We start from the raw sequence: 70594 nt of genomic DNA on the forward strand, positions 1-70594 counted from the left end.
GCAAGTAAGCATCACAGAGAGCATAATCAGGCAAGTATTTGACTGCACAGTTGACTGCACCTGAATGGAAACTGTGATCTGGTATATCACAAATACCACAGAGGAGCCCACTGGTCTCTACAGAAACTCCAGTTCTTCAGGACAGAGAGCACTCTTCCCTTTTCTGTCCCACACTTCTGAATGAAGGATGGTCATCTACACAGAGAAATCAGTTCTAGCCATCTCAGAAATATTATTCCCAGCCTACCATTCTATGATTCTATGATTCTTCATGGTTTCCTTTGGTTTTGGTATCTATGCATAGGAAGACAAGGATGAAAACACGGATTTGGAGAAGTTCACAGACTGGGTCCAGCACTATGTCCAGCCAGGCTGAGCTGATGCAGACACAAATTTCACCCGTTCTGCTCTGCAGATGGAGGCTACCAAGCTGTCTTCAGCCTTTTCTTCCTCAGTTTCTTCTGGCCCCTGAGAATGAAGTGCTCTTCACAGAAACACCCTTCCCCTCTCCAACAGAACTGAACCTAAGTAACGTTTTCACCTCAGAATGAAAGTAGAAGCCAAATATTTATTTTATTTTCCAGAAGAAATTTTTCACTTTCAATACAGCTATCTAAAGTGAATTCAGTTATTTGTTTCCTTTAGGTTGTAACCCAGTTCCTCCCTGTCCTACCTTAGCCCCCAGCAGTCTGTAAGCACTGACAGACCCTCATGGGGTGCTGCAGGCACCTCACCACAGCTGGATTGGTGGACATTGATCGGGAAGTTGCTTGAAAACTTAATAAATCTGGTCGTAACTGACTTTATCAGGGTCACACACAGCATCTGCAATGACACATCAAACAAGTCTCACAATCAAGGTCTAGCCTGGCAACATAACACTGGGCTTTTCTTCCTCCACTTAAAGCCTGAGACTGGGCCCTTGGCAAAGCTCATACACTCCTTTGCATCCATGTTCTTTGCCATTAAAAAAACTCATGCAAATCTACTGTTCTTCTCAAAGCTGCTCAAACCACTCTCTCATCTTCTTCAGCATTCTTAATCTTCTGCAGCACCATTGGCACCTGAATGATGTTTCCCTTATGGTGACACCCCCTTCTATTGGGCTCTCATCTCCTCATCCACTTAAATACCTAACCATTTCATACATATGCAAGTGAGTATATGTATAGCAGCCAGGGTGGGTATTACCTGCACTGTACAAAGAACAAGCCAGTAGGGTTTGGGGCAGTTTGCTGGTCTCTTGTCCCTCCGTGGCACGTCAGCACAATCATTAGGTGCACACCCAGACCACAAGTCCAAGAGATTAAACTTCTGGTCACAAATGGATTCTAGCTGTTACAAGAGCTGAACCTACATCTTCCCACCCATGTACAAGTGACAGGATCTGAAAGCAATCACTTCCCTTGTTAAGGGTTTCTTTTCTTTTAGCTGCTCTTCTGACTGCACTGGTCAGCCTCTGCTTCCTCCATCAGCTCATTGTGCCACAGCTACCCAGGCCCAGCAAAGAGTCCAAGCACACACACGTCTCACAGCCTGGCCAGCACAGCAAGGATAGCTTAATTGGAGGCTGGTGTCAAACAGGAACAGCCCAAACTCCTCCAGACGGGGCTGTGCTGTCTGGTTTGGCACAGGGGGGCAAGAAGCACAGCTTTTCTCACAGGACCCCTCCTAAAATGACATCGTGGTAGCTGAGTCACTGACTTGTGAAAGGTAGCAGCCATGCCTGGCGGATCTCAAGGCCACTGTGCAAGAGCAGTGCCGTGCGTGGGCACTGTTTCCTATCCGAAAACAACACAGGGGGCAGCAATGAGAAGGGACTGCTTCAGAGGACTGTTTGAAACCTTTGACTTTGCAGCAATGTTGTAGAAACTCTTTATATCCTGCATGCTCTGCTCAGTAGAAATGTTATAGCCCTCAGTCCCTGGGCTGCACTTCCACACAGACCCACCAGCACAATGGTCTTTATTCCTTCTGTCTTCCTTCTAATTCCATGTTTTCCCGTCCTGACCATTTGTTTTTTCCCCTTTCTGAGTATCTTCTGATTACAGTAGCTAGTAAGTAGTTCCTTCTGCTTCTTCTCACTCTTTCAGTGCATTTTCAGGAGTGGATCTTCCCCACAGATATTCCTTGCTAGAGATGTCTTTTTTTACAATTACTTTCTCAAGTGATGACAGAACTAAGATTTTAAAGGCTGGGATATTCCAGGCACTCTTGCACTGAACTAGTGTGGACCTAACTAGAAGTGACACATTTGGGAGCCTGATGAAGTCATGAGCAGTCTACTTTCTTTTAGCTCACGCCACTTATCACTGTATGCAGTATCGTTAGCAACTTCCTGAAGTCTTGCCAGAGCAGCCTCTGAGTACAGCGCGAGCTGGAGCTCTTCATCCTCTCCTTTGCAAAAGCCAGAGGAAAAAGAAGTAAGTGATTTCTGTCCCTGAGGCAAGGCATTACTTCTACTCAACAGTATTTTGCTTCGTCCTGCTTTGATTACTCCTTCTCCATGCTGTGCGTTTGTGCTTCAGAAATGCAGACTCTGGTGATGTTTCACCGTAGTCTAAATCTCCTTGCGATTGATACAGCAGGCATAAAGTGTTGTTGGGTCTGTATTAATTAGAGTTTATTGCAATTGATGGAGTCTTTGCTACCTATCTTCCTTATGAATTCCCTTTCCTAAGAAAAACATATTTCTCTCTTACAAAACAATTTTTGTTCCAGTGAGGGATAGGTGATAATTAGGACTGATGGATTTTGGCAGGATACACGTTGCTGTGAGGTTAGATTTAATTATCACTGCTGATCATGAGACATGAATACATAATTATATTAGAAAGACAAATGCAGGCCTTCCTTTGGCAGATGATAAGGAGAAGTCACATCCAGCCTTTCCTCTCATCCTTACTCTGCTGGAAAAGCAAGACAAGCATTTTATTGTGATGCTTACCTGCTGGTCTATAGTGCCTGACTGGATACACTACATTCCTTCTTTTTCTCCATCTTTCATTCGCACAGTACTGTTCATCTCTGGCACTCAGAAATGTGGAGAATGACTTAAGATTATTTTTTTTTTGTCAAATATTTTGAGGCTTGACTTTTTTCTCTGAGACTTCAAAATTACTGGGACCATGCTTAATGCTCTCCTTCAGCAAACTAAAGACCTTGCTTTTAAATGAAAGCTGATACTCCTTGGCATTTAGCGTAGCCTTTATTTTGTGTAGCAGCTGCAGCTTTAAGGAGACCACAAGTCTTACAATAAAGTCAGAGGCTGATAACAGCAATCACACTACACTCGCAGATGGCCAGAATGAATCAGTTTGGGTTTCTTCCTTTGAGACTTTAAAGGATCCTACTTTTGTTTTGAGACATTCTGAGGTCAGAGAAGATCTTTCCTACGCCAAATAAGATTTAGCAAAGGGTAAACATCCTACCAGAGCCAGTCTGACCTGTTGACTTGATCAAACTGAATTGTTTCCTGCATTTAGATTCTCAAGAGGTCTTCTTGGTTGGTTTTCTTCTCCCTGTTACCTCTCCCATGTGTTTGAGTTCATGTTGCAATAGAAAGCACCACAGATAATACCCACTGGCCTCTCTTGAAATTTTAACATAAAGTTTGCTACTTTGCCAAAGACCAAGGAGCCTTTGGGCTTAGTTTTAACCTGCACTTCCCATAATCCCATTTAGATCACCTGTTGCCAGTAGTTCTTTAGCTTCCAGTAACCTCATTTTCAGGGGAGAAGAAGGGAAAAAAAAAAAAACCAAAAAACATTTATTCAGCTCTTTAGCACTCAGTGGGCAAGGCTGAATTTCTTCTGAGAACTTTTCCATAGATCTGTTCACAGGATGCTACATTTAAACAAATACTCACAGTGTGAATTGAACACCCTCTCTGTACAGATTTCTGCCTGATACTGTAGACGGCTCTTTCAGGTTCAGCATTTCCCATGCATTTTGGTGAGACATTGATCTTATGGCCTCATCATGATCACACAAATAGCATTGCTGTCAAAGCAGAAGTCCCCGAGGGCAGCGTTTCAACTATCAGAGCTGCCCTGACAAAGCTCAGTCCCACTTTGGAGCTGAAATGGAAATTTCACAGTTTTGTGCAGAATGATTTTGCCCTCCCAGCCATGTTCCTTTATTTTTATATATAAGAAGCAACAAAAGTGCATGTAAGTCAGTGGCTCCCACATCAGAAGGAGCTGGAAGTGGGGAAGCAGAGAGTATTCTGCAGTGTTGCTGCAGATACAGAGGTCATGCCGCTGTTCACGTTAGCAGTTGTGGTCCCAATGCAACAGGAAGGTGACTGGAGTGGTGGCTGCAGTAACTGCTGCGCCAGATAACATGAGGACAACTTTTTGTGGCTGCTCTCCATGACTTAGTGCCTGTACATCTGGCCTGAGCTCAGCACAAGCTCGGGATTTGCTTGCCTTTTCTTGACACTCAGCGCAAACCTATTGTATTTTCCATGTGCCATGGGGTGTAATTGGCAATGAGCAGTTGAGTGCATTTCCATCTGAGGTTGTTTTTATCTCCTTTTACCCATTTTCCCTCCCTGCACAGATTGAGCTGCCTGTCCAAAAGCTTCTGGATAGCTCCTTAACTGCTCGTGGCTCCAGGGTTGCTGTGCATGTCTCATGCATGGAGCCAGGACAGGTCTGGCAGGGTTTAGCAGACAGGACACCTTCTCGCATCCCTCAGCCATGCGTTATTACCCCCTGAATGGGCTATGCCTCACTGTGTGAAAATCACTGCTTTAAATTGAACCCTTTGGGCGCCAGTGTCTATGGGGAAATGCTATTTTTGCTTGGCCCGGCCTCCTGTGCTGGGGCTGTAATGGAGCAGTGGAGGAGGAGGGAGTCAACGATCCCACCATACTGGCAAAAATCCCATCATCTTTGCATCTGCTTTCAGTAGAGCACAGCAAGCTTAACAATCTATCTCTTAGACTACCGCTACTTTGATCTTATCTGCCTTCATGAATCAAGGTTATTTTTAAAGCAGGGTATTTAGTGCAGATAGATACTACCAAACACATTTAAGGTTCAGACCTGGCTGCTGCTGTTTGTGGAGCAGAGCATGTGACAAAAACGTTCTCCAAGAACCAAATATCCCGCTGCGGATCTGAAGTCCGTAAACACCAAAGGCTCAGTATTGAAACTGGAATGGAAGGTGAAGGGGATTGTATCAGTGCATAGGCAAGCAGGGCCTGACTGGAGTGGAAAGGTTTGAGAGAAGTGAGAAATTTAGAACAAGGTCTATCAGAAACAACATATGAATCTGCTATCTCTAAAGAAGGACACTTTGGGGAATATCTGGTAGCTGGGATTTTTACATTAATATCTTCCAGGGTAGACTCTGAGTTGGAAGTCCCAACAGAGAATGAGATGCTCATTGTGGTAGATGTACAAACAGCGGGAAGAGATCGCAGCCGGGGATTTGGACAAGACACTACAAGAGATGTCTAGCAGATGTGAGTGAGCTTACAGAGACATCATTACAGAGACACGTGTAGGGGCAAAGAGGAATCTTTGAGCATCACAGTTTTTGCTGGTGTAACTAAGGTCTTAAGGGGAGAACTCTGCTGCTGGCATGTGAGCTAGTTAACTATAGGAAGTGGCAAGAAAGGAAAATGGTAGTTCTCCAATTAGTTGCGAGTGAATCATAGGACAAGAAGGAACAAAAAAAAAATTGAGTTACATGATAAATGGAAAAGGAGGAAACATTGGTGTCTGAGTTTCATGCACTTGTAAATATCATTTTTAACTGCTCTGTTAAAAATAGGATTGTTTCAAGTATAGAAGACACTGTGGTTTTCACAAGGCTTTGCAGATCCCACCTGCAGAGACACTACTCACTTTAGCCAAAAGTAAAACAATTTTGAGTGGAAACTAGCTAGACTTCTCAGTGACAAGCAATATGTCAGTGAGCCCAAGTCTGTCAGGTCATGAAGGTATTTTTGACGTCTTTTTGCCATTTTTCCCTGGCAACTTCTTTAGTACTGATGATGCTACCAGCAGCAGTGTAGCTCCCACGTCACAGTAACTCCCACACAGACCCACAAAGGCAGTGCTAAGACCAGTAAGTGCCCCATGGAAGAGAGTTAATCTACTGTCACAAGGTCAAAGCTCAACATCATCTTTGCATTTTCCTGCTACTGGCAGAGAGCAGCCATCTTGTCTACGCTCACTCTTTTCAGTACAGCTAAGCTGTACTGGGGGATTTCAGAGGGATGAAAGGGACAATCATATTTTGGGCATGTAGGAAAAGCCTGTGATCCCTGTAACTGTCACTATTGTAATGGAGGTCTCAGTGCAGAAAGGGGGAGGGAGGTTGTGAATTTGGGAGTTTGATCAGGAGATGTGTTTGGTTATGAATAAATATACTCTCCAAGTGTCACTGCCTGGTGGCAGTCCTGCTTGGACACTTGTCCTCTGAGCCAGCATCCTCTGGCTTCCGTGGGAACTTGAACAGCAAAAGAGGTATGAGTTACCATTTGTGGAGCCCCTGGGACAGCAGTGGTTTGAAAACCACTGACTGACTTGGGACAGAGGTAGGGAAAGCAGCAGGGGGGTGGTGAAAGGCAAGGATGAGCCATGGCAGTGAAGAGACCACACACAGGGAACGACAGACCCAGGTGATGACAGGCTGGCAGGATGTGACCAGGTCAGCAATGGAGGACAGAGGACGGGCAGCATTCAGCAGTGACAGGCCAACAGGACACAGGACCAAGCTGTGGTCGAACATAACCTTTGGCCATTAACAAAACCAAACCAATAAAGGGAAACAAACAGAGCCATTGGCCAGCCACAGTCTACAGCCAACTTACAAAAAAGCAAAGAAGCTCGGGATGTGAAGGAGTGTGAAGAAGAGGGCATAAATCTGTAAGAAGCTGCTGGAAGTTGTTCCCCTTTGTCCGGTAGTCTCGGACGGGCCTAGGGCGGACCCGCTTCTGGCTAAGGCCAAGCTAAGTGGTAGCAGAATGTTCCATGATAACGCCTCTGCGATAACGTATTTAAGAAGGGGAAAAATAAAAAAAAAAAATAAAAAAAAGAAGAAGATGATGTGAAGAAGCTGGAGCGGGGGCAGAGAGGGGGAGGCGCGAGCCTTTTGGGCCTTTCGGCCCTCACCCTCTGGCCTCCCGCTGGGCGGCCGTCTGGGCCTGACTCGGCCCGGCCTGGCTGCAAGAAGTGGAGAGGAGATGAGATGTGAAGAGAACCTGAGAGGCGTCTGCCTGCCTGTTGTGAAGAATTTCTTGTGAGAGGAGGAAGCAGCGGTGTAAAACCGACTGCAACCCCCATTCCCTATTCCTCCTGTGTTGCTTGGGCGGCGGAAGGTGGTAGAGATAATGGTAAGCCCGGGAAGAGGGGGGGGTGGGGGGAAGCTATTTTGTTCTCTTTCTCATTATCCTGCTTTAGTTTTAATAATAAATGAATAGTTTTCCCCAGGTTGAGTCTGTTTTGCCCATAACGGTAACTTTAAGAATCTCTCCCTGTCCTTATCTCAAACATCAAGCCTTTTTTTTCCCTATGTTATCTCTCTCTGTTCCCTTCGAGGGTGGGGGGAGCAAGTGAGAGACTGCGTAGTCTGGTCCTGAGTGGGGCTAAACTGTGACAAGATCAGCAGTACAAAACTTGCCAGTCTCAGGGCTGCTCTCAGCTGTTCACTTTCACTGTTGCTGTTTCAAAACCTATGCTTCCCTCAATCTTTTGACTTCATGTCAAGTTTATAGTTTAGCCTCAAACTTACAGTGTAATTTCTGGGGTTCCTGATGGCTCTGCTGGCCATGAAGCCACTCCTCTGACTGCAGGACCTTTTCTAGACAAGCTGGTGGGTACCAGGGTGTAAATCTGCCCTACAATAGTCAGTCTTTGATGCTTCCAGGGAGGACTGAGAAACTTTGACAAGCCCAAAAGTCCCAAAATCATGAGTCACAGCCTCTGAATCATGAGACTGGGGAAAAAAGTCCACTGGTACGGGGGGATTTTAGGGTCTGTTTTTCACCTATGAATTTCCCCTATCTACTCCATATAACACTTCTGTAGTTTTACCTACTTTTAGATGTGTTGAATAAGATGGTTTTAAACCCTGTAGCAGGAGCTTTCATTTACACATTTCTCCCTGCATGGCATTCTTCTCTCCTCTACAATCCCTCACTAGGTAGTGTAAGATGGCACTAAAACACCTAGTTTATGGAAGGATCACAGTTTTAAGTTGGATCCTTTCTCAACCCTGAATTATGTGACAGTTCACTCACAGCTGCTTATTTTAGCAAAATAGTACATTTAGTTGTAGACTGTAGGAAGGGGGAAGTGGATGTGTGGATCTATGCAAATACTCACTGACAGGTATTTAAAGTTTGCTGAGAGTTCACATCTACGAACAGTGTATCATGAGATAAATCACCTTCCTCACATCAAAAATGATTACTGAGTTCCCCTCCTGAACAGCACTTGATGAGTATCTTCTCTCTTCTGACAAAAATCTTCTTTTTTTTTTAATAAGACTGCTTATAGCTTATATCTGCAGTATAAAGATAAATATTAAGACTGTATAACTAATCCCGAGGTCCTGCTGCTTCCTTAGAGCAGCTATTTTCAGCCTACAAATGCTCCATAGCTTGTTTTAACCAGCAGTAGCCAAGAGAGGGATTATCCGCCTCACCACAGTGCTCTCTGGCCCATGTCTCGCAGTTGTAGATCAGTGTAACCTCTGGCGTACTGCTTACTTCTAGCAAAACCTAACTGAACTTCAGATGACTACACCTGGTGACCAAACCAAAGCATATGTCATGCCTTGGTTCAGTGTAGAGGTCTTTCTTGTTTCTTAAGAGTCTTCTCCATGGCCACAGGAGCCAGGGAATGTTCAAAAGAGGGTAAAACTCAAACAGAAATCTAGCAAATACAAGAACCATGCCACTTTCATCTTTCGGGAATCATGTGGAGATTTTTTTCCTGACTAGGCATTAAAGCTGCTTCATATGGTGTTTATTTGTCTCTGTATTCAAATCCCATTGGTGGTTTCCTTCTGATCAAGCTAGGATGGAGGCAGATGTTTTAAGATGGAGTTGTGCTCAAGCCAGATTCACAGTATATTCCTGTAGTTTTAAAACACTCTTATTTTCCCACAGAGCTCTGAAACTGTATAGTATATATATTATATTCAAATTTGAAACTATATTATTTCAAATCCCACTGTCTTGTGTGTTTCAGTAAAAACAATCATTCTGCTGGGTAACCAAGAAGAGGAGCCATTTCTGCTTTTCCTTTGTATGCTGACTTGCTTATAGGAGTGACTTCATCTATTAATTTGTTTATTACAAACAGGAAAAAAAAAAAACTAAAAATAAACTAGTTCACTGACTTGCTGGGCGAATGGGTCATAGTCTATTTTTATCCACAAAGATATCACAAATATTTTTCCTAGTTGCCAGAACAGCAGAGCAAATAATCCACGGCAATTTCTTACTTTCTATTAAAGTCAACAGACAAAAGCTAGTGGCTGGAAAGTTTAATAGTTCATAAAATTTACAGGCAGGTAATGTAGATTCTAGGCAAGAAAGAGAAGCCCAGGTTCAGAAGAGAAGTGATATTGCTGGTAACAAGTACTGTAGGTGGCATATCTGTCATTTCTGGGAACTGATGTCTTACGCTAGCAGATTGGAGTGGTCAGACTGACATCATGTTAGTACTCTTGTGCCAAATAGTTACAGTACCACATGCCACTAAGGAAAGCACACAAGAAGAAACTCAGGTCCTACTTCATTGAAGGTTGATTTCTGCTTTAAAACATGTAGGTTGGCAATCATTCCAAACACTGCGGGGAGGAAGGAAGGTGTGAAGGGATAGTTTGTGTTTATCTTAACCATTATAAGTGTGGTGCTTTTTGAAATTGTTATTAATATCCCATAAACTCCTCAAAATTGTCAACTCCAACAATAATCCTTAGCTTAGAAGGATGATCAGAAAATTATTAGACAATGAAAAATAAATGAAATAATGTGCTCTGCTGATGTAATTGTACTCATGTTACAGATTTCACTGTCTTTTTTTTCTTCTGTCCCTCTGTAGCTCAGGTGAATTAATCCAAAGACCTTCAACCGGTGCTTTGTTCAACTATTGTGCTTTATTTGACTTCTCCCTCTCTTCCTTGTAACTGTACCTGCAATGTTCTTTTTTACTTTTCCTAACAGGTTTTATTTTTATCACTCCAACTTCTCTGTTAGAAAAATGAAACAGTTTTACATGAGTAGCTCAGGGATAAATAAAGAAAAGGAAAAAAAAAAGCAAAAGAAAGCCTTTTGCTTTCCCCCTTGTTTTCACTTCCCTCTTTACACCTCAGTGTTAGCAAAAACACTTCAGTCTCTTGAGGGAAGATCAGGTATTAATGCAACTGGCCTGAATGAGCAGCAGGAGCCCCCAGTCAAGTCTCTGCACCCCCCAGGACCCTTTTCTGCTTCATTCAGGGACCAGACTCCAGTGAAGATCTTCATATTCACTCTGAAGCGATAAGCTCTAAGCCAACATGCTCACAAAAGTCTACATGGTTTTCAGGACTTAGCAGTGGTATTTTCAAGGCAAAAGAACTGAAGAGAGCGATGCCATTAGAGCTGTTGTCCACCTCTGCGTGACTCTAACAGCCGATACGCTGCTTATCCAAAGTGCCCTGCTTAGCACTTGCGGCATCCACAAAGAAGGTGCCTGGTTGGGTAACTCGGTTACAAAGATCCCTATGCAGTCAACAGAGATCAGCATTGCCTCTGAAGACTGATGGAGGGTGGACCTCACTCTATGGCCGAGCTGCTCTCAGTACAACCCCTTCCTCCACCTGTCTCTGGTGCTCTGCTCCTGGCTGTAGGCTACTTACCCAATTCCCTTGCACCAGCCCTGGTGCTGCTTTGACCCTGGTGAGCCACTTCAGAAAGGTCAACTGGTGGACAGCTGACCAGACAGAAGAAGTGGACAAGTCTTCTGCTATCTTACCACTCTGTGTAATTGCACTGCAGGGTCAGGCCAGGGACAAGGCAGAGAGAAAAAAAGGTGACAGCCAGGCTGTTATTCTGGCATGGCTGTAATGTGAAACCACATCCTCACAGCATCCTAGGTTCATGGTCTTATCTCCCATGAGCTGTGTAGGGCACCTCTGTACAATAGTTCAATGCTTCCTGGTGCTGGGTAGAGGGGAGGACAGACGACCACCACACAGGCTCTGCTGCACAACAAAGCAGTGCTTTGGCCCCTGTCCACAAGATGGAAGATCTGATTTCTAGACTAGACACTAGCTTGGTATTTAAAATTTGCCTCTTTCTAGGAAAGCCTGAGAAAGAGCACCTTTCCATTCCTCCTGGTAAATCCAGGCCACCTGCCGTGAGGAATGCAACATGCACTGGATCAAAGAGAAGGAGAGAAAGGGCAGTCAATCTTGATCTAGTTTCACAATCCTGCTTGGTGGGTCTGCAGCAAGACACTTCTGCTGCTTTCTCACCACATTCCAAGAAAACCATCATGACTTTTCCATCCACAACCCTTTTTCACTTGGGTATGTCCAGATGCCCTGCCCTTTTTTAGGGTGTCCTCTCCATAAGTTCTCAATACATTCGAGCATGTAGACACTCCATTTTAGGAGTAATAAATTTAATTATCTATTTGTCCAACAGTGTGAACATAATACAACAACATTAGAAATGCTAGGCCTCCCCACTCCAATATGATGGCTATAAGCTAGGCCAAGAGTGGATGTCCAGGGAAGAGTGTAAATACAGAGCGGGCACACAGCAAACCTTCCTTAGTGGATTACTCCATCTTCCAGTGATTTGTGCTCAGGTGCCTCCTGAGCCAGAGGTGATGTCTCTGTCCTGGAAGATGAGATGTTTTGCATATCTTGATGGTGAGAAATGTGCACGTGCTGACTGCGGTTTGTCGTGTGCAGTGAGTCTCTCGGAGCAAGAAGCCTCAGAGTGCTGCTAAATATACATTGAGCTGTTGCTGCAAAATATAGTCGGGATCTGATGTAGCACCTAGGGATGGTCGGTGAGCCCTCGCAAAACAGGATAGGTCACAGGAAGGTGAGAACAGCTACCTTGGACAGGCTTTGCTCAACTGAAAGCTAAAGGACAGCTAAGAAACCTAATACATTGAAACAGCTTGTCTCTCACAAACATGTTCTTGGATATCGCTCCTCCTTGGCATCACAGCTACGTTTGACCCTTTATAAATGCTTGAAAATAGCTGGATGTGGTAAATCTCTTAAGTTCTGCTGTTCTAATCAATGTTTCTATCATTAAAATTGCTCATCGCAAATACGAGCAGAAAATGAATCCTGAAATGGTGTATGTTTTTTTCGGCTTGTAATTTTTATTATTTTTTATTTGAATGACTATCTGACATGCAGGTTAACCTGCTCCAGTTCTGCACCAATGTGGGACAAAAACAAAGTGCTCACAGGTAACCAGCTGCCTCTTTAGATAAAACAGTACAGTTATGACTGCTACATTCAAGAGATGTGGTGATACATCCATTGTAGCCCAGTGGTGACATCCATCGTAGCTCAGCCGCCACAGAAGAAGACAGAACCAGGAATCTTCTGGGCTGAGCCAAGTATCAAACCAGCAAACTCTAAAGGCCTGACAACAGGATGAAAAGTGCATTCAGTTGCAGAGGGGCAATGTCACACAGAGGAATTTCATAAATTGCCTGCTGAGTGCTCCTTTCTGATCTTCAGTTTAAGAAGGAATCACCTCTCCAGGCCTGGAGAGCTGAGCAGAGACAAGTGAAGCCCAGAACTGGGGCTGGATGCAGTGGCCAGGGCCAGAAGACTCTTCCCTGGGCAGGGCAGGGAGCCAGGAGAAGGTGAGGAAGGGGAGCAAATGGATGTCCTCCTCTCCCCCTTCCTGATATGGGGCTGAGACATAGAGCATTACGGCTGGGGAGCATCCAGGCTCCTAAGATGACAGGCCAGACCTTCAGGAGAGGCATTCAGCACACGTTTTTTTCTCTACAAGTGTAAATTTACGTCTATGGCTGCACTTTGCCAGTTGAGGCTTTGCGCTTGGCAGCTGACAGTCATTTCAAGGGTGAAGGTCTCTTCTGCTCAGTCCCAACCCTGTGGCTTAAGTCATACGCCAAAAGCCAAGAAAAAGAAAAAGCATGTTCCGTGCAGGCAGCTTAAAAAGTCTCAGGCATGTCCTTCCCGAGGTTCATTCGCAGGTGCTAAGCATGGGAAGGAGGCTTGGAGCAAAGCAGGAAGGTGGAGGCAAAGGAGGCAAGAGAAAGAAACATTGGGAACCATGTGTCTACAGAATAGCTCACCTACCACTTCCTTCCTGCCCTGCACCATCACCGGCTGCTCGCTGCCGAGACAGGTACCTCCGGAGGAAGCATGCTTTCGCTACGCGGCAAACAGCGGGCGTAGGCAGTGCAGACAGGAGAATGTTCTGACAAACACAAGGTCAACAGAAGGAGGCAAAGCCCAGGAGGAAGGGAGGAGAGTGCACCTTCAACCACTCTTGAGGTGTGAGGAGTAGGCAGCCACTGAACAACCGAGATGGCGTGCTGAACAACCGCTTCGGCTGCTGCCATCTCCCTCACGTATGAGTTGTATTCACCTGCTGTGCTTCACCTTAGAAGGGGAAGTCTCCAAGACCGCTCTGTGGTGTGCTGGTGTACAGCAGCTCTCTCATCACTCAGACGTGTCTGAGTCAAGGACGAGCTCTCATATGCCACCTCTCAGGTGAGGTCTGGGCTGAGAACTGCTGCTGACCCTGAAACCAAGCACCTTTTTTATCCCCTTTACACAGTGGCTTGGTAGGTGGTCCAGAGAAGGCCCCACCTCATTCACCAAAGGTGGCAGATACCCAAAGGAAGCAAAAACTCAGGTCACCACCAGTCCTTATGTTGTGGTTTGGTTAGTGAGGGGGGGCCTAACAAGCACAGCAACTGCTGCCTGCTAAACCTCGTCAACCTGTCAGCACGCGAGTGGAGCACGGTTTGCCACAGGGGGAAGCAGAAGGTAGTTGCAGAGTATGGTTGCACCCTCCGGTGTACTTCTGGAACACACAGCACTTTCTCAGTTCCTCTTTCTGTGGAGGCCCCTTCCAAATGTCCTCACTCCAGGGAATAGCTTACGCTGCCAACGTGGATGGCAGGTACCACCACTGCCTCTGCCCCATCTGCTCGCTTGCCAGGATGTCTTCACTCAGAAGCTGCTGTCATTGAGCGGGCTCTGACTGTGTTGGGTACTTTCTGGAAATGAATCCCTCTTGGCATGCTGTTTATGGCTGTGGCTAGCACCCTGCTGCTGTGAGGGTCTTGCAGGCTAAGGCAACCAGTATCCATTTTCTCATATCGTTGTCATCATCTGGTAACTCAACTAAGTTAGGGGACCTGATTGCCCTTCGAGCTCTAGGGACCTCGCATGGCAAGCATTCAGGATGGAGCTGTTTGTGCCACCCCAGGGACTGCTCTTGCCCACATGGAGGGGAAGGAATGGCCCCACCAACTTGTCCATGTGCCCAAAGATGCAGGAGACAATCCCACTGCACTGGGAGCAGACTGCTTCCCCTTAGTCTGCTTGAGACGGGCCCAAACAAGCAACAGATAAATGTTCTGAGGCTGCTAAAAGCTACCTTCTCCCCTGCATGAACTCAGGGTTAAAGAAACTGCTCATGCACGGTGTGGACCAAGAAAGCTCATGCCCCTCCTCTGTCTGAAGGGACTCAATCTCTGTCAACGCATCTGCTCCTTCTGGAGTTAGCTGACTGTTCCCTGGAGCAGGTGTCCACCTCATAAGAGAATGACCAAAAGATTAGGCCAGACAAGACTTTTTTTTTTTATCAAGGATGCTATACAGTGGACACCTTCAACTCATAAATACAGCAAAGTACAATTTTTAAGGGCCCACAACACCATTATGGTGCACTCACTTCCATATTCCTCTCTTTGCTTGGAGAAGATTTCTGCACGGAAATCATTATGTGACTTTGCAAGAAATGCTTCTCCTAGCACTATTTACCACTAACCAAATACCAGGTCTGCTCTTGTATATGGTTATCTTGGAAACGTGGAGTTTTTTGTAAATACTCCAGTTCAAAGAGCATTAATTTTCTTCACCTCAATTTCTTAAATGTGTGTATATTCTTCTCTTTGGTCTGGTTTAGTTCCTCTAACTGCCCTTGTTTCCTGTTGTTTCCCAGAGGTATCAAACAGATATGGTAGGCAGTTTCACTGTCTTACTGTGGCGGGTGTTATGCAGCACTACAAGTTTATGTTCTTCATCTGCAGTTACTCATTAAGAGGAGGAAGGAGAGAAGTACGAATTAGCTAGATCTAAACCACTGTGTTGTAATACAGTGTGGAGGTACACACCAGTGGCCAGATTCTGGTTCCTGTCTGTGGAGTAGTCTCTGACACAACTACCACTACCCACTTCAGTCGGTTCCCCCATCTGACTCCACAAATGATAGTTTCTTTTGGATGTCTGCCTCTGAAATCTCTACTGTTTGCAGGTTTTGTTACTCAGTTTGAAAAAAAAAAAAAAGAATTGAAGACTAATACCCTTAATTTCTTCTGGGAAGTCACTTTAGTAACTGATCAGCAGCTCTGCCTTATTTATGAGGCAGCCTGGTGTAGGGACAGTTCCCTATACTCTGTTTTAGTGACTAGGCATGCTGTAGGCAAGAAATTCCTTGTGAAGAAAGGCATTTTTTTCCTGGTAGTAACTTAGACCTGACTGCCAGGGGACACTACAGGAATCCAACAGGTCTTGGAAAAGGCCTATCTTAGATGCTTCCTCAAGACAAGCATCCCACTTGTTCCCCTGACATGTCCCGTTGGCGCCTACAGGACTATAACCTTTACTGACATTTTTTAACTGATGCAAATGCTAACTTTCCACCTTGTCTTCTGATTCTCAGGAAACACCAGCTGGAAAAAAGAATAATGGAAAATTGTACAGACACAAATAATAGCTCCTCTTGCACAGGAATTCCCTACAAAGACAGCAAGACGCTTCTGGTCGCTGTTTACAGCATCGTTTTTGCTATAGGCCTTCCAACAAATTGCTTAACTTCCCTGCTTACATTTGTACAAATCCAAAGGAATAAAGTAATTGCCATCTACATTTTCAGTTTATCATTGTGTGAGCTGATGTATTTAGGTACTTTGCCCCTCTGGATTATCTATGTGCAAGATGAGCACCAATGGAGTATGGGTGTGATGGCTTGCAGAGTAACAGGATTCATCTTTTTCTGCAACATATACATAAGCATTCTGCTTTTGTGCTGCATCTCTGTGGATCGTTACGTGGCACTGGTGTATGCCCTGGAATCAAGGGGGAGAAGAGGACAGAAAAAGGCAATCATAATAGTGTGTTTTCTCTTTGCTGTGGTTGCAGTAATCCACACTCCAGTATTTCACATGGAAGGTAATGGAAAAGTTACGAAGATGACCTGCTTTGAGACTTTGCCCCTTGACGTAAAATTGGCTTCTTTTGGCTTTGCCAGATTCCTACTTGGATTTGCTGTACCTTTTGCAATCCTCATTTTCACAAACTACAAAATTTTCCAAAGTACAAAAACAAGCAGCAGTTTGACTTGTCGCCAAAAAGCCAAAGTGAAGTATCTGGCTATCGCCATTATTGTAATTTTCCTGATCTGCTTTGCTCCCTACCATGTGGTACTCCTAATAAGATCCATATACTTTATGTTTCATCAAAATTGCTCATGTCCATTTGAAAAAGATATATATTCAATTTTTACAGTGTTTCTGTGTTTAGCCACTGCAAACAGCATTGCTGATCCAATCATCTACGTGCTGGTTAGTGAAAATGTCAGAAAAGATTTTTACAGGAGTCTGAGAAGATGGAGATTGAACTCATCCAGGCTGAATTCATCCATTAATCACAAGACTGACAGCATAAAATTGAAAATGTCAAAAGAATCACAGGAAGGAGGGCTAAGAGAAGAAAACAAAGAAATACCAGATTCATCCATCATTCAAAAGACCTGTAATAGTGGCAAAGACCAAGAAGGTGGCAGCTAGCAGTTAGCTGCTCAGACAAACAAGAAGTTCCCAACACCAGCTGCAGGCTGCAGACTGCAGCACACGAGTATTTACATGCTGATGTCTGTAGGAAGTTTTGCCATAGTGCACAGGCCAGCAGCTCCTTGAGGATGCTACAGGAGGGATCCTTCTTAATTCTGTTTGTCTTTTACAATAAAGTTTGTCCGCCAGTATCATTGGTGAAAATATTGCTTTGCTAAGGACATGTGGAGTAAACCAAGTAATTTACTTTGATTCAAATTGAAATCTTAAAAGATTATTTTTTTGAACTGACTCTTTTCCTCATATGAATTCAGAACCAGTTTTGTCTTCTGAGATGGACAAAAAATACCCCTGCTGAGGAGAACAATATAGGGCCCATTCTTATGGTTGAAATTTTCAGTTCTTTGGGAGGTTGACGTTCAGATTCTCATACACGTACTCTGTTGTTACCGTTTGTGGTTAACCAGTGGAAAATATGAAAAATGAGGAAGTCTTTCAACAAGAGCCTTGAAAATGTTCCTAATTCTTCAGTATGCAGCTTTATCTATCTTGCACATTCTGGGGACAATTAGAGGGCAAAACAGTGGCCTGATGACACAGACCAGAAGTACTTCTACTGTATTAGTCAAGATTCTGCACTGCCCTGAAATTATTAAAATGTACAATTCTAATGCTTGACATTTTACAATCAGTAATTTTTACTTGTTTTGGAGTTAAATCTAGAATGCATTGAAGTATATACAAAATTTATACATTTCCAAGTGGTGTCATGGACTGTTTTTATGCTATCTCCCAACATTTGTTGAACTTGTGTTTCGTTTCTGACTAAGCTAACACTTCCCTCGTGGTACTGATCCAGCTTTTGGCATGCAGGAGTCTGCACAAGAGTCAAGTGCCTTACTGACAGGGAAGGGCTGGCTGCCTGGAGAACGCAGTCTCTTCTCCCCATCGATGGGAACTCCCTTGGACACGCTGGTCCCACACACATGAGACTGTGCTGGGGCAGATTCCATTGCTGCTGCTGCTGCTGCTGCCACTTTCGCTACGAATAAATTATTGCTGGTAGTTTCCTGTGCCTTCAAACCGGAAATGAAAAACTAAGAATGAGACAAATCTGTCAAGATATATCTGAACAGCTTCTTAATATTTTTATGTGTTCAAAGTAAAAGAGACAAAGATCATGAATCAGTTGGATGACTGAGTACAAGTTTGTAAAGTGTTTCACAGTATCATTCTGTTCCATCTGTAATCTATTTCTGTAATATTTTTAAATTGTTACCAATGTTCACATTTCTGAATTGAACTAACATCAGCCAATGTCAATGTAAATACAATACTTCTTCATGTTTTTAAATGGTCAAAGGTATTTCTGTATATTATGCTTTATTCTTTTGCAAAGAAGCATTGTACCAAAATGGCATTTCCTCAAGTTACTGTATTTATGACATATTTAATTTTTGTACTATTTAAAGACTCCTCTGGGACCTACCTATGAAATGCTTGTGTCCTCAAAAGTAGCTCACGTAATACTGAACTGAATAGGAGATTGTTTCTTGGAAAAATGTGAAATTCTGTTGTGATGCTAAATAAGAAACTGTGGGTTTGTATTTTCATATGCGTCCCAGAGATCAAACTCTCTCAAATATCAATAAGAGATCTGCAAAGTGCCGAGTATCTGTAACTTTGCTGAAAATCAAACTTTCCATTACTAAAAAAATCAGCAGCAGGCGTTGCTCGTAACAGCCCCAGTCAGTCAGAAGATTGTTGATTAATCTCTGAAGATGCATATGCAAACTGCCCCAACCTCAGGATTTTCATAGTTTAAATGTAAAATTCTGATGAAAAATAGCAGCAAATTTAGAAGAAACCAAAGATACAGACTTCTGAACTGATTGAAATGGATGCAAATTAGATATTCACCTTGATGAATTCTGAAATCTCTCTTGATGTTTTTCCTCTGACAAAACGTGAGTGTCTTTAGAGCAACCAATATTGGAGCTCAGTGCTGTAGGTGCAGGGAACAGGGATTAGCAGGGTCTGATGCAACATCTGTAATTCTTTTGCCTTGTCTAATTTACATGCTGTTCTAAATTACTATATTGTTACAAATTTTCTTTTGAATTAAAATCTTTGGAGCTTCTTTGTTCAGATGCACTCTGAAGTAAAAGCCTTAGGGGTGACAAAGCCCTGTGCAGCCTGATCTAACTTTGAACATGACCTAGACAACTTTTGGAGTGCTTTCCAAATTAAAATATCCTGTGACAGACTACCAAAGGGATTAGGGGCCAAGTACCAAGAAATATATCCACACGCAAATCCTGACTTCTTTGGATAAACAGAAAAACAGCTTTATGTCTGGGTGAGGACATCAAGACATGCTATTTCCACATTGTTAAAATATCCCATCAGATAAAGCGATTGTTTCTCATGTGATAAACTGAAGCATGTGATCTCTTTTGTCACACAATACCTGGCTGTGCCACACAGGCAAAGGAAGGGTCTCAGCAGTGGGATGCTTGCTAGAGACACAGCGAAGAACGCTGCCCAGGTCAGAGCAGATCTGAAGGGTGGATTGGTTGTGTGGATCCTTCCCTCCCTTCCTCCTGCAGGGACTGCTTCCTGCTGTGAAGAGAGGTTCACCTACTACCTCAGATCTGCAGTTCTCCACCCAGCTATCTGGATCTGTCCCCCAACCTCCTCAACTCAGCTTAAGCTAGAAGATGACTTGGAGAGAGTGCAGAACGAAACCTAGGCTGTGCTTCCCAAATCTTTAGACGGTCAGGTCTTCACACACATGGCTCAGAGTGGGTAAGTCACTCACCAGTGGAACGGAGGCGAGATTCAAAAATTTAACTCTCTTTTGCATTCAGTATTTACTCAGGTATAACTTCCATAATTTGATTTAAAGAAGAGTGGGCTACTTAATAAATAAAACATGATTTTGTTTTTACATATGCCTCAGACATTCATAATGTACCTGGGAGATAACTCGATTGCTGATTATTTTAAGTATGACTGTGAAGCATGAAGTGTTGGCTATGAACTAGAGCTGGCCAAACTAGACTTGCAGATGATGTATCTGATTTGTTTGTTTATTCATCAATTTTAAGTTATTTCTAAAGACTGGATTTTTTTAGTTGTTTTTAATTGTTTAGGGTAACTCACTTATAAAACTCTATTCCTGTCTTAAGAAATGCTTTCATGTTCTGTATTAAATTTTACTTCAAGAGGATATTTATACAAAACGGGCAAAACCAGATACGAGTGAACTCAGACTCTCTATGCATGACAAAGTTTCACCTGCAGTTGGTAACCCTGTAGCTGGTCTGATTTAGTCCCTGCTATCACGTACAACCCAGTGTCGAACTTCTGTTGGGTAGTGGGTGATGATACCTAACTCAGAGCTAGGCTTACAAAACTGTCCACAATCTAAGAGCTTTTCTTTGTGAGTGTGTTGTTGTCCTCCAGGTCACACTGTGGGATAGGTCTTTTAGGAAATATCCTCAAAGTTGCCCCATAGGTTGGAATACCTCCCTTATTTTCAAACCAGCACAAACTAAAGGTAGCAAATAAGGGTGAGAGGATTGCATCAGCAAGATGCAATCATTTTTTTAACCTCTTTGGTATGCAGGGAAGCATACAGATGGCAGCATTCCCAAAGCTGGATCTCCCAGCATGTTTTCTGCAACTAGCGTCTAGAGACAAGGATGTGATACTTACCAGTCCTCTCCATCCCTTCCAGTCCCTTCTGGGGCCATTTGCATCCCACTGCACTCCCTCTTTCCCCTGCACAATTAACCTTTACACACGGGAGGGCATTTCTCATAATCCATTTGCTCCAGGGATGCAGCAGGGCCCTACGACATGCAATCTTCAAGTGAAAGCAGTGTAAATCATAAAAAGAGAAATCTTATTATTCCAAATTAGACTAATGCTAACATCCTGGTAATAGATGTTAGTTGCTGCCATCATGAGCAATTGGTGAGAAAGAGTAAGGTTCTAAACTCATTATGTCTCATTGCTGTAATCCAGATCACTGATAACGTTTAGGGTTTTACTCTTACTCCATCCTTTAGGAAATGCTCAGAGATAACAAAGCAAAAACCACCCTTGCAGACAGATGGAAAGTCTGCTGAGGAGAGATGATAAGCTATGTGGTAAGAGCTTCACGAAGCATCACATGAATATCATCTACATGGGCAACCTCAAAACAAGCCTTCTCAGAACACCATGAAATGATCCATCCTGTCGGGCAGCCTCAGTCTGCAACAGGGCTCCATACATTTCAGCCCACGATCACAGACCATCCCCTGTATGTTCAAAGGTCTGCTTCAAATATTTTCTTGAGGGAGGTGAAGAATCAAAGATAAGAGAGATACTGTGGGAAAAGGATGTCGTACGATATACAAAGTCCTGAAAAGCCTTGTAAACCTGAAGTTGCAGATGTTCTGAAGAAGTATGCAAATACCTGAGTGTTCAGAAAGCTACTTAAATATGCATCACTCTATCGCAGTTCCCCATCTGTAAAATGGGACACCTTTTCCCTCGAGCTTTGTCTGTCTTCTCAGTTTAAAATACAATCCCTTGCAGGAGATACTAGAAAGAGTAAGCAGGTGTGTCGTATGCATATTCAGAGCTTACTGCAACAGCGCAGTGACCGGCGTGGAGGCAAATATAAGGTATTAAAGCACAAATTCTAATGAATCAGCACTTTCAGGGTCAGAATCAAAGCACTTTATTTTCTTCTATTTATGCTGGCGCTTCAGAAGAAAAAAAAAAAATTGCAGACTTTAATTTTAACCTTGGGTCTCCTTTTGGTAGCACGGGCACTAGACCCTTGGAGACTTCACTGGGATTTTTCCTCACTGGGATATTTCGGTGTTTGGAGGTGTTTTGTTGTTCCCAAAAGGTAAGAGTAATCCCAATCCACAGAGTTGACTTCCAGGCTGGAAACACTCAGGGCCATGGGCTCACAAGGCTCACAGCACCTCTCTGGGGACAGGACTGAAAACAACTGGTAATGCTAACAGCATTTGCTGTTGCAACTTCTGCACCGAGTTGGCCTCCAGTAATAATCTCTAAAATCCTTAGTGCTCTGAGAACTGTCCATGTGGACGCTGCCTCTCAAGCTCTTCCCTTCCTGGCACAATTTTCGTGGGATGGGAAGCACTTTCCTGGCACCAGATTTCTGGAATGGGTCTCTGACAGTGTGAGCCTGATATGGTTGAAAAAACAGCACAATTACTTACCTATTTGATTAACTTAGAGTTGTTTTTTGCCATTCTTAAATATGGTTGAGAAGACTGGGCTCTCACTACCCACTACCAGCAGTTTTTATTATTATATATTTGATGTTTATAGATGCTTTGACAATATGTTGGATGAAGGACATTTGATAAGGTATTTTTTAAAATCCTGCCATTTTCTATTTAGCTGCATGTATGGTTCCTGTCTACCTCTAAGTCTCTTGTTCAAATCTTTCCTAGACAAAATAAGGCGTATGAAAATAGCTAGTCCATAGCTCTTGATGGAATAGTGCACTTAACTGCAGTAATAGCTATGTCCCGAAGATAACAAACGCACAAGCCTCAAACTACACTTGGGACTGGATGCAGCAATGTGCAAAAGGGGAGAAAAATGTACATTAAATAACAAGGGAACTCAGGAGGATGTCTGACTTCTTGCTTTCTTGACTGTTACTGTGGGAATGGCACGTCAACAAAAGGCATGAGATTCCAGCCAGGCCAAATACAAATCTGAAGTTTCTATCAGAAAGAAGAAAAAGGGGTTGAATGGGGAACTTCCTTTGCACACACGGCTGTGAAAGCGATAGATAGACTGCAATGTAATAATAGAAAAGATCTGACAGAAAATGAAAGGTCAGTAGGTAACATCAGTACTTCACAAAAGCAGAACTCAGAGGCTTGTGTGATTTTGAAAACTCAGCAAGGGGCTTTCCCCGACGAGAGGCTGAGTGGACCCTGCTTGCTTTATTCAAGGTCAAGTCACTCCCTCTTCTGACCAGAAACATTCCCCTTGCATGAAAGGGAAAAAACTGGAAATTCTATTAAGTATTTATCTTTTTGTTTTCTTAGCATTCAGTTTTAGATAATAGAACCACTTCTTAGTCAAATTCCAAGATAAGAAACAACACGGTACAAGGAAAAATCCCAGATTTTTTTTCCTCTGGAGATACTGAAAGCCATTGCAAATAAATCAACGTGATGTTAAACCAAAGCTGTGAAACCAGCCCTCCTCTCATTAAGGTTGTGGAAAATTGAATGCGAATCTGAACTTTCTTTGCTGGCCCATAGTTTCAGATCACAATGACTTCACACCTCCAGAATTTGGAGAATTTTTTCGGGGGAGGGGAGGCATGTAGAAATATAGGTTGGACATATCCTTCCATGATGTAAAACTATATTAATGTATAATTCTGGCTTGTCAGTGCTTCAGCATCATATGTCTAATTGACTAACATGAAGAAACACTTTTATGAAAGCAATGTATCATTCAAATATTCAGCACATCAGTCAACTGTGAGTCTACTGCCTCTATTCTGAGCCATGCAGCAGAAATTTCCTTTCAGAAATTAAAAGGAGAGATTAATTCCCTTTTTCTATACTTCTGGCTTTTGTTTTGGATAAATTTATTTGTGTTTTCCAGTGTAATTCAAGCCCTGATACCTTTTAAGACGCAGGATGATATTTTTCCAGGGGTTTAATGTAGTCACAAGAGGGCACCAGACTCCAGTTTATTTCTCCTGCTGGCTATGGTGGACTTCCCAGTGGAAGAAAAAAAATTTCTCTCTCTTATGTCTCCTAAATTTGCAGGCTGTAATCATAAATTTGTAAGACTTTGTGCAGCTAGGTAAAACAGTCCATACAGATGAGCATGTGTGTATGTGTGCTCATGCTTACCATACAGATAGCTGTTGAGTTAGCGACAAGATTGGGTTATAATGTTTATCCAGCTACAGTGGAAACACACAACTTTTTCAAACGGTGGCTACAAACAGGCAGAAAAACAAGAAGCAAAAACCAGAACTGAAAACAAGCAAGAAAAATCATGGAGAGAAAAAGAGAGTCAATTCCGTTGGCATCACACAATAAAAAGTAGAGGAGGATGGAGCTTGCCAGGATCTATCTGTGATTCCCTGGAGAAGACGTAAGTGGCAGGAGGTAAACGTACATCTAAGGCGTTCAGCTGAGCCAGTCCCTGCGGTATCTAAACACCCAGCAAATTCTAAACAACTCTTTCAAGAGCCTCATTCTACCTCCCTGCCTCAGCAAACCCCTCTCTCCATCATCCCACACCCCTGCTCGCTGCAGCTCCGGTGACTTTATCCCAAGTCTATGGGCATTTGGTGATTTGTTAGTCAGATTAAGTAAGGCCAATTAAAGATTTATTATTCCGTTAACATTAGACATGTTGAAATCATTGCTGGGAAACCATTGGCTGCTGACAGCGCACCAGGAGACATGAGTTAACATTCCTTTATTGCTACAAAAGTCAAAGCTGTCATTCCCATTAAGGCACAGGACCAGAGCAGAGAACAAGACCAGCTCCCAGCCTCTTATCTGTGTTCCTACTCATGCTTCTCACCGTGTTAACCCTTTAACCAGGTAAGGCAGACAGGCATAAGCAATCATTCTCTTAGGGAAAAAACAGAATAAAACCCCCGTATTTTTAATATGCCTTTTTGTGTCTCAGTTTACCTACTTCTTATGATCATGTTTGGACACCCTCATTAAACTACAATTGTTATATTCCTACTATAATTTATGGCATATTTTTTCTTACAGATTCTACTTCAGATAAGTCACCATCAAATCAACATCAGCAATAATTTGTGGATACAGTACGTTTTCCTGTTTAACCTATCAATTCCTCAGACTCTAAAACAAAATTTGGAAACAATCCAAACACTCCAATAAGCCGTCTCAGCCTTTGTCTACTCTTGCAAGGAGCACAGAGGATCAATTTAACTTGCAGATAAAGTGTTAACTTCTATACCAGCATATTTCTCTTACTGATGCTTAATTTTATTCTCCTTGTTACTAATGACAGATCTAAGGAAAAACACATTTGATTAATGCTCTCCATGGCTTGGTACTAGTCTCAACCACTAGAATGACTTTACTGCATAAGAAACTCAGTGTTCTTATTTCTCTACTTTTTTCTCCTGGTTTTCATGGTCCCAATGCTTAACAACTTTAAGGTAAACTTAAAAATAAACAACTGACCTACATATTCTTAAAAGTTTTGTTAGCTTTAACCGTGCTTTTGAATTAGAACTCCTCCAGTTTGCCACTACTGCAGAAATTAGTTTCCCACTGGTACTGTAATTTTCAGGGAGAGGACTTCTAGAAACAGCACAGTGCCTTCCAAAAGGCTGGTTTCAAGAGCAAAACACTGTAGTATCAAATGATGTAGAACAGCAAAGGTGTAAACCTCAAATCTGACCTAAAAGATCTGAAAGCCATACTCTAATGTATGTTCAAGGATATATGAAAAAGGAATTATTTATTAACTTCTTCAGCTTGCAACTGCTTCAGGCTATTTTGTTCTTACAGTATCTGTGGTTTTCAAAGGAAGGCAGAGCTGGTGGGAGGAAAAAAAAAGATCTTCATATGCACAGCACAAACACATTCATCAGAAACAGATGAACTCCAGAGATGAAAACATGGTACTTAGCTTGCTGCAAAGAAAGGAATACCTTGTGTAGTGACAGGCTGCACATGTTTTTCAAGCTTGTGGGTGCTATTTAATAGTAGATGCTTAGTTGCTATAGCAACTGTCATACCCTATGGTATTTATGCTTAGATATGGAACACATATTTTAAGCAGCACCAGACAACATGGTATTCAAGTGTCCAAAACGTATGTTTAAAAGAAAATTCCTGTTATGAAACAAGTAGGTGTGTTCCTCTAGTTATTAGAAAACCTTTATAACGCAACACTTTTCCAACAACAAAACAATCTTGTCCCTCACAAACATAAACCAGAACTACCACCAAGACCCAGAAGAGGGCTTAGAAGCCTTAAAATAAAACTCCAAACAACATTCAGCACTTTAAAATCCATCTTTGCTGACTGCCACTGCATAATCTGGAGAATTTTGCTGTTTGGTACAGCACACGGTGTCTTGCCACTAGAGGTTTCTATTGCAGTTTTTTGTATCTCGCTAGGTACCGCTTCGAAAGTCTTAACTTCGTGTCATCTGGGCTTTGTTCTTACCACAGATGTCCACTAGCAACACTAGCAACAACATACTGCTGTTGGCCCCTGCCTGCCAGCGCGCATATGCATTATTTGTGGTTTCATAGCTGGAATTTCTCAAGTGTGCTTTGTAGCCCTTTTGGCTTTTGTAGTTTTGCATATTACCCACCATGGAGAACAATTCTTCTGAATAGGCTGGCAACTGTAAATCGTGCTGAAAACACTTCTATTTGTTACATCTGGTGGTTATGGAGCATAAACAAAAATTGTAATATGAGGGTGCTCTTTCTTTCAGGTTCTTTCCACTCTAAGACGAAATTGACGGTCAGTAGCTTCTACAGCTGTGAAGGGTCCTTAACCGCAACATGACCACTTTAGCCAGGCAGCTAAAAGAGTTTGCAGATTAGCAACAGCTTTCCTGTGTCCTGTTCCCACTGCATGTCCTGCAGTCAAAACATATTAATACCTCTTCTTAACAATTTATTATCGGTTCCATAAAGTTACTAGCTGACTTGGATAAACACAGTGGTGCTGGTTTTAACTCATAGAGTTTCTCAGTCTGTCTAAGTTCTTAAGAAGGACTCGTTTCTTAGCTCATGTCATCCCTAATCCCCCTGCCCTCCTAGTAGATAGATCAGATATCCACAGCCATAAAACCTAAAGCCTGAGGCTGGTGCCCTGAGGCAGTCAGATTTGTGCCTAGGAAGGGATTTGCTTTGCCCCTGTTGTACTGACAGCCATGTACCCTCCCTCCCATCACCTGTCCGCTACCACCCTTCAGTTTTTTGCCAGCAACAACACCCGGCTGAGCCCATGCAGCCAGACAGCTGTTGCCATATTCAGACATGTATTAGCTGGTGCTCGGATTAGCTGGTGTGATGAGTGCTCTATGCTATTCTCATTTTGTAAGCCACTAACATTTGATGCCAGCATCATTACCATCCAACATCAAGCTACAGTTAACCCACAAATGCTCACTCACTCACTAAAAATGCTTTGCTTTGTTTTACAGGCACCAGACACCTGCTGTTCTTTGTCCAACCTCCTCCTACAGGTAGAGCAAACAGCCTTTGCAGACTCAGAGTGGTGAAGGAGAAGCTCAGCCTTACTCAAGGCTGAGTAGAACTTCCAGCCACCTTTGGTGGTCCACACATTAACGCGCTGTAACGATATGAAAACACTTTCTCTTAAATTCACTGCACTGTGGCTGCAGACCGCACGCGACGAAGCTGTATCCTGTACCTGGCTTACAGGGCCCAGCTGAGCTGCTACAACAGGCTTACTTCTTAGGGAACAGCCACATGTAATTACCCTCCTTAGCCTTTCTTCCATCTGCTCCTGGGTTTTTTAGGCTGGCTCTGCTGCAGGAATGTGCTCGCCCGCAGAAGCACTCTGGACTGTTTCATAACAGCGCCTATCTCAGAGGTAATCTGAATTTGCCAGGTTGGGCTTAAAGGAAATGGTAATACAGGAGTGGGCCTCCTGCCCTACTCTGGAGCCAAATTAAAAAGACAAATGTATCTTAAACACTTTAATCAAACAGTAATTATGGGAGAAACAATACAGACTCAGAGCAATTCCTCATTGTCTTTAGCAGGCAGGGGCAAGCAAGCTCTGTCCCCGCTCTGAACCACCGGGATCCCAGCCAAAACTCTTCCAAACCTCAGGCGATGGTGCCGGTACAGCAGAGCTTGAGCTAACACACCTTGTCTCTCAATAAGGTTCGCTAGCCAGAGCACAGCACTGCACTGACGACAGCTCACGGCTTCCAGTTCGGGGCTGAGTCATGTCTGGTTGGCTTCAAGCGCCGGCAGTGCAAGCACACATTTTCCTGCCTCTGACTGCACAAACTCCGAACTATTCGCCCAGCTGCGTAAACCCCAGGGTCCTCGGACCAGAGACAGAAAACACTGCAGCCACACAGGAGTGCAGAGTGGAAAATGCTTCACTGTCAGCTGAGTATTGGTATTGAGACAGGACTCCATCCTATCTCGCAGAAACCATTTGTTTCGAAGCTTAAGCAACCTCCTGACTAATTTTCCTAACCTCTTTATCTGAGAGCTTGCAAGTCACCAGTTGTGAAACACTGTGCTAAGCCTCGTACAAACACTGAGTAAGAGACAGCGCCTGTCAGAGCCCAAGAAACACACCCTCAGAGAGACCTTTCCATGGGCTAGAAATAGTATCAGTGCAGGGATCCTGTGGAAAGTGAAGAACGTCACTCTGCATGTATTTCTGTTTCTCATTCACCTACATAAAGAACATCTGCATTAGCCTTTTAAAACTATTAAAACCCCCTATTATTATAATCATTTGTATTGTGGAAATGTCACGGACTGAGATCCTTTGTGCAGCTTGAAATTGCACAAATAAACTGGAAATTCTGTCTTCCTTTTTTTTTGTTTTTTTTTTTTGTCTTTTATAAGCGCAGTTTCAGCCCTGCTCCCAGCCATTGAGATCCTATTAATTTCTGTGGCTTTATAAACACTGTCCAACTCTAAACCAGCATTCCCGTCACCACTGATGTGTGAAAGTCTGGCCAGCTCAGCAGGGGCTGAGCAGCTCTGAGAAAGGAGCAGCAAAGCTCCTGAGACATCAAGCACAGCCCAGCACAGGCTTGCTCCAGAAGGGAAGGAAGGGGGCTGGGAGAGAGTAGTGGCTGATTTCCAACCAGCATGGCACGCAGGTCACACCAGCCGGTACCAGCCACCGCCGGAGGAAGAGGCAGGGCAGGATCCCCAGAGAGCAGGCTCTCCGCTGGAGCAGGCAGGCTGCGGGATGGGGAGAGCCGGAGCTGGCTGCCAGCGCAGCTCCCGCAGCCGCTCATCCGCGGGGGAGGCAGCATGGCCAAAGCCCATGTGCACATGCAGCTCTCCCAGCTTGAAGCCAGGCCTGACCTTCACCCACGCCAAGCACAAGCTAACCACTGCCCAGCCGAGGGAAGGGGCTTAGTCCATTTGACTCAGCCCTCCAGCTCCTGGGCAGGAGTTCCAGTTCAAATAAGCCCCAACACGAGCTGAGGAGGGATCTGCGCCTTTGATCCGCTCAGAGAGGTCGAGGGAATGCCTGTTCCTGTTAAACCAGCCTTGTACCTCCTGTTTTCAGGCATTCACTCATCTTCGGCAATCACAATTTTATAAAGGCTGCCAGTGCTTTTGAATTCCCTCAGCACTGCCACTTTCTCTGAAGATTTTGCTGGGTGCCAGTGGTGACCCATCTTCCTAGGAAAGATCTGCTCAGCTGGTTTGCATCATTTTCTTCCCTGTCACCTGTGTTAGACATTTCATCAGCACGCAGGTTGCTCTGCAGTGTCTCACTAGGTGCAATGCCTCTCAATTACCCAAAAGCTTTGAGTACATGTTCTGAACCATCTTTTGATTTAAAAATCTCCTGCCATTTTTGACCAGCAATTTCCCTCTCCTCTTTTTTCTTTTTTTTTCTGTATGCAGTTAGTTTTCATTTCAGTTTCCCCTATCAGCTTGCTTTGCAGACATTTCTTTCCAGTTCAGGTCCATGCTTTGTCTCTAGAACTTCAACTTTAACTTAGGCATCAGTTCCGTTTTTGTTTGCTGATTATCTTAGCTGCAAAAGTTTAATGGGCTGAGATAGCTTTCTCAATATATACATATCTGTTTAGGAAATTACCAGGTTTTCACCTTTTCTTTTTAACTCTAGTAAATTCTTTGGATGGTATTGTTTTCCTTAAGTCTGTCTGGATTTTCCATTTTGACTTTTCAAGTTTTGTTTCTCACATAGTAAGAGTTGTTTTCTCCTAAGAATAATCAGATATTGTCATACCTCAATGAGACATAGACAGTTTCTCAGCTTTTGAAGGAAGACAGAGTGCTAAGAACCTTTCACAATTTTTCGTTCAGTGGCTTAATCAGAAACCTAGATGATGTTTTTAATACATCCTCTTGTTTCACTGGAAAATTTATTGGGGAAAAACACACACAAATAAAAATGCCAAGACCCTCTTATTGTATCCATAACAAAGCCAAAAAAAAAAAAAAAAAAGATAAGGAGAGAGGACTCATGTACATAGATGACGCTATCACTAGGAAGAGCAAGACCACTGAACTCTTGCAGCAGTGACGCTGCAGGGAACAGCACCCACACTGCCTCGAAAGGGAAGTCCAGAAAGGCTCAAAGGTTCTTGCAGGATTGATTGCGGGATTACCTATTTGAATTCCTTGCAGCGGAACTAGAAGCAGCCAACGTCAAGCTGACTAGAGCATGAGAGCAACTCTCCTTATGGTATTGTTCTTGCAAAGTTGTGACTCGTATTTTTGCACCACGATGTCCTAAGCGCGGTGCAAGAAACTGTAAAAACAAACAAACACACACAACACCAAGGGGAAATACTGCACTTTGTAACCTGTCTTGAGCCAAAAACTGATCTTGCTTTGGTATGGAAATTATATTTTTCTCCTCCTTTCTCACGTCAAGCTACAGCTCTCTGTTGTTTCGCAGCTTTTCCTACCGAACCTCAGCCCCAAGCCCAGCTGATATACACCGCCCCCCCCACCGTCGCCGCTGCCCGGCTCACCCTTTCTCCATTTTCTTTCTCTCCCAGCCCCACCGCGGGCAGCAGTTTCCCCCGCCTCCACCCCGGCCTGAGCCGCAGGCTGGCGGCAGCAGCTGCCGCGACCTCGCAGCTCTGCCCCGGCAGCCGCAGCCAGGCCAAGCCCGGCTGCTCCCCCTCCCCCGCTCCCTCCGGCTGCTTTGCAGACAGACGGCACGTAGCTGCCAGACCGGGAAAGCGACCGAGAAACGCTCGCTCGGCCTAAGTACTTGCAGATGTGCAGCATCGAGCTGGAACTCATAGCAGCATTCAAAGCTTTCGGGTTTGTTTTTTTTTTTTCTCTCCTCAGCAGGACGGTTGGCGCTTTTGGGACAGCGGCTTCCTAAGGGGCGCGAAGCCTCACCCCTTCCCTTCGCCCCAAGGAAGCGCCTTCCCCGCCCTCTGACTCGCAGATCCGGGGCCGAGAGGCCAGGCCCGCACAGGAAATGCCACAGGCCTTGTTAATGGAGTCATGAGGCCTGGCACCCCCCCGCGGGGCGGCAGCACCGGGGGCGGGGAGCGGCTGCGAGGCGGGCGGGCCAGCAGCGGCTGGCGCCGGGAGCTCCCCGGGCCTGAGGGAAGCGGCGCCTGACGGCAAAGAGCGGTCGGGCTGGGCCCAGCGGGGGAGGCCGCCTCTCTTTCCCCCTCCCTCCTCGCGGCTCCCTGGGCGCCCCGCGGGCTGCAGCGGGGGCCAGGTCTGAACCTGTTCCCGCCGGAACCCGTGGCCGGGAGCCCAGACACACTGCGGGGTCTTGGCTGCCGTTTGAAATCGGGGCAGCTCCGCCTCGCCTCCCGCCGGCCTCTCAGGGCCGAGGGGAAGGGCTCGGGCGCCATGGCAACCCCGCAGCCTCCCGTAGGCGGGGCCTGGGGGCGGGAGAGACCGGAAGCCATGGCAACCGCGCCGCCAATCGCAGCGGCGAGCCGCGTCTCCATGGTTTGGCAACGGCCAATAGCGGCCGCCGTTCCCCCGCGGGCGTGGCTGGTGGGGAAGTGGCCCGCCCCCTCAGCGGGAAGGCGGGGGCGGGGGAGGAGGAAGCGAGTTCCTTTGTGGGCTTTGACAATAAGATGGCGGGCGGGAGTAGGCGGGATCGGTCTCTACGGTTGGCCCCGCCCCCTGCCTCAAACGCGGAGCGGTCGGTGAGGCGGGAGCGGAGGCTGCTGCGCTCGCAGGCAGCGGCGGCGACAGGAGCGGCGGGGCGGTGAGTGCGGCAGGCGGGGCGGGGCTGAATCAGGCGCGGCGTGGGGTGCCGGGCCCAACTGCCTTCCTCCCCTCCCCTTTTCCCCGGGGCTCCGCGTGGGGACGGTGCGGGCTGGGAGCCGGTGCCGGCGGAGCTCGCGGAGGCGGGAGCCGATTCAAAATGGCGGCGGGCCGTTTGCCGGGAGCGCGGGACGACCAGTAACCGCCGCCCGGGGCCGTTGGCGGGCACGCGCGCGCCCCCGGAGCGGTGAGAGGGGCGGGGGGCGGCCGTTTCCCTGTCGGTGCCGGGCGACCCTCTCCGCCGCTCTGTCCCTTCCCTAGCCGCGCACCCTCATCGCCCGTGTCTCCACCCCCGGGCACCCATCCGGCGGTATTGCCGGCCGTGGCACCGCTGTTCTCCCACCGCCGTAGCCGGGGACTTCCCTCGGCTCCCCAAATCGCGGCTCAACCCCGCCTCGGCCCCCGCCGCGCTCCCTCCCCAGCCTGCCTGCGCCGCGCCTCGCTCCCCGCCCCGGCCGCGCCCGCTGGTCACGCCTCTCCCCGCCGGCTCTGGCGGGCCGCCTTCCCCCCCACTCCCCCCGCTCAGCTGCCCCGGCCTCCGTCGTTTCTACGAGCTTTCTGCTCCTCGCACTGGCTGCCGTCGCCTCTGCCCTGGGCGTGCGGCTGTCTCTGCATCCCAGCCTGCCCTTCCTCGGGGGGTAGTGCCCCTTCCCGAAGCCCTCGTGGCCTGGAGAGGTGTCTGCCAGCCCTCTGCGCCTGGGGGGTGGACCAAACCCCAGTGCTTTATAGGTGCCTTTGTCCCGGTCCGAATAGGGATGTTTCTGGCCCTACCAGCCCTCTGCTGTGTCTGCAGCCCACCTTACAACTGAACACCGCCATGCGCGCATATGCATGCCTAAAGCGGAGCACCTGGTTTCCATCTCCTTTTCACTCTTACACATAACTTTGATATAGTTATTATAAAGGACAGTTTTGGAGGGGGTTGGTTAGAGTGGTAGGGAGGAGATACAATACCTTTTACCTTTCCCTGCTAACCATCGTCACTATACTTATGGCTGTACAAAAAGAAAAAGCTCTCTGCTTAAGAGAACCTCCAGCACTGGCCTAGGTAGTTCTTGTCTGCTTTCTTCTGAAGATGAACAGTGCTAAAATCTCCTATCTTCTCTGTTACCCCAGCTCTTAGGAAGCAATGTTTTCCCTTAAGTACTTAAGTATATCTTTGTCAGCATGTTACTACAGGAATCTGAGTTGAGTGTGAATCTGGAATGTGTAAGTTGATGCTCTAGTAAGAATTGGATCACATTTAAAGCACCTTATTTGCAAAGCAGACAGCGAATCTGTCAATCCCAAAAGCAAAATTTTTAATGAATTGCATAATACTGTGCTCCCTGTGCTGCTATTGAAAAAAAAAACAAAACAAACAAAAAAAACCCACAAAAACTCACAAAACCTCCTTTAATAATAAAGTATTATGATACAGATAGCTGTTGTCTCCTTGACAGCTTTTCTTGTACAGCTATTTCAAACAGCAGTTAAGTTTAACACAGTAAGTTTGAGCTTTTGACACTCAGATAGCAGTGGAAGAAGGGAGATAATATAGCTAGTCTAGATACTGCCTCTTGGACAGAGACAGATGCTGCTTGAAATTGTCGGGGAATTTTGAAGACCTTGCTTCTAAAGCAGCAGCAATCTTGCTGTCTTGTACCAAGAGGTTTTATACAATGGCTAATACCTTTTTGCGTGTGCTAATGTGTAAATCAATAGAGAAACATGGTTACATTTTAATTAAGTTTTAAATTTAGTATTCTCTTGAGATGAGTGCTTGCTGGAGATAGTTCAGGGTAGTCTAGGGTAGGTTGTTTATTTGCAAGGTTTTAATTGCATCTGATAATGGCTATGAAGTTAATATCTTTTTTTTTTTTTTTACTGAACACTTAGGTTCTGAGGCATGCTTGTATGCCATTTAATAGCATCTGAAGAAGTAATTGTTCTGATGAGCATATTCTTTATGCTCACAGAGGTCCACATGTTTTGTTTATTGCTCTAGGGAAGCTCCTGGAATCAGAGGCAGCAGGTCTTAGTATGTTCACAGATTACAGGCTAGACTGCTCTGCCAACTTCCCCTATGTCTTTTAGTTTGTGAATGTGATAATGGCTCTTTTACTACGAACTCGTGCATGCCCATCAATGGTCCCGTCCTGTATCAGTCTGCTGTTTTGGGAGGCAAACGGCCAAAGCCTTTTCCTCTAAAATTGTCAGATACCCAAAATAGCACCAGAAAATATTTTAATTTATTGTTCTCATGCCTGCATCATTTTTTATCTATAGTTGTTGTGAGACTTTTTGTAGGTTTTTGTTTGGTTGGGTTTTTTTTAAACAAAATTTATGCCCGTGTTACCCATCCTAAACTAAAAATGTATCTAATAGGAATTTAGGGATTCAAATAGTTACTGTATACAGGCTCTCAAAGAGATTGCCCTCATTTCTAGAGTGTTTTGAAAGTATACCTGGGGAGCAAAAACTGCTGAACTTTTATAGCTTCACAAGGTGTTTGGCAGAAATAAGAAATACTTTATTGACTTGATATTACGGTGTCTCACTAGAGTTGGAGTTCGTGCCTCATGTCCCTGTCTTGAGTGTTGCTGTGAGCTCAGTCTGTGAAAGAGAATGAGACTATGAGTTGATTGAAATACAGTTTCCAATGGCATAACAGCATTTTAGTCTGAATATTTTGAGATCAAGTAAAAAGATTTTGGCTTGGGAATGTTTAAGGTGTGGGGGGGGTTGTGGTATTTTGACAAGTATGCAGTTTTCTACCCGCCCTCCAAGTCCTTTCTCAGCCGTCTCCTTCCTCCCTAGTTTTGAAAGCAAGCACTCTTCAAAAATTTTTTTTTTATATCAGCCACAATAGAAAACAAAAATAGATGTCCATATGCATCCTCTTTACTTGTTTCTTTTCTAGGTGTTTACTTCAGTTGCGGACACTGAACTGTCTTGTACTATACAGACATGTCTAGAAAAGCATCTGAATTGTTTTCATATTTTATTCTATAAATTTTTGTAGCCTGTTGAAATGGAGCATTCTTTTAGGTTTCAGTAATTAAAGGAACTGTTGCATGTGTTTGGTAGTTGTATTTGGTATATCAAATCTTATTTTGCATTAAATGTGTTTTTAAAACCTCAGCCTTTATAATTGAAACAATTTAATTACTGTCATTACTTTCATTATTGTCATCTTGCAAAGTAAATCTTACTCATAAAGTTTCTGTGCTGGTAAAGGAAAATTCTCCCTGGTTTTGCTGTGTTTCAGTTTTGTATTTGTACGTGCTTGCTCTTTTCCTCTAGATGCTACAGAGATAGATAGTTTTGTACAACAAAGGTGAAAAGTGTATAGTTTTGTGTTAAAAGTAATGAAGACTTGCTTTCAGTGTGCTTTTGTGCACGTTCAGATTTTTCAGATGATCGCTGAAGATGTTGTTTGCTCTTTAAATGACAAAGGCGTAGGGATAAGGGAGAGGCGGGTCCGAAGGTCAGGGTGATAGCCCAGGACTTGGACTTAAACTGGCATTTTCCGTCTCCTGCCACGGTTTTTGTCTGTATTGTTGGGCAAATCACCTTTGTGCTTCAGCTGTAAATTGGCTTTAATAGTACCAGTCAAGTTTGTAGGAGTATTGTGAGGATAGAGATACTGAAGCAATTGACAAAATCTAGAGGTGTATAAGTTCCTGAAATGGGAAACTATTTTGTTCTGCATCTCCTGTACTCGGCTGACATCTTGCTTCCTGCTACTTGGTAGGTGGTGCTCTTAACTTTTTACTGTATGGACTCTTGCTCAGTAGCATGGGAGAAGAGGAAGGACTACATCAAACACAATTACTGGTATGTAATTTTGTGCTTCTTAAATGAAACTATAATCTAGTATTTTGTGCAGTCTCAAGAACAGGGTGACAAAGAACTCTTTTTATAATGTAAGATACTAATTGGAAGTAAGTGTTATAGAAAAAAATCCAGTCAATGCTGTGGAAGGTTTACCTTTAAGGATCCATAAACATTTTTTCCTCTGCTTCTACAGATGCAAGTGTGTGTGATGTATTAAGGTTTTCAAGTTTTCTGCTGCGTTCGGTTCTCCTGTTGGTGTGCCTTAAAAGGCATTTAAATGCCAAATAGTAGATCTATGAAGACGAGGTTAACATTCAATTAAATTTTTAATTATTCTTCACGAGAATATAATTTGAAATAAAAGAAGCTTCAAACTCTGCACAGTGTTTAATGTTTGATGACATAATCATGCATGGTTGATTAGTAGTCCCAAAAGATGTTTCTAGAGCTCAAGTTTCACCTGGGATGTGTGTGTTTAGAAATTATGGTACATACGACTTTGTAGGAAAAATTAAATGATCTGTCCTCTGATAGTTTGCAGGACTATCTACAAATCTGGAAAAGGCACTATTGGGCAAAAACTTGGGTTGTATTTAATGGGAATAATGCGAATATGTTAGGTTACAGGAGAAAATTTTAAAAGAAACTTCCAAAGCATTTAATAGATTAGTAATCCATGGATAGCTTTGAAGAAATCTATGAAAAATGCCCGTAAGACCAAGTTCATGTATTCTATATTGTAGTTTTTGCATATTATGATTTCTGCATATTATTATTTTGAAAGAGTTTTGTACCTTCAGTGGAAAGAAATCTTTTAAGAGTCAGCAAAACAAACAAACAAAAAAGGTTATTTTATATATATATATATAGCAATGTAAGAAGTGTTGTGCAGAATCAGACCAAATGTTTATCTAGCTACTGCGCTATCCCCAGGTTTTCAGTGTAGATAAGCATGTAATGTATTTTGAAAGGAGTAATGTTGTTGCACTTCGGTGGATTTTTAGTGACTCTGAAAAAGCTGAGCGCACTCTCTGAAAATATGTGGAATATGCCATAGAAACCAGAAAAGCAAGGCAGAGGTAAGGGCCTACCAAGAGAAATGGAAAATGATACAGAAAGACACTGCTATAGTATTTTGGTTTTATCAGCTTTTAGTTGAAAAACTTTGTTTTGTTTGGGTCAGTACATTAAAAAAAAAAAGCCCAAATATTGGGAAAATAGGAATTCTAAGGACAGAAGATTTAGAAGGCACATAACAAAGGTGCATAAATGTAAAGATCAAGTACTAGCTTTCATTTGCAGCCTTATTTTTGTAAGACTAAAAGAAATTATATCTATGGCATTAAAAAAAAAGTTACTTTGTATTTCAGGAGAGCTGCAATATTTGCATGAGGCACTGTTGTCAAAATTAGTGCAATTCAGAAGAAGATCTGGAGGCTTGTGCTTCAAAGTCATACCTTGGAAAATTTTGCAAGTTATTTTTAGATGTAAATAATAAGAGGCTTGGATGCACCCCACTTATTTTTAGCTGGTGAACCTAAACTAGGCATATGGAAATTTTGCTGTCTTATAGTCAACTGAGAAAGAAGTACAGAAGCCCAGACAGAGGATGATGGTGCCTATCCTTGTGGAACTTGCACAATTCATACTGGAATTACACAGTTCAGTTACTCACCTGAGTAAGGGAACCAGAGGGACTGCTTTAGGCACCTCAGTCGAATGTCTTAAGTTACATGGAACAAATCTAGACTCTCTGTAGCCAAAATAAGTTAACCTTTTCAAGTATGCTGCCCGTGGTATTATTTCATGTTACTCTGTTAGGCATGTTGATGTTCTGGAGGAGTCAAATCTTTTAAAGATGGTGTGCCAGGTTGTATTTTTATTTCCAAAATTAGAGGTTAAGCATGCCAGTAGAAACTCGGGAGGAGCGAGGAGAAACTGCCTCTCCAATAGGTGAAATGCAGCCGTTGAGATGTTTGCTTCTGTGTGAAGCAGCGGCTCCTGACTTCCATCAAGTGTGGAGTTTAATGGGAGCCAGGAGCTGGGAGCCCCTGCCTCTCTGCGATGCCATGACTTGTGGACCTGCTCACCCCTGGTTCCCGAGTGCCGTCTTTGGGACCCAGTCCGTATGTTCCTGACCCCTGTTGTACCACACTGGCCATTCTGTAACCTGGTATGACAATTCTGATGTTTCTATCTTTAAAAGAATTTGCTGTTTAAGATTAAAGTTTTCTGTTTTGTTTTTTAGTCTTTTTTCACCTCCCTCTTGAGTTGTTTATGTTGTACAAGAATTTTTTTTTTTTTTTTTTTTTTAACAGGACACAATGTTTGTGCGAGGATTAAAGAGAAAATGTTTTGACGGCGAAGAAGATATTGAAGGAACTCTGGCTGGTATTAAGGCTATTCCTTCATATAATCTTCAGCGGCAGTCACTTTTAGATATGTCCTTGGTTAAACTTCAGCTGTGTCACATGCTGGTTGAACCTAACCTTTGTCGTTCGGTACTTATAGCCAACACGGTACGGCAGATCCAAGAGGAAATGACTCAAGATGGGACTTGGCAGATGATAAATACACAGAGTACAGGGCAGACATCCCTGGATCGTCTTGTTTCAACAGATATTCTCTGTCGTTCATCTAGGGAACAAGCTGAGGGAAAGCATGTTCCAGGCTATAGTACTTTCAATAAAGACTTTGAGGGTGACCAGGCACAAGATAATTCAGAAACTATGTCAACAGCCTCTTCAGTGCAAGCTCCAAGAAACCTGCAGAGCAATGTGTGGGAAATGGAGAATCTGCAAGAAAATAAAGGAAACTTTCAAAAATCATTAGATCAAATATTTGAGACACTGGAGAATAAAAGTCCTAATTCTGTTGAAGATCTGTTTTCAGAAGTTGACAATTCTTACTATGATCTTGATACTATGTTAACAGGCATGATGAGCAACACAAAAATGGGACACTGTGATGGGCTTGAAACATTTTCTTCTCCAACAACTGCAACTTCTAACTCTAACTGTAAATCTGATCTTAATGAGCTTGATCATATTGTGGAAATCCTTGTTGAATCCTGAAACTCCTTAGATAATGATGGGAAAAAAAGACTCGAAGGCCATTTCCACAGTTTGTTCTATCAAATCTGCACATGTATTTTACAAATATCTATATATTATATAGATATATATATTTAAAAAGCACTTCATATTGCAAATAGTGTTAACTCTTAAAGTTAACCTGCAACTTGTAGTGTAATAATCCGATTTCTTATTCACTGAACTGTAAGTAAACACGGTAAATGTTTTTAAGTTTGGGGTCCAAGGCTCTTGAAATTGGGTTCCTTTTACCAATTTGGTTTAGCCTTTGATGGAGGATATGCTAAGTGAGAGGGCATCTCTCATCTTTTTCTTATACTTCTCCCAGTAAATATGGTAATAAACAGAGAGAAGTCGGATAACTGGTTTCCTATTTTCCTCGGGTTTCCACTTTGTTACACCACATAACTCCTACTGTATCTGCTCCTTCTGTTCCAAGTCGCTATGTGGCTCTCAAAGAGCAGTATGCAATAGTTCTTGTTATCCTAGCTAGCTTATTCTGGTTTTTGCTACAATTTTTACTTCAAAAATAGTTTTAAAATGTTTACTGGTGTTTAGATTTTTCCAGGTATTTTCCTAAAATATATTTTTACTACAGATGTTTTGTCAGCTGCTAACGTAGTAACTTTCGATCATATCTGCAGCTGATGTATTTTTTGAAAGATTTTCAAAAAGGGATTTTTTTTTTTTACTGTGAGCTACCCAATGTAGTTCAGTAAAGTGTATGTAAATGTAAATATACGATTTTATACTTTACATTAAATTGTAAGAGCTGTTTTCATTATTCTGTTTTATAGAGTAGTACTTTACTAAATTGAGAATTTTACAATTATGCTTTTCATACCCTGTATACTTGAGTATCATTAGAGGAAGAGCTTTGATCCAGCTAGATAAAACTACATTTAATTCATTTCAGACCATATTTTTTGTTAACTACAAACCTAAATTACGTAGGCTTTTATTTATGTGTATTTATATGTAAATGTCATCAAGTGAATTGTTTATCACTGAAGTCTACCATCAAATACTTGTTTATATGGGATAACTATCTTGCACTAATTACTACAAAAAGTGTTATTAGTGGCCTTTAAATCTCAACTGGTATGTCATGATGTCTTGTCATAATTAATATGCTCCACTCTTACCAAGAGTTTCCTCTTGGCTTTTTTGAATAACAAAAGATAATACAACATGGGATGGTGTTCTTTTCTTCAAGTACTCATATTCATTTTAGAGTGTATATAATTAAGCTTATTTCTGTGAGACTGTTTCGGGGGAAAGGGATAGATCAAGTACAGTGTATGATTTTGCTATAAAATGACAAATGTTTACCTTCATAAGCTGGTACTGGGGAAGAACTCCAAACTAATAGGGAGGTAGAGAAGAGGGAAAAGACCGATTGGTTTCTGGAATGTGTTAGCATTGGTTGTGCCAGGGGAAGACATCCACCAGTAACTCAGTTGTTTTCTGTAGACTTGAAACAAGCAAGTCACTGGACATGGAGAGTACATTTCTGCATCTGACAGACTGCCTTCCCACAGGTGCCCTTTCTTACTATGCACTATCCTTTCCTGATTCTCAGACCCCTACAAAGGGGAGGGTGGGGGTAGGGGTAAGGACATTCAAGTGTCGCGTCCATGGAAGGAGGCCACTGAGCTTATGATTTCAACAGCTGCTTTAGAAGCATCTGGTTTGGGGGAAAATTGTATCACTTTGAATAATTTTTCAAACTTGGTGGCTGAATGCATATTAGCTCAGTCGCATGAAACAATGCAGTAGTGTGAGTCCTTAGTGAATTTGAAAATGTTTCTTTTATTAAATTTGACATGAGATAATCCATAGTTGCTGCAGTAGTTAAACATTGTTTCCTCAATTAAAGCTTGATTAATAACTTTTTTACACTGAGGGTGGTAGAACACTGGAACAGGTTGCCCAGAGAGGTGGTGGATGCCCCATCCCTGGAAATGTTTAAGGCCGGGTTGGATGAGGCTCTGAGCAACCTGATCTGGTTGGAGATGTCCCTGCTCCTTGCAGGGGGACTGGACTAGAGGGCCTTTGAAGGTCCCTTCCAACCCAAACCATTCTATGATTCTATGTAGACACCTGCAAGTTCGGTCCATGTGATACAGCTGGACCAAAGAAACAAACCAATACAAGATGTCTTAATCAATAGAGACATTGCTCATAACTGAAAGGTGTTGCAGCAGTACATTCTGCTTCAGGAGAATACAAATATTGATGTAAACTGTCGTATCTTACAGTGAAATAACAGCCTGTTTTATTTGGCAGTGTTTGTTGTAGTATCAGAGATTCCTTCAAAATTAAAAATCCACAGGAAATTTTTCTTCATGCTTTTCTGTGTGTGAATAGGTCCAGTGAATTGGACAGCAGACGCCTTAGGGTAAAGCAGAAAGCCAGGCTGTTCCCTTTTATAAAGGGAACATTAGCATTGAGTTGAATAACCACGTATCTTCTGTCCCTCTGGGAGAGTTCCCCAAAACTACTCCAAACTGTGGTTAAGAACCCACGGGTTTCAACAGCTGTGGGTGTTCCCCTCTTTCCCGCCTCACCCGCCATTTTCATTAAATGAGCAATTGGATGTTAAGATAATTTTAAAAAAATGCGCTCCCCTGCCTCCATGTTACAGGCAGGAATTAGTATAATTTATTTGTAACTCTTACACTATGTATGTCAAATGCACGTGTGTGTATATATCTCTATACATTTATATATTGCTGTACGAAGCATCTAGCTGGGTGCCTTCCTTTACTGAGGAAGCTATGCCTAGTTAGAGCAATTCGGAGCGACTACTTGGCTTAACAGAGAAGGTATTAGGTAAGTATGCATTTTTGGAGTTAAGCATTTAAACAGAAATATATATCCTGTTTTATTATGTTCTTGCAACTTATGCCAAATCTTATGTGTTTTTACATGTCTGATATCTTGGCTCAAGTCTCCAGCAGGTACAAGAATTTGTATTGCTGAAACTTGCACAGTCACTGTACCGAACTGATGCGTGCCTAGAACTGGTCTGACTTTGCAAGGACCACTCAGGGTAAAATCAGCTTGTATCCCTGCTGCTTTATTGGTGTGTCTCAGTCTAATTCAGCTGCTCATTCTGAGTAGCTTCACATCTTTTTTTTAAAAAAAAAAAAACCACAAAAAAAAACCCCAAACCCCACAACTTTATTTTATAACTTGCATTGTCATTTCTTTGCTAGTCCAAAAGAGGTCTTAGTTAAATAGGCCTCACTTAAAGCTTAATAGAGTGTATTTCCTCTATGTGTTCCTCTAAGATACTGAGAGACACCAGAAAGGGTAGGGTGCCTGCAAGACACTGAATTTTAAATTACTGATTTTGTGAACTGTTACTACAAATAGCAAGAGATGATACTTGCTAATGGTGATTTTCTTAATTTCTACGTATAAATGGGAAATAATTTAACCTGTTAAATTAGGAAAGTCTTCTGTCAGATTTTGCTACCACTTCTAGCAGCCTCCTTTCTTTTATGTGCTCCTAGGGAAAAGAGTCGTGAAACTTGCACGGCGGTCAGTGCTGTGTCTGAAACAAGGCTGTTGGTCTCAGTGACATAACTCAGCTTCAGACTTGCACCAAAGGAAGGACTTTCATGTGAACAGCTAACGTCAAATCTGCTTCCTTCTCAGGTAACCTTGAATATCTGTCCCCTTCTGCCTCTGTGCCTGTGGTTTTATTTCTCCTCCTCCCTCGCAAGAAAATCCAGAACACAGAGCTGCTGTTAAGCAGAGGCAGAAGTGTCAGGATCCAGGCTGTATTAACAATGGCTTGTGTGCATGAAAGGTTTTCTGCTTATCACTTCCTTGTTTGTCAAGTTTTTTTTTAATCCCTTCTCTCTTCTGCAGCTCTGAGTTTATCTAGCAAAAGACATTGCCTGTCCTAAAGGACAAATCTGGTAAATGAAGAGAATCGTTTCTTTGGATGAAACGCACCTTTCCAGACTGCCTCAGAGGCACAGCAGTGAGGGGTCTCAGTCTTGAGCAGGCTAGGGATTCACATGCGAGTCTTCACACTCACCAGGAATTACTTGTTTTCAAAGCTGTTCTTAGACTGTTTTTGAAGTCTCAAGTATGTCTGGACTGCTTTAGTAGACATTTTAAAAAGCATCATTGTAAATTGACTGATAGTAAAGTTTTGTATTTTAATTATTAGACCAGTGTGGATGTCTTGTGCCTCAGAAAATTGACTTGAGTTTATGACTGCTTTACAGTTCTGCAATGTATTCCATATTCCCACATAAGCAGACAAACTGTCAAAAGCCAGGGTGAAACAACCCCCAAACATCTATTTGCTGACATCTAGGATAAGACGAATAAAAATGCTTTCAAAAGTGACTTCTGTTCAGACTGAAAGTACCTTTATGTCTCAGGCCTAGGATGTATAGTCCCTAGTGCAAAAAAAAAACCCATGACTGATCATCACAAATTTTGATTGCTCATCAACTCCTAAATGAGTGTGGTTTCACACTATATGACTAATACTAAAATACAGAAACACCAAGTTGCAAAGAAATTAAATATACATCTTGGGAAAATTGTATTTTTATCAATTTGGCTCATTCAACTATAAGCTTTCACAAGGTTTGTCTAAACTCCTCTTGCAAAGTTGACAGTTAAGATAAATTTTCCTATTTTTTCAAGGAACTTCCACAAAGATGAAATCCCGCTGAATAATTCAAGTTGTCAGGAAAAAGATTTACTTCAGATGTCTGTAGTGACTTGACTCTTATTTTTTAAAGCCAGTGAAAAATACTAAAATTTCATTATATGACATGATTTTTGTAAGTTTGTATGGTAACTTAAAAAAAAAAAAACAAAACCAAAACACAATTACTCCTTTGCTTAACTGAGATTCCCTCAAAATGAGTGTTTTATGACCTAGAGAATTATTGTGGTAAATGTTGATGCACGACCAGCAGTCAACAGGAAAATATAAAGCTAGACGCGGCTTTCCATTGTAGGGAAAACATTCAGTAATTTCAACTGTCATCTTTTTAGGGAAGAATAATTGAATATACAGGTGATTACATGACTTCTTGCAAAAACAGAATTAAAAAGAAACTGTATCCACATGTCTTCTGTATGTGGAAGTCCCCTAGGAACATGCTGGAAATGGCAAGCAAGTACTGCAATAGTAAAATGCTACAACAAAGGAACAGCGTATCCTATTTTTCATGTGCCAGTTACAGACAAGTTTTGGAGAGCAAGAAAATGTAATGTAACTTCAGCCTCGGGTTGTGCAAGCTTCCAAACCAAGATTTCTTAAGGAAGAGCAGGTTATGGTACTCAAAAAAAAAAAAAAAAAAACCCAAAACCACCACCAAAAGAGTTTAATACTCAGGAGAAAACCAGTACCTATTTAAAAAATCACTTTCTGTGTTTGAGATCATTACTGAGGGAAATTCTAGGTATGGAAAGTACTGAGTGTTGGGGGTTTTTTTGTCCAATGAGTCGACTGAAGTTGAAGATAAAATTGTTGAATTATTATTTGTTTTAATTTAAGCCCAGTAGTGTGGTTTGCTTTTATATCTCTGCTTTATTTGAAAGGTATGGGGAGAAGGTGCTTTTTCTTGTTAATTGTGATTCTTTTGACAAAATAGAATAATGGCTTATTTAGTACTCTGACAAATATTCAATAATGTGGGAATTTTTAATTACCATCTTGAGTCATGGTTGTTTTTTTTTTTTTAAACTTGAGTAGGTGTAGGATTAGTTAGTATTTCACAGAGGCTTTACCACCAAAAAGAGGTGGTAAAACTAACCAAGGCTTGATGCAGGAGGCACTATCCTTTCTCCCTTTCCTGTGGAAGTATGGCATACATGATCATTCACCTTCAGAAGAGCTGATTTAATTTCAACCAAATCTGGCAGATCTCACGGTCACTACATTTAAAGAATTTTTTGTGAGTGTGCAGGTGAAAGAGAAGAATGCAGAAGAAAACTGTGTTCCGTACTGGTATCCGGTAATCCAGATAAGGGAGAGACATTTATAAGTTTCCAGGCATGAGACCAGCTTCAATTAGAGCTTGCACCTTACACACAGGCAATTAATCACAGGCATAAATCCATAGGAAAGCAGTCTTCATTAGTTCCTGTGTTCCTGGAACTGTTTTTTTTAATAGATGCCTAGTACGAAGGTAAGTAGAAGTAGCAGACCTCCAGTAATCCTTTCAGATGAGTTATATAGAGACCCTGATTGGTTTGGGGGTTGGGGTTTTTTTCTGGTTCGTGTGAAATTTGCTGCAAAAGCAAAATGCTGTTCATGAGAATGGTATCCTGGCCTGCTGCGGTGAGTAGAGTCATACTGAAAGACCATGTTTTAATCATAAAAAAAAAAAAATCATAACTGTTAAGTCTTCTGTTTGCCTCGAGGTTAGTTTAAGGCAAAATGGGAGAGCATTAAAGACTTTTAGAACATGACCTCATTTGAGAAAGCCAGGACTTTTTGAAGAAAGTTTTTTGTCAAGAAAGACCTTATATGTGAGCTCAGACCTCGGAATTCTGTTAAACAAAACAAAAATTGGTTACAAAACAGCTGACTGCATTAGGTTACTAACTTAAGAAAGAGTGGAGAAAGTAGGGTGACCAGTGTTGGTGTCTGCTGAACAGGGACGAATGTGCTTTACCCATCTTGGCTCCTGGCAGCGGCAGTCGGAAGGAGGGGGGACATGAAGGCAAAGGGGCTGCGAGAGCGGCAGGGTGGCTCAGGTGTTGCATGAACTCGCTGTAGCTCTAGAGAGGAATGAGTTTTCTGCTGTACCAATGCTACGGGGTTGCTCAGAGAACGTGTAGTTTTGGCCATCTGAGGTCAAGTCTAGGAAACCTAATTTTTGCTCAAGTTATTAAAACATTTTGGTAGTGCTGCTGGTGAAATTACCCCTTTATATGCTGCATTTGCAGATATGTCCCTTCCATACCAGCTACCTTTGTATGCCTATCCTATACCTACTCCTTGGAGATAATCCCTAGCATATGGCAGGGGTCTGTTCTGTGTGATGCTCCCCGTTGTCCCTGGTTGACTTGAGCAGGCAGAAGAATCCTGAACATCTTAGAGTTACTCTTCCCCTTAAGCCACAGTGTGTAGTGGGAAGGGAAGGGGTATGGGGGGAATATTTGGTCCACTTCTCCTCCGTAACGCTGCCACTGGTCCCCTGCTTATATGCGGTGCAGCAGATGGACCGTGGGGATAGGGGTGTCACCCCTCAGCCATTTGGGGAGGCATCCTCCTCTCCCACACGGCCCCGGCAGCGTGTCAAAAAGGATTCATTAATGCTTCTGGCGGCAGCGCTCGCTCCCCTTCTGTGCTGCGTGACCGCCAGCAGGGAGGTCAGAGCACAGCTGTGGCCCAGGAATTGGTGGCGGCACGCTGCGAGGGAGAGGTGGCCTGGAGAGAGATGTCCCCTCGCCTCTGGCAACAGATCCTGCCGGGGTCAGCGACGGCTCTGGGTGCCTCTCCGCCCTTCACCCCTTCCTTCGGGTCAGGGGCCCTGCGCACTCCCACCCCTCACAGGTACCCGTGAGGACCTGAGGGGTTTCCAAAATCCATCAGTTTTCTTTAGCTGAATAATGACAAAAAGCAACTGATCTTTAAACTGCAACTTTGAGTATCTCCACCAGACAACTGCAAGTGTTTCTGCAGGATTTATTAGACGGATGGATAATGTGTGTGAATCTGGTCGGCGCTCGCATTCAACGCGGGAGGAACCTGTCTGTGCAAATGTGCTTGATTTTTGTTCATTTTCACTGTCCTAGGGATTAACCTAAGCCCATCTCTGAGAGCTGAGCAGCCTTTTGGGGATCCGGCAGGTGACCCATGGCAGGGTTCGACGGAGGCTCAAAATCCATCCTCACAAGCACCCGAACACCAGATTTTGAAATCTGGTTTGCACGAACGCCTGTGCCAATATAGTTCGATTACGCAAATGCCCGTGGAAAGCAAACAGCAGAGGTTTGAGCATGGCCAAAAACACCTCAATCTTTTAAAGAAAGGGGAAAAAAAAAATGAAGCGAATATTTATGGAAGAATTGTGCAATGTTTGATGTAGCTTTATCGCCGGCTGAGAGACGTGCGCGCCGTGTTTCCCAACCGCCCCGGAAACGGGAGTTGCAGGAACGCCGCTGTACGGGGGCCCTTGTCATTCCTCTCATTTAAATTTGGCAATTTCCGTCTCAGGCTGAGTTTAAACCAAAAAAAAAAAAAAAAAAAGGGTGGGGGAAGGAGGGGGTCAGGGCCGGTACCGCCGCCGGGGACCGTTTTCAGCTCCAAAGCGCGGCAGCAGCGCGGGCCCGAACCGGACGCGCCGCCCGCGGCCCCCCCGGCCCCAGGGCCCGGCGAAAGGGGGGGGGAGGGGTCGTGCCCCGCCCCGCCCGCGGGTGGTGGCGCCGCGTGCCGCCCCGTGCCTGCCTGCGCGCTCCGCTCCCCCACCCGCCGCGGTCAGCGCCACCCGCGCCGTGCGGGAGGGGCCGCCTCCCGGAGCGACGCGCTAGGGGACGGGGGACTCGGCGGCGCCCGTCTTTCGATTGGAGGAAGCCGGTGCGCGGCCCCGCCCGCCTTCTCTCTCGCAGCTTTCTCATTGGGCTATGCCGCAGAGCCAGTCGGAGCCCAACCCTTCCCGGCTCGCCGTCCAGTGAGAAAATGGTTGCTGGGCAGGTTGAAAGCGCCGTTGGCCAATGGGAAGGCGGCCAGCTGGCGGGTGCGGTGCACGCAGCTCCCCCCTCCCGTCTCCTCCCTGCCCGCCACCGCCGCTGTGGGTGCTGCGGGCGGAGGGAAGGGCGGAGCGGAGGCTGCCGGGGCCCGGCGGGGGTGGCGCTCGCCTCCGCCTCCTCCCGGTCGGAGTCCCAGCCCCGCCGAAGGCAGCCCGGCCGGCTGGCTAGGGAGGGCACGGCAGGCTGCGAAGGAACCGGAGGGGGGGGGTTCTTCTGCTCCCAGGTGAGGCGCCGGGGCAGGGTCGGCTCGGCTCGGGCCGGGCGGCGGCTGTGAGGGGAGGCGCCGTGGGGGGGGGCAGGGCAGCCCCCTACCCTCCGCGGGCGTGGGGCTGGCGAACCTGGGGCCAGGGAGACGGCAGGGCGCGGGGGGAGGGCGGTAACGGCTGGGGGCGGCGCGGGGGGGGTGAGGCGGGGGCAGTTGGAACCCCCTTGAAGGGGCAGGGGATCCTTCCCGTGGAGGGGGGGGGGGAGGGCACGGAGGCCCGGCGAGGGCACGGGGTGGCGGAGACAGGTGGGGAGGGATGGCGGGCGGGGGGAGCGCAGGCAACGGCCCTGGGGTGTTACGGCTGGGTCCGGGGTGGCGGGGGTGGGGGGAGCGCGGCCGGGGAGGCGACCAGGGAGCGGGGACTGCGGTCGAAGTTGTTCGCGCAGTTATAATTAGCCTGGCCGGGGTCTCTGGTAAGCGGGGGAGGAGGAAGGGGGAGGAGTGTAACTTTTCGCGGCTCGGGAAGCCCAAGGTTGTCTCCGGTTACCGCCGCGGGGGGAGGCGCGGGCGGGCCGCAGGAAGTACCGGGCGGACTCCTGCCGCAAAGGCCGAGGGGCGGCGGGAGGAGGCGGAGGCGGCGGCTTCCCCCGAGCCGCGGCTGCTGAATTCCGGCACTGGCGGCGTCGCCTCTCCGGAGTTCGGGCGCGGTGTTCGTTGCAGTTACGTTTGGAACAGCAGGTTTTGTCTAGCTCGGTGAACGCCTGTGTTAGCCTGGACTACACGTAGGTGGAGGAGCGTGAGCCTGGGCTCTTCTATGCGTGTCGTAAATTCATCTCCCTGGTAGATGCAGTTGGTAATTTCTGTCTTAGATAGGCCTGGGATTTTTCAAACTATGTTGGAACAGTTCATTTCCAAAAACATAGGTAGGAGCCGTGTTCAGTAGTTTTCTATTATTAGATTCAGCTAAGGTTCTTTAGTTCAGGCAGTTAACTACAATATGGAAAATACCATGTACATTAAAATTAATATTATAATCTCAAATTTCTAAAGTGACCCATAAACACATACTAGGAAACTGCAAAGGATTACAGGAAAAGAAAATGAAAGAAAAAAATAATCTGCTGTAGTTCATAGTGATTTACAGCTACTGTGTGTCTTCTGTAGTTTGGTTTCTTTTTTTAAGACATTGTCAAAAATAAACCTAGTAACCTTAACTCTGTACTTCTTCCTGACACTTATCGCAGTGTGAAATCGTATAAGGGAAAAAAAAAATCATAACCTCAGGAGTTAATTTTGCAGGAGTCTTTTAAAGTATATAATAATGGAATTAATTTTGATAACTTTTTGGACTTCAGTGCCTTCTAGCAAAAAGTTGGGCTTCTAAAATACAGTTAACAGTATTAATGTTTTATCAATGCTTTTAGCTTTTTTTTTAAACTAAGATACTGAAGTCTAAAACTTTTCAACGTTTTAGTATACTTGTTAGCTTCTTTAAGATTCTTTATTGCTAAAAAGACTTCACGTTCTAGAACATTTGTTTTTTTTATTTGTTGTGTAGGAAATGCATTGAATGTGTGCCTCCCCCTGTGACCTAACAAGTACACTTTAGAAAACCTCAGTAGTGACCTTCTGAAGTCCTGCTGTCTCAGAGCAAATAGGTTATGAATCTCCATTTGTCTCTGGGTTTATTATTTTATTTACCAGTAGCATGGATCTCCTTATGATAGGAAAGAAGTCACCTTCTAGAAGGAGGGAGGTACTAATGCATTTATTGCTGTGGGCTAGATTTGGTGTTGTCAGGTCACAGGCATTTTACTGCTGTTTTACTGCGTCTTTACAGTTCTGAGATTCAGTAAACAGACGAGCCCTTTGCCGGTATCAGGCTGTGAGTTCTATGTAGATGAACTGTATTTGTTTACTTGTCTGTGTGTCTAAATGTAAGACTGTGTAGTATTTTAAGATTTGTAAAATAACGTATGAACTCTTGATCATGAAGGACTGTATTATTTGGATAAGTACTGCTCCTTGCTCTTGCAATAAATTTGTGAAGTAATTGGTTTGCTGTAGTTGGAAGGCAGGTATCTCTGTGTGTATATATGTACATTGTACACACACAAACATGTTAAATACAATCCGGATGGTAGGCTGTGAGTCTCTATAAGGATTTCAGTCTTGCAATTAAAAAACTTCAATTCTTCAGGTAGAGTTGAGACCTCAAGAGCATGGATCATGTGGTTCCCTCTGCATCTCCTAGTCTAGTCCATAGCACACTGTCACTTCAGCCTTTTAACATTTCCCAAAATTTCCAGTGCCTTGATCTAATCCATTATTTAAACCATATGGTCTCTAGCCAAACTGCAGATGTTGTTTCATCAGGGTTTTCATGAAAATAGTGCCACACTGAATATTATATGCAATCATAAAACATCCTGCCAGCTATCTTCTCATATCGGTTTTGTGTATGCTTAAAATGAAGAAAGTTAGGGAATTTAATACAAATCTAACTCCTTTTGCAGCCTCTAAGCATTAGGGGGTAATTCTGCAATGTACTTATTTGCAGTTCTTCGGTGTTGTCTCTCTTGATAGATGACTTCTGAGGTGGTTAGAACTGTAGATCAGTGTTCAGTAACCTGAAGAAGTGTCAGTGCAAGTTCTTCTCCTGAAGCCTAGCATGCAGAGGATCAGTGTTCTATTCTGTAGCATTCATTTATCAAAGATAATTTCCACATTTTAGGTGTTCATAGGTGAAACTGTTAGGTCCTATCAGTTCAGTGTATTCATGAACTTCAGTCAGTTTAGTTGTTTTAATAGGATTTAGCACAAATCATTTAAAAAAATTGTATTGTGTGCATAATACTTCCAGTTTAAAAAAAAAAAATCTCATGGTAATAATCTGGTTTGGTATTGTTTTTCCCCTTAAGTCACATCATCCTACCTCGGTGGATGGCTTGGCCTCTTGAATAGTTCGAGACTCTTGGATGACCACACTTTATGCAAAATCTGGAATCTTCCTGCCTGAACTCCTTCCTGTTTTCTAAGGGTAACTACTTGTATATTTTTATGAAATCATATCTTACATGCATAGCACATGCTCTGATTATCAGCTGTAGATGTTATTTTTGTGGGCTAGAATGGTAAACAGAAAAATAATTTTTAAAAATGGTGTATATTATAAAGTGAAGTATTTTAGGCTTACTGAATAGTATAAGCTCTTTGCTCTGAATATTCTGAATTTACATTACTTGGATTTTTTCTTTATAACGAGGAAGTACTGTAATGTAACAAAGACTTTCATATTGTCACAAGATCGCCTTTCTTGGAAACTTGTTAAGTATCAAGTCATATACCCAGGTCCAGTGTTCAGCTGCTGAAATCAAGTGTTACAGTCTTGTGAAGAGAAGGCACCTTGGATACTGAAGAAAAGTTTTTGTGTGCTACTCTGTTAGAGAAGATTTAAAGTGATTTCTGATTTGGTTATTGAAAGTTACTTACCTAAGTATTCTGTACAGTGAGCTAGAGTAAGTGCGTGGTCCTCTATCAGGAATAAGAAAGTTGGGGGGAAGGGTGGGGGGGATTGACTGCTTTTACTGTAAATGATCTGATTTTTTTCTGTTAAAGTATGAGCATGCCAATTTGATATAGTTAATAAACTGTAACTTCTGTTATTAATGGATCTTTATTCAGATCACTGTAACCCTAGCATAGATGTCAGTGTTATGTAGGTGAATACATCCAGTATCTCTGTATTTGAAGTAATAGATACTGTAAAGAAAACAGATTGAGAACTGTTTAATTGATTAGAACAAGCTGTGAAGAGATACGTCACCACATTTGCAGTTCTAATGATCATTTGTCTCTTCAGTGAGATACTTTGGTGGAACCCTGGTGGTTTGGTTTTTCTTGTTTTAATTCCTTTATGCTCTCTTTTAATTATAGTTTAGTTTTACTATAGGAGTTTCTAGATTTAGTAACTCCTTATCGTGTGTTAGCTTTTGCTAACTACTATTGATCCTTAATTTAAATGATTCTGGGCCCTTCTTCTAAAAAAAAAAAAAAAAATCCACCCCAAATTCCTGAAAAAATCTGCTAACCACACACTTCATTAAAAATACAGACCTGTGAGCTTTATTTGTAAATGTGAAACTAAATACAAAAGTGTACAGAGAGAAAGGAAGCAGAAGAATGACAGTGAGTTTAGTTTGTTTTCTTTTAAGGATGGACATTTTTCCTCTAACACTGGTAATGCCTCAGCAGCTTTCTATATTTGCCTCTAGTGCTAGATATTGACTACTGAGAATATGGTTCATTTACTGTTGTAAATACCCCAGATCCACTTGTTTTAGCTTGTGGAACGTACACATCCTAACAGAGGAGCTTTTCCTCCAGAGTGAAATGTTGTGCTCTGAAACTTAGCTGTGGTAGTTTGTAAGGCAAAGCTCTTAACAGTGCTTTATGAAATAAAATGAGAGGAAGGAACTTCAGGAAGATATCCTTCAAGTGCAGGAATTTTCCAGATCAAATTGGACATAATATAAACAGATTGTGCGTGGGAGGGTTTCAAACTAACTTTTATATCAAGTTAAAACTTATTCCCAAGTGCTTTGTAAACATCACTTCAGCTGCTACATGTGAGTGTATGATGCGTATTTACTCTTTACTTCCACAAATAGTGAAGTGACGGTGAGAAGGTTTTGAATTCCAGACTAACTCTGTGCTAAACTCAATTTTCTCTTAATGAATACTGTTCAGCCTACTCTTATTTTCAAAATGCAGGAAAGGATGTTAGATGCATCCATAGGTGTTGGATTTTTTTCCTCTGTGGTTTTAGGGTTTGGTTTGGGGGTTGGGGAGGGTGTTTGGTTGGGGTTTCTTTTAGGTCTGAACAGTAACATATCTTAGTTCTGTGTTCCATTCGCTTTAGTAGTAACAGACTTGGGTATATTTCACATGAGGATTTGGTGAGCAAAACGTTGACATTAATTCTCCCTTCTTTGAGCAGCTATTTTCTGGTCACATCTAACTCCTGTAAAGAAGTTGTTACATAGGAGTTTAGGTATGGGAGTAAGCTGGTAGGACTGCACTCCTCCCTGTACGCGCACTTCTAGCCACTTGCGCCTTCTCCAACGGTTACTCATCTTGGCTAAACTGGGGCAGGGCCGGAGGAGGGAGAGGGGGAGGCAATAAATAAATTTTTGTTTATTTTAAAGTGTCATCAGTTCCAAATTACTTTTTACTTTGGTGTTTTCTAAGGTGTTCAATCCTCCTTCCCTCACCTTCCTCTTAATTTTTGCTAACAGCCAAGATGTGATGTTATGGGGATCTCCATCACTTGCTGAGGACACCAGATCAGATACTCTGTTCTGTGTAGTCTGACAGCTTACTGTGTTACGTAAGTCATATTTAGGTGATCAGTGTTAAGTCCAGATGGGAGGAAAGGATTTATACTGTCTGTTAACTGTACCTTCAGCCTTACCTTTTTCTTGTGCAGCTGCTTATACATGGAATAGCACCAGTAAAGAGCCAGCACACCACTTAATTAAAACTATTAATTGTGTTGCCTAATCTAAAATGTATTTTGGGTAGGGGAAAGATTCTAATTAAAAATAGTATGCAGCATACATCAAATAATTCTGAGAAATAACCGTAACTGTAGGGATGCTTGTGGTCCTTTGCACTTCCTGTAGATAGATTTGTGCTTGTGAAACATCTGTCCACGGAAGAGAGGGGAGAGCAGAAAATCAGGTTATCGGTCTGCTCCAGTCGGTCATTAACAGAAGTTTACAGTCCAAAGAGACTTCTGTCTGTTTTTACTCTTGCATGCTTTCTACAATTACGAGCCAAAGAAGACTTTGAAAGGGAATTACCCAAATTACAATAGCAAGGAGTCTCTAATTTTTATTTTAATGCTTAAGTTGTGTTACTGAAAACCAGACAGCCAGCTTTCACTCATGAGGTGCGTACACCTGTGCAAATCCAATGTTTCTGTCCTGCGAGAAAAAGTAATTTATCAGTCTTGAGACAGCTGCGAAATGCAAAACTGTGACTGTGTGAAAAGGATGAAGCAAGCGTGAATTTAGTAATATGCTGAAAAGAAAAGCCAGAAGGGACAACTATCAGTTAAATGGTTTTGACCTGTATAGTGCAGGCCAAGCCCTTTATGGATGATCTTGCTATTTAAATATATTCTTTAATGGTAAATGAGTAACTCTTGTGTAGTGCTTGTTTTGTGCATGAAAAGTTCATGTTCAGACAATACTAACAGTGGCAGTTGTGTTTTATACACTAATGTTTTTTTGAAGCTTTTTCTCTACTGAAAAACAAAGCTCTGTGTGTGGTTCTGAGTTCTAAACATTGCTTAACTTGCTCTTAAAACCTTTTTTGGAAAGTGAGGAAGAGGAAATTACGAAGTAGTTTGCCCAGATAGAAGTAATTGAGGGTTTTCACATGCTGCCTCTTCTTTGTGGCTGTTTCCAGCTGTACTTCCTAACCATGTGTCGGTGGCAGCTGCACTGCACTATCAGACCCTGTGACAGATGGAGCTGTGTTTTTCCTCTGAAACGGTGGCACGAGTCTTGTGTTGTCCACAGCACATTGCAATGTGAAATTTTCTTGGTAGCCTGGAATGTTTCTTCTGAGTAGCTGCATGCTCTGACCAGGCCTGTCTGTGCAGATTTGCCAGCCAGGGAGGTGCCTCTTCCCTCCCAAGTTTTTTTTCAAACTCTGGTACGGTGTAGGGTTACAGTGCATGGATGCTTCTTCCCATCTTAGCAGGGAGGAGTTTCTGTGAAATGTCCCCCGTAGAACTGGAGGAACGTGCTGTCAGGGGCAGAATTTCGATGTACAGACTCCTTTGCAGTTTAGTAACATGGATGGAGAGTTTGGCACAAAGTTCACTTTCCTTCCTTTTCTCTATATCTGCAAAATAATTTTAATTAGAAAAGCATTCTGTGATAAATGGCCTGTGGATCACTTTGCATTACTGTAATGAGAGAAGATGAGAAAATGCCAGAAAAAATATTGAGATGTGATGTTCCTCGTTGTTCTTGATTTTTTTGTGTTACAAAAGATTCTAAAATAGGGCATCTGAACTTAAAAAAAAAAAAAATCAATTGCTGAACTTTAAGAAAAAGTTCAAGAGAAGGATGACTTACAGCTTGCCTCTTTTATTATTGAACAGCTCTGTATAGACCTCACAGTTGGTATAAACTTTGTTTTTTGTTTAGTTTATTTACTTACAAATTACAGAGTTACCAGATTGGCATGTTCCAAAATCCTTACTTGATCAAATTTTTTGAGATCTGATTTCCTGGATTTAGGATGGAGTAAAGATAGTGTAGTTTCTAAGCACTCTGTGTTTTAGTGTGACCAACTTGTGCTTGTGTGAACTGACAACTGGGCAGCAGTCAGTAGTACAGGATTGTCTGGGCATGGTAGCGTGGTTTTCTTTGTGTGGAATTCTGTTTGTTTTTGTAAGTACCGAAAACTGAAGTGGGGAGGGAGCACTGCATAATTAAATAATGTGGTCAACATTTTATGTTGTGAAGTAATGCTATCAAAAGAGAGCATTTGACTGGTTTGTGAATGTGGGGGTTGGGATGTGTGCATTAATAAGCAGTGATACAAAAGGACAAGTTACTTAGAAAATAGAGTAGTTTGTTAAGGATATGACCCTGTCAGAAATTCTTATGCTAGAAAGTAAAGCAAAAGGCCTGATAAAATGTAGATTAGTTGGTAACAAAGGGGCTTTGTATCTTTTGTAGGTCAGCAGCTGAGTGTGTTTGACAAGAACTGAAATTTAATGTCTCCTGTAGCAACCATGACACTAGTCATTTTTAAATCCACTGTACCAGTGGTACTCTGGTTTTCATTAGCCTTTTCCAAATTTTTATGTAACCTCTGAAGTCATCTGGCTTCTGGAGGGAGACTTACAGATCCTTGCAATTAGGCAAAAATCATACTAAACGGGCAGAATATCTAAACCATAAGATAGGAATGTATTTCTGTATTTTAAAAAAATAATCTTTGACATCTAGGGAGTGGGGAGTCTGTTAAGTAAAAACATTTGAAGTTGGAGCAAATAATGTTTCTTGCACTTTGTTTTTTATAGTTCAGAGTGCTGTCATGCTCAAGCTTTGTTGCATACTTCTAGAATGCTCTGGGACAAATTTTATGAAAGAACTTTGAGGAATGAGAAGGGTGTCTGCATATATGAGCATGAAATATTTAGTCTAATTAGACTTGTATGAATTTAAAAGTTAAACATTTCATTACGTTGTTTTTGTGAAATTATATATCCTCACATGATAGTTTGGTCTTCATGCTTGCTTACAGAGTTTAAATACTAGCACATCTTTGAGTTGTTAGAAATTAACATTATTTATGTAAAGCAAATAGTTAAGTCCTAGTATTTCCTGTGTGTCTAACAAAGTGTGAAGATATATTTTAAAAAATATTAAAAGCTGTAAATCATCAAAACCTAGCATTCTGAATCTATAAAACGTCAGAACTGCTGATCCCTCTATGGTCTTAATTTTGTTCCCTTCTGAGTGTTAATTTTGGTCTGCTTTAATTAGTTAGTGGAGAGGGGGAAACAAAAAAAAGGAGAGAAAAAAAAACCAAAACAACAAACTAGTGTGCAGTGTCTGGGAAGGATGGTGCTTAGTGAATAAATAGCCATTTTGATGTATATTTTTATTCTTTATAGTAATGATATGAGGTAATGCCTTAGGTATTAGACAATGTTTAAGTGCCACTTAAAATGGAGAGTTAATTTTATTATGAGTTTACTCTGATGTGCAGACACTAATTGTATGTGTGCTACGTTATGAGTTGGTATATTTAGCAACAGTTTTACTGTGAAGTCCTATATAATCATACTTTTCTGTAGGTTGTGTCTAAAATTATCAGTTACTGACAGTGTTGTTGATGGTTTGGCTGAGGATACCTGACATACACACACGCACGCTGACCCCTCCCCATATACTTTATATTATTATATTTGGTGCTTGAACTTTGTATACAGATTTTTTTCCTGATTTTTTTTTTTGTAATTGAGTGCTCAGGACTATCTGGTTCTGTTTGCTCTAAATGGGGGTGCTGGAATGGGGGAGCGATAGATAAGTGTGGTAAGATCACCTAGGTGAATAGGCATGCCGCATCCAGCCACTTTATGGCTTTTTTAAAAGAGATTCAGCTGGTGCTGACAGTTTAGCAGAAAACTTTGGAGTTACAAAATTACAGCACTGGTAAAATTACAATTAATTAAAGTTTGTTGTTGGTTTAATAGTGAATGTGTTAGTAAACTAACTGTAGGCCAAAGTACTACCTGTTATGTAAAAATGCATTCTTGTGACAAATTTTAAATTCATCCAGGTATGTCTTTAAAAAAAAAAGTGGATATGATCAAGAAGTCTTACACCTCAGCTCCTCTAGGAACTGTCTGTTTTTTCCTGTGTGTCTTGCTGAGAACTGCTTGCTTACTTTCTGTTCCTCCAGAGGAGCAGAGTTCTCCAACAGCCTTCTCTAGGCAGATGGATGTAGCCATGGAGCCCTGCAGTGCTTCCTGCAAATCTGGAGAAATCCCAAAAGTAAAAGAGGCTTTATCCTGCTGCCATCTCCTTGTCCCCAAAAGTCTAGCAACAGGCTAGCAGCTGGCAGCTGCAGCAATCAGCTGAGCTATTGCTGGCAGTATCCAGTGCTCACATGAAAAGGGAGTTGGGAGGCCCCTCTGCAGCATGCAGGGTCTCGATCGTTGTGTGTGAAGGATCTGCTCTTAATCTGCCACTGGGCATCTAATTTATGGTTGCTTAATTTTTTTTTAATTGTTTGGGGCTGAGGTGTATGTATTCCATATATTCCATGGACACATCAAGATGTGGGTGATCAAGATTTTATCCGTGTTTCCTGTGCATGGTATACTCCTTTCTGTGTTTAAACAAGTGATTGCGTAGTGCTTGTTGTCTCTAATAAAACAGTTCGTATTTTGAATGGTAATTGTGAACTATCCAAGCATGTATTTTGTTTGGATCACGTGTATTGTAGGTGCACATGCATTTTTTTTCCTACTACAGTGTTCTAGACCTACCATATTTCAACGCAAAACCACACAAAGCACACTGACAGCAACTAAATCCTATTTCTTTTAGTTATTTACCAAAATCAGTCACTTTTAAAGTGCCATTTAATAGCTTCCTCCTGGATGTCCGTCGTGTTAAATCAGTAGCAGGTTGTGAACCAGCAGCCGTGAGCAGTGATCATCATTCTGTGAGCTCTGTGGCCCAGCCAGATTTCCTCCCACCGTTCAGCTAAACTACCAAGCTGTGGCATGGATGTGAGGATCGCATGGGAGGCCCTGTTGTTGGTCTAGCTGGGTGGTTCAACTGTAGTAAAACAACTTTGTCACCAGAGAAGAGGGAGAGAAATTAGTTCTATAGAGGGTTCTCAGAGACACTGAGCAAGATGTGAAGAATACTTTTAATGAGATAAAAATCAGTGTTGAAACTAGCTTTAAAATCTTACTGTACCTAGTAATGAATGTTAAAACAAAAATGTTGAAATATTTTGTATAGCTATTATAATCCTTATAATAAGCATCTATTTTATTTCATTTGGACATTTAGATATTTCTCATTAATGAATTTTTCTATTCTATATAATTTAAATGTGTAAGAGGCTAAAAAGCTCACCTATTAAAGTTCTTAAATGATTCATATTCTCATAGTAGAGTTAAAAGTAAAACTTAAAACCAAATCTCAGAGGTATATCACTTTTAAAAAACAATTACTATGTTTTTTGTGTTTTCTGTTTAAAAACAAAATAAGATAAAACAATAGAGCTAGAAAGTGTATCTTATCAATGAAAGCAATATCTTGGGTAGGATTTCATTCTGTTCTTCAGTGTTCTATGGCATTAGGGTCTTAAGTTAACCAGTACCTTGTATGCTACAGACTGTTTAAAAGTGTCTGTTGAGATCTTGCAGAAGCAGCGATAGTCTTGCCCAAGAAATTTATTCATAATTTCTCTCTTTCAGGTTCATGTTGGGGAGAGGTCTAAAACGCAAGCTGAGTGACTATGAGGAGAACATGGCTGGTCTCTCGAGTGCCTTTGATTCCAGTCGAAATCTGCCATATCCACTTAGGAGGCAGTTGGTGCTCAACATGTGCCTCACCAAGTTACAGACGTACAAAATGCTGGTGGAACCGAACTTGCACCGTTCTGTCCTCATAGCCAACACAGTACGGCAAATCCAAGAGGAAATGAGGCAAGAGAGTAATCAGCAGCCTATTAATGTCTGCCCTGGCATTACTCCTAGTTCTCACAGCTACACAGGGATGGAGTCATCTGGGATTTCTCTTCAGTTGCCTTCAGGTATTAGTCAGCAAGAGTCCAGCTGTTGCGACTTGCGGTCTGTAGAAGACCCAATTGAAAATAGCCTGCTGATAGTTTCAGATGATGATATGTCGTCTGCTATTTCATCTATTCTGAAGGATTTAGACTTTGTAGAAGATATAAGCCCGCCTACTTGTCTGGTTCCTACTGGAGATGACCAGCCAAAGTTTCCAGAAAATACCAGTCTAAAACTAGAAGATGATAGACAGGATTTGAAGGGAGCTGAATGTGTGTTTGGTTCCTTTGAGATTTCAAATTCAACCAGTTACTTGAAGGATTTGGCGATAGACGACATTTTTGAAGACATCGACACTTCAATGTATGATTCAGACTTTTGCTGCCCTCCACTAATGCCACCCAGACCACCATCTCTTGCTACAGAAGAACCATTGAAAACCTTTCCATCTTGTAATTCTTCTTCAGCAAGCAACATTCAGATATGTAGAACAGATCTGAGTGAGCTGGACCACATCATGGAAATTCTTGTTGGATCTTGATACTTGTTTTACCCAAAGATACTTTTTAACTGCCACTTTCATTTGGTTTCAGGATAAAAGCCACTGGAAAAGTTGTAAAGAATTCTTTAAAACACAAACGAAAAATAATTTGTCCGTAGTGGGATTTTTTTCTAAATAATTCCAAAACTTACAAACCAAAAAAGTGGCAGATTTTTAAAAATAAATATTTATTTATCAGAACTGTGCAATCATCTTTTTCCTTCCAGGGTATATGTGGAACTATGGGCACATACCCTTATCACCCTTCATGCCTCTTTCAATAAACTTTTTTATGTGCAATTTTTAATTTGTCAGAAGAATTTACATGCAAAACAAATTTCATATAAGATGATCTTTTACAAAGCCTCCACTTTATTTTTAATATCAGAGTCTATGCCAAGTTGGCATACATCAAGTTGCATAGTTGGATTGCATGGATTGCAGATGCATTACTAGAGATGGGTATATTTTAAAAATGAGACACACTTTGCTTTCTTTTCGTCTGAAAAGCAGATCAAGACACTTGTCAACAAAGTCTCTTGCATTTTCTAAAGCATTCAGAACTATTTATTTTTGTAAATTTTATAGTCTTTCTACATTTTACTACGTTATTTCATCATAGTTCAAATATAATGGACTTCTAGTTGGATGTGTTTAGCACTACCTCTGAGCTGAAATGCTTTAACTCTTTCCAGTGCTTCGTCTAAGACTGCAGATCTTTTTTTTTCTGGGGGAAAGTACTTCTAACTCATTAAGCTGATCTTTTGACAGTGACCTAGCTGATTTGTGAAATCAAGGGTATTCAATGTTTAAAAACTTTTAAGTATTTACAAATGTAATTTATATGTAGATTGTGCAATTTAACATTTTTCTGTCAGTATTATGTGCTTAGATTTTGAATAATCTTGGCATTCTTTAAATTAAAACTTACTATGTACAGGTAGCTTTTTAATCTGTTTTGGAAAACACTGTCCTTCAACCCTGCTTTCACTACAAAGTTTAAGATTATTTTTATGTGCAATATTATTTAAAAAGATACACACTTGTATACCTGGCATTGTAGAAAGAAATGCTTCAAACTTAAAACTTCTAGCACCTTGGGAGGATACTCGAGAGTCAACATTTCTGTATCCTTTAAGAAAGGAAGTTGAGAACACTTCTTACCATGCCAGTGACTGAATACTCCTGAAATACTCATTGATATGTGGTGAGTCAGTGCTGATGACTAAGAACTGTCCTGCAGCTGCGTCCGGGAGAGCTCAGGGGTCTGACTGCTCGGATGCAGCGCCGGGGCGGGGGCCTGCCTGGGCCTTGGAAGCATGGCGGTGGCTGCTGGTGCTGCAGACTGTACTGGGGAAGGAGGGGTGCGTGTGTGTGGCGGGTGTGTGTATAAGTAAATATAAGTGCACTCATTAACTGAAGATGAGATTTGCAGTGAGAACTATTTTTCCATGAGACAGTTTGGATACTGTGTTTCAGCTTGAACTGAGGTCTGTATTGATCCTTGCTACCATCTTCTGAACTACACACTTGCACATTAGTTTTTCTTTTTTAAAAATTTTTTAATTGTAAAACTCTTACTTTTTTTCCTGAAAGCTGCAGCACCTGTCTTGTAAGAAAAATTGCAGTTGTAAAAGCTTTGCTTTGATTTGTTGGGGTTTTGGGTTTGTTTTTTTTTGTTGTTGTTGTTGTTCTGCTGAGACTTTTCATGAATGAGGCATCAGCAGAGGAAAAAACTGTTGCCTGTGTGTTGCATCTCACAGAAGTTGAAATCCTGGCCCTCTTGATGGGGCCAGGGTATCACCTACTGTTTCTAGTCTTAACTGATGCTGTGGCACGCCTACCTTGTGCAGAGATCTCCATTTTTTTTTTACTGTGACTATGTGGTTAACAGTTAGCTGCCGATACAATTTGGTATCCCAAACCAATGGAGAACCAGTTCAGGTCACGTCCTCGCAGCCATCTGGGTTGTTCAGCAACCGAAGGGTATAAATGTATTTATATGCATCTAATGTATTGATTCTAATATAAAACTTCTGATCTAAAGTATTTTGAATTGCTGGATAAAGGGATTTGTTTGAAGAGTGTATAAATAGTTCTTGAAGAGGTACAGCTTCGGAATGTACACAGATTGTGCATTGTGTATAGACTACTCTGGCTTTTCCTCAGCCTCTACTTTTGTATTAAAAATATGACTGAATAAATCCTTGAAATATTAAGGGCCTTCTGCACTGTGATGAAGCAGAGTTGTGGTTAAAATTGTCTTTAAATTCAGTGATGAAAAATAAAATAAAAGACTGCATCTAATTTCTTTTTGCATTTGAAAATATGGAATGTTACTATGCAGTAAAGATATTTTGGTATGAAAATTGTATCATGTAGTAAATAGTGGACACTTAATAAATCCACTTACTCACCTTGCAGCCTGTACAGAAACATAAGAGAAGACAACTTGCTTTTCATCATTTACATGCTGAAGTTTTCTGTATACTTCAGAAATAGATTAAATCGTTGGTAGATATTTTATCAACAATTCAAAATGCAATTTTTGTTCAAGTGCTTGCTACAAAGCCCTGTTTCTAATTGGTTGCTTGCATCACAGTGCCAGGACCCTAAGCTGGTATGTAATGCAGTTCGGTTATGTATGGAATTATGTGCAAAGGGAAGTATAATTTTGAAATATGCACAAACTAATTTTAAAATCCTTCCATGTAAAATGAAGTTAGAGGCTAGTTGTGGTGGACCTATTTATTGTATGTTTGGAAATAAAAGCCACAGTTTTGCAGTTTAACCGTTTATATTTTTGAGCCTTCAGTATTTGACTGTTCTAAAAACAAACAAAAAAAACCCCTGGTACCTTGCCACCCTTCATTTGTTTTTTTTTACTTTACATTTTCCCTAGGTGATTGCTTTTATACCTCTTTTTTTTTATTATTATTTTTTTTTTTTCCCCCCCTTTCTTTCTCCTCGGAAATACTAAATACCATACACAGCTTGGCCTCCCCTAATGTGTCCTGTCCCCACAGACCAAGGGATGCCCCCCAGAGTATTTTTTCCAGCTGGTGGGTGGGGGATTCCTGTTGTGACATGTTTTTAGTACCGAGCTGTCCTCTGTTTTTTGTCCCAACTGCCCTATGTCATCTGCCCAGCTCATGTAGATCTTAGTGTTGCTTCAGGGGCTGCCACGCTTGAAAGCAAGCGGCAGATAAAAGTTTCCTTGATCTGTGTGCTATTGACGCTTCAGACTTGTCTGCTTGTCAGCCAGGGACAAAAATACTGGCACTCAGTGCTAGTGGAAGGTTGTTTGCTAGTCTGTGTCTAATACAAGTTACACCAGTGAGTTCGGGCTTAAAGGTTTCCATCCTCTTCCAGTTGTGGACCTCTAAAATCAAATTCTGACTCTTTTGCAATGAACTTCATTTTATTGATAAGCCTGCTACTTACAAAGCAGGAGTTCTTCCAGCCTTTTTTCCTGGAGCCTGCTGACTGCTGTGTGAAAAGCATACATCTGGAAGTACCTTTTTCACAGAAATCTGGTTTTGGCTGCGGGGTGGCTGCCATCGTGATGCAGCCCTGTCACTGCATTACTGAGCAGGGCACTGCGGTACAGACCGGCTGTTGTACCGATGGGTCTTGGTGTTCGGCAGTAGAAAATGCTGCAATTTAGTCTTTAAGTCTTGCTTCTGGGTCATGTTGAGACTCTTTAAAAGCAGTGTAGGGTTTCATACACTTTCACTAGTTTCAGCCACACTGAAAGATCTGAACTGAAATGTATGCTGACCATGCAATGCTGGTTTAAAACTGACCTAGCTGAGGAGGTGCAGGTATGCTCAGAGTGATCTGTCGAGTTCTGTATTCTGTACACCGGAAATGGGACTTAAAAAAACCTAACTTTCCAGCTCAAGCAAGAGTAAAATACACAAAAGAAAACCTATCCATTAGTTCTGTGAGGAAAATTAGTTATAACTAGTTGCAAAACTAATTTTGAGCTATTAAAAACTATATTAGAAGTGAAGAGTTAAGCTATTAAGATGCAGAAGTGTCCATAAAAATATGTATTATTACAGCAGATGTTCAGGGAAGCTGGAAGTTTTTTGGCATTTAAGTATTTGCCCAGCAATCACAGGCATCTTGCCTTGATTGAAAAAAAAGAAAAAAAATGTTGCAACTTCATTCCATATGTTTTTCTCTCATTAGGACCTGTTTATGCCAGCAGAGCGCTGTGCCAGGCTGGCTGTGTGTTGGCACCCAGGCTGTGCTGTGGGATGGCAATTCCTGAGGCTCTCATCTGTATTTCAGTAGAATAAATGGAGAATTTCTGTTAGATGTAACCGAAGCAAGCCCGTTCCATCTGCTGGCTGGGTTATTTGGTTTTGTTTTCTCTGAATCCTCCAGAGTGGATTGGGCAAGTGAAACTCGGTTTCATAGTGAAGTTTGGGGTTTAACAATTAATAGGAATGCAGCTTATTTTCAGACAAATTCCCTCTGCTATCTTAACTGGAGCAGGAAGTCCTCCCATTAAAAAATGGGAGGACTAATAAAACTGATCTTCACTATTAGAAAGGTCAGAGTGCTTTCAGATCTTGTAGCGATCCTGGCACTTTGAAAAGAACTTTGAAGCTTTTACAACATCTTGGTTTTTAGTCCAAGTCTTCTGCATATGTCCAGCCAATGGTGGGGTTATGGGATACTTAGAAAGCATCCTAGGGTGTGGAATGGGTTTTATTTGGTTAATCAAATTCTACATAGTATTTGGGTTTTTATAAATAAGTCTACTAATACTAGCAGTATGCTGTTCCTAAAACAAAATGGCTGAAAACTTTGCCGTCCTACTCTGCTTAATTTTAAGGAGTTTGTTGAAATAAGTTCCTTAAAATTGTATTTATGTTGTAGCTTTGAACAGAATGTACATGGAAATGTTTTCAGTCTTTCACAATGTAGTTGTCTTTTTTTTTTTTTCCTATAACTATTTATAGTGTTCCTTCTACAAAGAAAACATTTCAGTAATTACATTTCTGGTTTGGACTTTTAAAAACTTTGTTCTATGGGTATGTGTTCCCTCTAATCTCAGTGGAAGAAAAAGGCATATCTGTCTAGCTCTGCTGTCTAAAACTCTTACCTTGCTTTAGTTTTCACCTTTTCAAAATCCTAAGCTAATGTCAAAAGTCTGTGGTATTTACTTTCCTCACACACAGAGTACAGTAACGTTTAGTTCACCAAAACTCAGTATTTCACAGCTGAGAGCTCCCAACCAAGATTAGAAATGATGAAATTTGTAGCTGAAAATGTACTAAGATACATTTATTTCCTCCATGCGCCACTTTCACAGAATAAACACCTGCTACGTCTCCGTCCCACCATGCACGCGGAGCGGAGTTGCGCAGCGACTGTTGGCAGGCCTGGCTGGGCGCGGGGGAAGGCCGGAACGAGGAAATGACTCAAGGAAACGAACAGCCACCACTTGTGCACAACACACCAGCGTGGCTTCCGGCACCCCTCGTTTCCCAGGATAACAACAGAAAGCAAGGCTACTTTATACTGTGCTATACGCCTGGAAATGCTCCGCTAAAATTTGTCTCCCTGAGCATGGTCTTTTGTCAGTTAAGAGAAACTGAGTGCGATTTTTCTTTGCGAATATCCCCAAACAGGCAGATTGTGTCCAAATTCTGATGAGGGCTGGAAGGCTGCCAGGACTCCACAACCTTGAAGCTGAATTGAAATACTTTGTCATTTCAAATCTGAATTGTTCATCTCAGATTGATGACGGGAGTCGCAGGTTTCTCCACTGTTTCGTACAGCCCGTGTTTACAGGCAGTAAGGGCTCAGGTGGCCCAAAGCATCTGTCCAAAAAAAGAAAAACGTGAAATGCAGAGCCCTCACCTTTGGAACGCCAGTGGTTTTTTTCCCCACTGAACCCTTTTTTTCCCCAATGTGTACTTTGGACAGGGCTGTAAAACCTGTTACTATGAGGGGAAAGATGATGTATTCATGCTTCTCCTGTGGTAACATTCTTGGGTACATTCATCTGGTGTTGGTGAAAGCAAAAGCAAATTTGAAAGCCCAGAAAAAATAGGGCTTCTGGAGTGTGGTGCATCAGCTGGTGCTATACATGCTACAAATTGGCCCTGCAAGACCCTCTGCAGGGCCCTACTTGACTGAAAGTATAAAAATGGGATTTTATTCTTAAAATTTATTTCAGTAATTTTTATTACCAACCTCAACTATCCATCATTCATTGGCAATTTACTATTTTCTGAGTTTATGACTACAACCTATTTAATATATATTTAAGTGCTCTGAAAGACTTAGAGGGAAAGGAATTCAAATCCAGCGTTAAGCAAACTCAGCTGTCGTACCCTCACAGAGTTTTCAGTCTGGCCCTGCAGAACTCCCTGTAGGGCCAGGGAAGCCGCCGAGCCACTTTCAGACAGCACTTTTCCAAATGGCCTGTTACCATTTACTGAGTAACCAACACACAGTTCATCATCCTACGCTAATAGCACTGAGGCATCGTAAACGTTACTAAAGTTCTAAGTTATTACAGCAATTGTAATTTCACTGCTGAGCAGTTTACCAGAGTAAGGGTTGGAGGCTGTCAGTGCTTTATAGTATGCTTAATTCTAAAAACAGAATGGGCACATTATTAAATAATTAACCGAGTTTGGGGATATCCAAGTTTGTTCCCTACTTTTAACACATAAAATGTCAGTTGCAGTGCTTAGCGACTCTTTAAAATAAAAAGCCATATAAAATGCTCATATTCAGAATGGCCAAAGCAGTAAATGGATTAGTAACTTGCTTAAAAGTTACTACCAATGAATAAATAAAGCTGCTGCAGTTGGCAAGGAAGCACCATGGATTATATGAATGAATGAGAGTGAAGTGCACCCCCTCTGGCACTCAAGCATGCAGGAAGATGGGCAACATGGTTGATAGTTACCATAAAACTTTAAAAGGGCAGCAATTTACAGCATTGTGCAGCGCAAGGCCTGAACTACAGGGCCTGTTCAGCTTTAACAAGCGTGGTGATGCTTGGTGTGTTCGGTGGCTGAATGAATCCAAGAAGTCTTGTTACAATCAGCTTCAGAGAGCTTATTTATTTCAGTTGGAAACCAATGCCAGAACAAAACGTTTCTCTGACTCTACCCATTTTACCACAGTAGGCTTTATCAGCCAGATAAATCAGTTCTATTTTCCTAAACCCTCATGAAACCCACCAGATGTAGAAGGCTCCTCTCATTATGTTCAGCAGTGGCAAAGTAACAGATCTCCACTGATCCAGACTGGACTAAATATGAGGAGAGATGGTGTTAAGGCACACGTTACAACACACCTGAGGTTAGATTTCGGCAGGGAAACAAGGTTTTGATCGAAGAGGCATTAAGACCTGAAAGGTCAGTAGTTCAGGAGAGTAGTCCACCAGAGGATCTTAAAAGTGTGATTGCAGCTGGATTTATTGTAAGAGAGGTGACTCTGCAGCAAAACTTAGCAGGACAAAATTACACCTTTGACTTCACAACTAAATAGGATAAATACCTTCTAATAACGTGGCTTTAGGTACTTCGTATCCAGTAACATGTCACTTTCCTAACGAATGTCTGTAACCTATAGTACCAAGCCAGTAACAAAATGAAGGTAAACTGCGTTCAGTTCAAAAAGAAAAAAAAATTATTTAAAAGTGCCTTTGGTTCAGCAAACATCACTACTGAAAAATTTCATTTTTAGGTTGTGTGTAGTGAAAATGTGCTTCTTCCTTGGGATTGTTACATATTGCATGTTTCCATTTGATGATGTGGTTTTCAAAAAAAGGTTAGAGGTGAAAAGATGACCATGTCTGGAATCTGGTGATACAGAAAGCTGAGTGAAAAAGAAAAACTAAGTTATATTTTTTCCATCTTATGTAAGTCAATCACTTGGCATATTTCAATCTAATTTTTACACAGATTTCATAAAAATAAAATCAGCATATGAAAATAAATTACATCACTAGTAAGATAAATGGAAAACATCCCACTATATGATTTAACTTACTTATAAATTAGAAATGGCAACATACATTACCTAATGAGCTTTACTTTGAGACACCAAGCTGCAGGGCTTGTTCTTTCCCTTCAGAGGCTACTCCAGAAAAATATTGTCCATTTACCTTAACTTTGTATCATGATTCTTTTTACTTTTACTCCTTCTTCATCTACCTTGAACCGCTTTGCCTGAACGCTGTCTCTGTATTTTACACATTTCCAAGTATATGCTTGATCCCACCCTCATGTACTCACTGAAGAAAGCTGAACTGAATTACAAAGGAATAAATCGGACAGTCTCTTCTGGTTTTCTTTCTGAATTCTCCAGCCTAACAGCTCTCATGTACAAAGTTCCCAGAACAGCACACATCTTCATTATCCAATGCATTAAATAGAATAAAACATAGCAATGAAGGTGTGCCTCAAACTATGCATCTCCACAGCAACAACAGTTCCTCAATTTTATTCTCCACTGAGGAAGGGAACTAGTGTTAAGAATATTCACCCAAAATACTGTGTTAAGAACAGAACGTGACTGATTTTTTTTTAAGTGATGGGAATGACAGAATTTTCCTTCCAACTTGCATTGCTTTAGCAAGAAAGAAACTGAGCTTACTAAGGCCTGTTTGACCAAAGACATAAATGCACTAACAACAAAGTATTTCAATTTAATTTCTCTACGTTTTGTAACAGCTTAAAAGTAGTAATGTTCTCAAATCCTTGTAATTTTAACATCAATACTGCCTTCCTCCATAAGTAGACCCTGTTTTCCCCTCGAGTGAACAAACCAAATCTGAATCATTCTGAACATCTGAAATGCAAGTTTGAATGTAATTTCTTCTCTACCAGCTTTGCTTCTAATGTCTCCCTTACCATGTATTTTAGGAGTGAGTTACAAGCATCGTTCTCAGTGATCGATGTGTTGATCCTTCTACAGACATGCTTGTCTTCCTTTGTTATCAGAGCATCCTGACTAGATTTTATATATCACTGCTCTCTCTCAACCAATAAGCAATTTGGCCTAAAAGCCAGCTTATGTAATGAGTAATGTTACATTTCAGTATCCCCCCTATTGTGTTGCTTTGCATTTGGTACGTTATATTGTACCTCTTCTAAAAGAGTCAGACAAGTTTCAAAGAGCAATTAACAACTCCACATCCAAGCAATTATATCAGGACTAAGCAATTACATTAGGACATATAATCCTGGCTGGCTACAGCGCAGAGGAACATATAAAATACACTCTGTGGTTCTCTGAAGTATTTTAAAAGCAATTCTTACCTTGGTCTGGATCAGTGTTTTGCAGTCATTAATTCCGAATCCATCAAATCTGAAGTCGTCATAATCTTTAACATTTGATTCCTCAAAAATGTCATCCTGGCTCTCCGAAAAGTCCTAATAAAACATTATTTACTTTTTCTTTACTAATGTCTATCTGATATCAAAGCATATAATCTAAAGAGAAGCTTTCCTCAAATAACAATAACAACTAAATTTTCTTTTCTGAAGCTCTATTGTGATTTATCATGTGCCCCTCTGGCATTAAAACAATTTTATGCCAAAACAAGTTCTACACAGGTTAATCTAATTTTGACTCAGTTTTAAAACGGCAATTTCCAATTAAAATTAGCAAATACCAATTAAAATATAGGTTACTAGACCAGAAAATAGCAGAGAAATACAACATCATAGTAATGTTAAAAGCAATACAATTTTCCAGTAACAGAAAAGAAGCAATGACAGAATTTTAAGCTGCCTGTGCATTGATTTAATGCCAGGGTATCTACGGGCAAGAAAGGAACAAAGGGGAGTTTAACTATGTGGGAGAAATGTGTCCCACTCTCTTCTGTTCAGTGACAGTTGTATGGAAGTGACTTTCAAGTGCAGAATAGGTCCTACACCTTCAGCAGTGTTGTTCTGTTTGTATATAACTTGCATGAAAGCTCAATAATGTCCATAAAATGAAAGCTGAACGCAGCACCCTACCCATCATGCTTCAGCAATCAAATTATCAACTGAAATAGTTACTTCTGAAAAAAAGCGACTAATTCATCCCAACTAAATAAGCAGGTTGAATGCTAAACCATCCATGATACCCTTATCTTCTCAAAAGAAGAGATTCAACTGACATTTCTTTTGGGGATCTTTCAATACTGATGGTTTGTTCTCGATTCAATTTAAAACACACTCCTCTCCCTCAAGCCTTGCAAAAGCAGGTACAATAATCTGAGGAAAAGGGAACTGGAACACACTTTCAGTTCGTACACAGTAACAACATCCAGTAATTACTTTAACAGCCCCTCTGATTCAAATCCGATTTTCACTTAATGGCAAGGTATTAGAGAAGCTAACAATTTTCTCATACTCTGTGCAAAAAAGAAAACCATCTTACTGCACACATCTGAGAGCTCATTCTACATCTATGCTAAAGCTGAACGTACCACCTAATGCAACCGGGCGCTACATAATGGACACTTCAATGTAAAGACAATCAAAATTTGATCCTGCACAATTTCATAGCTATTTACACATAATGATGAGAAAACACTAGACTATCATTTTAAAAGGCTCTCTGTAAAAAAAAACTTATGACTCACTCAGATCTAGTTCCTCGTGCATCTGCATGTATAGCTTACAGAAAATCAGATTCATAACCAAGTGTTTGTGCTGGCATACTAGCAAACCGTTGTTCAATTACCTTTTGATTTGCATCTATTCCAAGAACACTCAAGAGGTTTTCTTGGCAA

The 70594-nt window shown here is 42.3% G+C and overlaps 4 protein-coding genes across 11 annotated transcripts in view; 3 read left to right on the plus strand and 1 right to left on the minus strand.

The window, feature by feature from the left end:
* The first annotated feature begins 2378 nt into the window (after positions 1-2378).
* On the plus strand, positions 2379-17391 carry GPR132 (G protein-coupled receptor 132). Its single transcript, XM_010123521.2, has 2 exons — positions 2379-2423; positions 15911-17391. The coding sequence occupies exon 2, from the start codon at positions 15936-15938 to the stop codon at positions 17034-17036; it is 1101 nt and encodes a 366-aa protein (XP_010121823.2). The 5' UTR covers positions 2379-2423; positions 15911-15935; the 3' UTR covers positions 17037-17391.
* A 14516-nt stretch (positions 17392-31907) lies between these two features.
* CDCA4 (cell division cycle associated 4) lies at positions 31908-40188 on the plus strand. 5 transcript variants are annotated; one of them, XM_086749300.1, is made up of 4 exons: positions 32002-32024; positions 35820-35902; positions 37798-38075; positions 38221-40188. In XM_086749300.1, the coding sequence occupies exons 3-4, from the start codon at positions 38031-38033 to the stop codon at positions 38974-38976; spliced, it is 801 nt and encodes a 266-aa protein (XP_086605426.1). In that variant the 5' UTR covers positions 32002-32024; positions 35820-35902; positions 37798-38030; the 3' UTR covers positions 38977-40188. The 5 variants fall into 5 exon arrangements, with proteins under 5 accessions (XP_086605430.1, XP_086605426.1, XP_086605428.1 ...); XM_086749304.1 differs by lacking the exon at positions 37798-38075 and having other exon boundaries at positions 31908-32024; XM_086749302.1 differs by lacking the exon at positions 32002-32024 and having other exon boundaries at positions 35560-35902; positions 37895-38075.
* Positions 40189-47808: 7620 nt separating this feature from the next.
* On the plus strand, positions 47809-59956 carry LOC104477867 (SERTA domain-containing protein 2-like). Of its 2 annotated transcripts, none has more exons than XM_086749684.1 (3): positions 47809-47959; positions 50863-50991; positions 58971-59956. In XM_086749684.1, the coding sequence occupies exons 2-3, from the start codon at positions 50933-50935 to the stop codon at positions 59824-59826; spliced, it is 915 nt and encodes a 304-aa protein (XP_086605810.1). In that variant the 5' UTR covers positions 47809-47959; positions 50863-50932; the 3' UTR covers positions 59827-59956. The 2 variants fall into 2 exon arrangements, with proteins under 2 accessions (XP_086605810.1, XP_086605809.1); XM_086749683.1 differs by having other exon boundaries at positions 47943-47959; positions 50863-50981.
* A 6936-nt stretch (positions 59957-66892) lies between these two features.
* Positions 66893-70594, minus strand: part of CLBA1 (clathrin binding box of aftiphilin containing 1) — a 10073-nt gene continuing 6371 nt past the window's right edge. For all 3 annotated transcript variants that reach the window (XM_086749051.1, XM_086749053.1, XM_086749052.1), the window contains exons 4-6: positions 70546-70594; positions 69129-69242; positions 66893-67683 (exon numbers count right to left, since the gene is read on the minus strand). The exon at positions 70546-70594 is cut by the window's right edge and continues 81 nt beyond it. In XM_086749051.1, coding sequence (XP_086605177.1) covers positions 67516-67683; positions 69129-69242; positions 70546-70594 — 331 coding nt within the window. In that variant the 3' untranslated portion in view covers positions 66893-67515. The remainder of the gene's footprint in view (positions 67684-69128; positions 69243-70545) is intronic.

This window comes from Chlamydotis macqueenii, chromosome 5 (assembly GCF_036417535.1).
Source record: "Chlamydotis macqueenii isolate bChlMac1 chromosome 5, bChlMac1.mat, whole genome shotgun sequence".
NCBI lineage: Eukaryota > Metazoa > Chordata > Aves > Otidiformes > Otididae > Chlamydotis > Chlamydotis macqueenii.

What these genes read in the sequence shown, in the direction of transcription:
- LOC104477867 (XM_086749684.1), top strand. Translation starts at nt 50,933, where the DNA reads ATGCAAAATCTGGAATCTTCCTGCCTGAACTCCTTCCTGTTTTCTAAG. An exon ending in TTTTCTAAGGGTAACTACTT is followed by an intron (nt 50,992 to 58,970) that starts GTATATTTTTAT and finishes TCTCTCTTTCAG; the next exon opens with GTTCATGTTGGGGAGAGGTC.
- GPR132 (XM_010123521.2), top strand. Translation starts at nt 15,936, where the DNA reads ATGGAAAATTGTACAGACACAAATAATAGCTCCTCTTGCACAGGAATT.
- CDCA4 (XM_086749300.1), top strand. Translation starts at nt 38,031, where the DNA reads ATGTTCCTGACCCCTGTTGTACCACACTGGCCATTCTGTAACCTG. An exon ending in ACTGGCCATTCTGTAACCTG is followed by an intron (nt 38,076 to 38,220) that starts GTATGACAATTC and finishes TTTTTTTAACAG; the next exon opens with GACACAATGTTTGTGCGAGG.